This window comes from Helianthus annuus, chromosome 15, assembly GCF_002127325.2.
Source record: "Helianthus annuus cultivar XRQ/B chromosome 15, HanXRQr2.0-SUNRISE, whole genome shotgun sequence".
In the NCBI taxonomy this organism is placed as follows: domain Eukaryota; kingdom Viridiplantae; phylum Streptophyta; class Magnoliopsida; order Asterales; family Asteraceae; genus Helianthus; species Helianthus annuus.
The window spans coordinates 109,446,619-109,518,707 of NC_035447.2; the positions used below are offsets into that span (position 1 = coordinate 109,446,619).

Below are 72,089 nucleotides of genomic sequence, written 5' to 3' on the forward strand. Positions count from 1 at the left end.
GTAGAGGTAAGATTGTCTACATCTTAACTTTGCTTATAGGCAAGGTTGTCTACAACTTACCCATAAAAACGATCATTATGTAAACCCAACTTTAGCATCAATTTTACTTTTCTAAGGGTAAGAGGGGTGGAAGCGGGGTGATGTACGGGGAATGTTTTTGCCGCGAGGGGTTTGTGCCACCAACACCAATTTTCCGCGCGGTGAAGGAGGTGAGTGGTGACTACTCACCGCATGCGGGGAAGAGGATGGAGAGGGGTAATGGTGGACCCCACTCTTTTTCAACCAATCATGCATTTAAAAAAAAATAGTTTGGGTGAAACCACCCCTTATGTTTTTTGGGCAAGAGTGGTGTATAAGAGGGGAATGGACATGACACTTCATGATTGGGTGGGTGAAAATTTTCCCCCCATCTCATGAGGAGTGCACCCCCTTCACCCCACATACAGCAACTCTTCCCCAATTCAAATCCTCCCCGCACGGCAATATTTGATGGCAGCGGTTGCGGCAAAGGGGTTCACCGCTCCCTTTGCCGCTTCCACCCCGTATACGCTAATAGTTAGGTAAAACATTTAACTTTGGGTTCTAACTTTTATGAATCTGGATGGAGTAAATTTGTTAGGTCAACATTTAGCTACTTGACTTAATACAATAGTACACATGTTTTTCAACAAAAAAACGTTCAAAATTTCATCTTTTTAATTATAACTAACGAATTATCAATAAGCTTTCTTAACTATTCCGTATTGATACATGGATTTCAATTTTCAAACAAAATATTTTGAACTTCCAAAACATGGATGCATGTATTTTTTTCCCAACATCCTTTTTTTCTATATTAAGGGGCTGTTTGGTAGCCTCTTAATCCATTCAGAGGCTGTCTCTTAATGAAATCATTTTGTGGCCCTTATGTCTGAATGAATAAGAGGTAACCTTATGTCTGACTGGATAAGAGGTAACATCTGAATGGTAAATCATCACATGTCACATTCTTCTACATTATCTTTGTTAAACTCTTAAATGATTTCATTAAGAGGTAGCCTCTTAATGTCATTCAGATGCTGCCAAACAGCCCCTAAGTGTTAACCTTTTATTTTTAACGGCTTAAATTACACTAAATCCGTCTACAGCGGAGCTCGAACCCTTAACCTCAAGAAGAGGCAGGGGCGGACTTAGAGAGTAATTAGCCGTAGCACGGGCTACGGCTCAACTTTGTACCGGTAGTGTAAAATTTGTATTTTTTTTTTTCGATTTTTATACAAAGGACACCCCTACACAACTACGAGGACACCCCTAAAAAATTGTAAGCCCTTGCAGTTGTAAATAATAAGCCCAAATCAGTTTATTAAAGCCCAGTTATGAAGAGTAAGCATTCAATAATGAAGATTGTATATAATGTATATAATAAGCCCAACCAATTATTATTAAAGCACAGTTATAATGTTATATGTTAGCCCAAACCAGTTATAATGTTATATGTTAGCCTAGTTATAATGTTATATGTCGCAGGGATACCAGACGTCGACTCAGAGGACTGTGATTGTGAAACGGGAACGCATAGGTCTTGTCCTTCAGTTTATCGGGTAGTGAAGCTAGCTTTGCTTTTACCGGTTGCAACCGCAACCGTTGAAAGATATTTTACTTTGTTTATTTATTGTCTAAGTATTTGTTTTATTTTATTTATTTATTGTCGTTTTTTTAGTCATTGTATAATTGCACGGTTAAATTTTTTTTAGGATACCCCTGATTTAATGTTCTAGTTCCGCCACTGAGATGAGGAACACCTTAACTACAATAATTGTACTAACTGGACCCGACCCCCCCCCCCCCATTAGCTATTTTGACTGTTTGAGGTCACAAGTAATATATGCATCACCAAGAATGCTTTTGGTTCGATCACTAACCAAATGTGATCATGCTAGCCAAGTTATGTTGGGGACGTTATTGTAATATTGATCAATCAAAATATACTATTTAGTTCTAATAAATTTTTAATTGCATATTGATCAATCAAAATATACTAATTAGTTTTTTTTTTTTTTTTTTTTTGTAACATATCCCACAAAGCCCCAAAGCCTTATATTTTAAAGGAAAACCACTCAAAGCTCTTTTTGTAACTATCCCACAAAGCCCCAAAACCTTTTATTTTAAAGGAAAATCACTCAAAGTTGTTCTAATCTTTTAACTCAAAGTCTTCTAATACAAATAAAAATTAAGATCTTTTCGAATTATCGAATTAAAAAATGCTGACGTGTTAATTGGTGTTTTAATCTTTTAACTCAAAAGTGTTCTAATACAAAAGAGAAAATGAAGGGTCGCTACTGGGAGGGTGACTTCTGGCAACGTGACTACCGGAGCGAGTGGGGCGGTTGATGCTCTAGAAGGCGTTTCAACCCCATGGATGAGTCACAGATGTCTTCGTCCCTAAGAAGGACATGGAGGGTGACATCTTTGGGTTTGTTAGGTATGAAGATGTAGGGGGTGTGAAAGAAACTCTTTTTTGGATGCACATGGTAAAGATCTGGGAGACTTCTTTGCAGGTGGTGCTAGCAAAATATGACTCATGTCACCGTCGGTTTGATGCGGGAAAATGAAGATTGATGAAGGGGGACCGTCCAAATACCATGTTTTTGATAACCAATATGATATCGCTAACCATCGGGCAGAACTTAAGGCGAATAAGTCCTATAGCGGTTGTTTCGCCAATGAAATTCCTCCAAGACCTTCTATGGATTCTGCTGTGTCGAAGTCGCTCGTTGTCGAAGAGGATGGTGCTTGGTATCCAAACCATTGCATCGATAGGTCGGTTATTACTGTCACTAAAGATATCTAGTCTCTTCATTCGTCTTGGGTGACGGTGGACAAAGCCGGGTTCAAGGAGGTTTTCGTTTCGTATATCGGGGGGCTAGGGGTTCTTATTGCTTTTAAAGATGATGTTGAGGCAACCCGATTATTGCAAGAACACTCAAGGGATTGCGGAGCTGTTTTTTATTCGGTTGATCATTGGTCAGGTCAGTCGCTCCCTAGTGATCGTATTTTTGGCCTGCGCATCGTTGGTGTTCCGTTGAAAATTACGGAGGGTCATCTGTTTGACCAGATAGGTGGCCTTTTTGGAAGGGTTGTCTGGATATCAGAATTTTCTTTTCTTGGGAACACGTGGATAACTCAGATGGAATTACTTATGTTGTCCGACCCTCGAGGAAGAGGGTTGATGAACGGGTTTCTATTTGCTGGAAAGGCTCATCCTATGAAGTTTGGGTCTTTGAAGATACCTCTCCATGGGAACCAGAAGTTGAGACTCCGACGTCGGATGTGGGCCCAGAGATCTGGAGGAGGGTGAATTTCGCCGGGAAGATGTTTCGGATTCCGCCGTAGGGGAGATGAATGCTCAGTGCAAGGGAAGTGAACAGTTACATAGGGAAGGGAATGTTCTTAATCATGCGCCACCATTTTTTCGAATCCAGAGTTTATGTGGCAGGAACTTTTTGGGGATGTGGATTCAGTGGTGGAGTCCGGTAAGATCTTCAAGTCTGTTTCTACAAAACAAGGGAGGGGTTCACCAGGTAGGAGAGGTTCCCATGTTAAGTCTTTGGGCTCCTCTCCTAACCCCCAAGCGTGTGAAAGGCCCTGGTGTGATGTTGTGCCGGAATATTGGTCTAAGCCGATTGGGCTGGTCCTGTCCTTTAACGAGCCCAGCCCCCCGGTTGAACCTAATTCTGCCTGTTCCCCTATACCGTGCCAGCGGACCAACGAGCATTCTAGTGCGTTTTTGGCTACTCATGTGCTCGGACACCGAGACCCACACGCCCATGGATGCAACCCACATGCCCATGTGCTGCCAAAACTCATAATTTTAACCTATTATTCCAACTTTTGGTCCCAAATTTTAACCAACTTGCTCGAGTCAACTCCGAACATATTCATGCCTGATATTTATGATGTGTGACAATAAACCCTAACATATCATCCAAAATGGCACTAATTAACCTTGAATGTCCTTCATTGATCCTAATCGATTATCACTTTAGCAAGACTAGCCCTAATTTGCACTCACTTACACTAATAGACCATGATTGCCCCTAGTTGATCATAATTAACACAGTAACTGATCCTATCTACCCGTAATTGATTAATATTTTTTATTGATTTTTTACCACGATTTATCCTTTATACAATAAATTTTGGCACAAGTTTTTTTTTTGTCTTGTTGCAGTCGATTTTGCAATTTACTTTTCTAAATATATTTATATTTTGGCCGGTTTTGTGACCATACTTATTTATCTTTTTGAGGCTGGTCTTTTGATCATATATAGTTTTATTTAGGCTATTACTATTCTCACATGTCTACATCTTATTTTCATACTCTTTTTCACTCTATCTCTCTCTATATATCTATGTATGTATAAAGATAGAGGAAATGTATGTGTGAATATTAATTCTATTCATTTATTTTATTTTCGAATATTAAAAAGTGGGATCGAATTTGCCACTATTATTTTTGTATTCAATTATAAAAAATGATCACTTTTTTAATCTTTTTTGTTTCTATAATATTATTGGCAACCGGTTTTGCTACCATTTTCTATCAGTAGCTAGGTAAGTGACCATTCATGTTAGCCTCTAGACGGTCTCTATGTATAAAACCTTTTGACGTAATTATTTTTTTTTTGCTTTTTTAAAATTACTGATTGCTTTTGTGACAAATTTGTTTTCGGTCGTTATTTTTGAACAATTTTTTTTTTGTGTTTGTCGCTAATTTGCAAATAATTTTGTTTCTGTCAGATAATTTTTGCGACCATTTGGTTTCAGTCGCTAATGATGCAACCATTTTTGTCGGTTGTAAATTCGGGTCTCTTTTGCTTTTTTATGTAGTAGCATCTACTCATGTATAGTTCTATTTACACATGATTTGCACATATGTAAGTTATATTAATAACCAAACTACATTTATGTGTGTATATATTAATATAAAGAGACAAATATTACATTTCATATGTGTAAATTATATGAATAAACAAACTACATTTATGTGTGTGTATATTTCTATATATCTTAAATTACAATGATGGTGGATTTTCCACTATCACCCTTAATTTTGGGTGATTTTCCAATATTACCCTTTAACTTTGAAAATTTTGTTTTTAACATATACTTTTATAAGTTACATTTTTGACAAATAGAAATTTTCTTCTGACCTTCTACTTTTGTAACTTACATTTTTGGTCTATACTTTGGTAATTAAGTTTTTAGCCCATATGCTTTATACCGACCCTTCAACATTTAAACTTTGCATTTTTATGTTTTATATATCTTAAAGTACAATGACGGTGGATTTTCCACTATCAACTTTGGTTGATTTTCCACTATCACCCTTTAACTTTGAAAATTTTCACTTTTAACATATAATTTACATTTTTGATATATAGAATTTTTCTTTTGACCTTCTACTTTTGTAACTTACATTTTTGGTCCGTACTTTGGTAATTAAGTTTTTAGCTCATATGCTTTATACCGACACTTCAACTTTTAAACTTTGCATTTTTATGTTTTGGCGTAAATTTGATATACACTTTCGTGCTTTATTTTGTATGTTTGCTACATACGAATGGGGTTGCATATAATACGTTTTGACTTGACAAGATAAATTCGAGTTAGTCAGGTTGCATATAATACGTTATGATTGTACGGTATAAACTCGATTTACTTTACGTTTTGATCCAGTCGTAATGCAACTATAGGTTACATTGAGTTCAATCGGATACGCCGGAACGTGTGTTTTCATATGATTAACACTTTGTATAACGCTTGGACTAATCCGTTCGATGTTTGTGATGTACCCACGCCACAACGTGCGCGGTAATTATTACAAGTTATAATATAAAGAGACATATATATTTCAGGGTAGAGGATCCTGTAAAAAGTGCTCAAAGTGTGAGAAGTGTAAGAAGTGTATTATAACACTATATATAATACTATATAACACCATATAAACACCGTATAACAATATATAACACCATATAATACCATATAACACTATATAAAACTATATATCATTATATAACAAATATAACACTATAGGTTGTCTGATAGCATGTCTATTATAGATGTATAGTGTTATATTTGTTATATAATGATATATAGCGTTGCATAGTGTTATATGGTATTATATGGTGTTACATATTGTTATACGATGTTTATATGGTGTTATATAGTATTATATATAATGTTATAATACACTTCTTACACTTCTCACACTTTGAGCACTTTTTACACTATCTTTACCCTATATTTCATTTCAATAGTTTTCTTTTATTCTTGAGTTAATTACATTTTTCGTCCCTATGGTTTGTCAAAAATCACTATTTCAGTCCATTAGTTTAAAAATTGCGAAAACAGTCTCTATGGTTTCACTTTTTTAACTATTACAGTCCACCAACTTAACTCCATCCATTATTACGTTAACTTTGGGTGAAATGACGAAATTACCCATGTGGTTTATTTAAAAAAACGCTGGTGATAGGTTTCGAACTTGTGCCCTGTGCTTTGAAATGTGATTGTGAAACCAATAGGCCATGTATCGAAATTGTGATTGAATTCAAATTGTTTTCCTTATAACATGGCCTATTAATCATCATCTTCCCCTAATCAAAACCTTTCATCTTTATCAATGGCAAAAGCCACCATCAACAACCCAACAAAATTTTACACGTTTCATCTTCAATTAAATCTCTTATTCAACAACAATTACTTAATCAACAGTAATGTTTCGCCTATTAAGCTACAATTAGCAATTATACATCACCAGATTCAAATTCCAAACATCAATGACATCAAAGTTACGTATTCAACAACATTTTCTAAAAAATCTAGCAAACAAATTCGCCAGCTATATAATTAAACCTAAATTTTGAAAAAATTTAAAAAATCCTCAGCAGCAAGGTACAAGAGAACAATAGCGAGGTAAACCAGAGCACCGGTACCGACACGCTTAGCATACTAGCCTACTTTCAGGTACCGGCCGATTCTACCGACGGGGAACTGGAGGCCGGATTTGACGGACTGGGTGACCGGTTTTTTTGGACTGGCTTTCATCAAAATTTTGTTGAAGATGAAAGGTGTAAAATTTTGTTGGGTTGTTGATGGTGGCTTCTGCCATTGATAAAGATGAAAGAAATTGATTAGGAGAAGATGATGATGGATAGGCCATGTTATAAGGAAAACAATTTGAATTTAATAACAATCTGAATACATGGCCTATTGGTTTAACAACCACATTTCAAAGCAAACGTCAAACCTTTCACCATTGTTTTTTTTTAAATTAAACAACAGGGGCAATTTGGTCATTTCACTAAAAGTTAACATAGGAACTGTTTTCGTAATTTTTAAACTAATAGACTGAAATAGTGACTTTTGACAAATCACAAGGACGAAAAATGTAATTAACTCTTTATTCTAAGAACTTTAAGATTGAAAAAACAAATTACTCATTTTGCTTTACATGTTCTCGCAAAATTTGATGTCCACGCCTGTCATTAGTTCTAATAATATATGTAACAAATAATTAATAATACGAAATTCCAATTGCTTAACTCATCTATTTATGACTCGAAACAAATTAATGAAGATAATTCGACTCCTTTACGAAATTAACCAATACAAGTCCCATTATGGGCAAATGGTATAGATTTAAATTACTGTTCTACAAACAATTGCTAACATAGCAGGCTCAAAGCTAATTTTGTACTCTTAAACAATATAGATCTACCTCAACAATTACCTCAGCCGTCAGGAGTAACCTCTATACAAAATTAATATTACTGTTAAAACATCATGAGCTCCAAGCGTCGCGCCCGGGCCCAGACAACTTGTCCAAAGAATTGGTAGGTTTCACTTGAAAAAATCACTAGAAATTGGTTCCACAATGACACATGTAATAAATCTTAGATAATCTATATTAGTTAGGGCTTATTGTAATATTATTACGATAGATAACACAACCATCTTCTGTGTAACATTAATGCATCATCCAATTGGCATAGTTGTCATAACCAACTGGAGTGGTAACTACCATACAAAGGAAACTGGTAAAACTACAGTTATGGTTTTATTACATAAGTACATGTGCACTTCCTTTAATTGCTATTAACTTTTTATTCTTTGTATCCCAAGTTGTTTGCAGGAATTTTGATGAATAGATCAAGTCAGATAACTAATCATTCTTATCAGCAAAACTATAGAACTATTAATCTCGATAATTATGAGAGGGGCGCAGGCCAACAAACAAGTCTGTTTCCACCTCCGAAAACGGGCTACTTTGGCTTCTTGTAATCACATCTTTCTCCTTCACATAATGCTGGGGTGAAATTCTATCACGCTGATATAATTCAAAGATAAATATTATACCATACTCTTTCTTTGTACAGAAAAAAAGGCTAAAGAGAAGGTACCGTTTATGATGGAAAAAATGTACCTTTTGGCATAAAATTGCAGTTTCTTGCACTAATCTTGCATTTTCTTCCATGAGGTATCTTTCCTGAAGATGAAAAGGGTGTAAAAGCAAGATACTATATGATTGCTAGAAGGATAGCACAATGCAAACCTTTGCTTTCAGTTTTTCAGTTTGTTCTTTAAATAAATGAGCCTGAAATCAAGACAAGAAATTAGGTTAACCAATAAAAACTTATACATTATATATAAGACTATCCCAAATGCTCCTATGTGGAGAAAAATTCTTGGGATCAAAGGTGACATGGAGAGGAGGAAAAGGAGACAGATAAGAGAATATATACAAAAGGGGGAGCTATCTTGAGAATTATATATTATTCCGAAAACTTACCATGAAAACTCATGACAAAACCAGTCAAAATAAAAAAAAACACAAAACCATTATTATTATAAACATCATACCAAAAAACAATTTACACATTTAAATTTAGATGTATTTTTAAATAAAAAAAATTACACACATGAGTTTACCATTTATACATATGTAAGTTTTTATCATTTACACATGTAAAAAAACATTTCCAACAGTAATTTAGAGCAGGGCCGGCTCAAAATTTTCTAAATTTTTCTAGGCCCAAAGCGGATAGCAAAATTGGGGCCCTTTTTGTAAACGAAAAAAATTGTTATAAATCCTATTATTCTTATATCATCTTTGTATACGCATAATTATAGATCATAAACCTCAATTTTAACAATCTCAAAGTCAAAATTACCAACATATAATATATTTTCTTAGAATTTGAGGCCCTAAGAAAATTGAGGCCTAAAGCTTTTGCTTTATTTCACTCCCCCTTAAGCCGGCCCTGATTTAGAGAAGAACAAAATGGAGAGTTTATCCATTTTTAAGGTTGTATTTTAATTAATAACAATAATGGTTATGTAAAAGAAAAGGTTTATCTGCGTTTTTCCTATTTCAAGCTAAATCATCCCTATATATAACTAAAAAGTTTACACATAATACAATACATATTATTTAGTTATTTATTATAACTTTTTAGATAACAATAACTATTATACAAATACGTATATTAAATATATATTAAATAAAAATTATCTAAAATAATAGAAGGTTCACAGCCAGCTCGAGCCTAATAAGTGAAGCTCGTGCTCCGACTCGTTTATTAAACAAGCAAATTTTAAGGCTAAAATTGGTTAAAGCTCGGCTCAATTCGAGGTTTTTAGCATGATTATCTCAAGGGATATCAACGCATTCTTCTAACGTACATAACATATGTACCTTTCTTTCCCTGATGGTTCTCAATGCATGTTCCAGCTTACTGTCTAACTCGATTACTTCATCCAGTGAACATGATACTAAGTCTTGTCCCAGATACTTCCTAACCATATCAACCATTTAAATGTGAAAAAAAAGAGCTTATAAAATGGGAAGATGTGCAGAAATGTATAATCTAACACAAACCGTCGTGAAGCTTCGAGTTGCTCTAGCTTTTGTTGAATGATGGCAGATTCTTTCTTCAGTTTCTGCAAAATGATAATCTGTTTATATATGTTAGGGATGGTTATGAGACCAGAATGTTTAGAATCTTGACCTGAGTGTTTACTTCAGTTTCAGGAATGCAGTTTTCATCTTTCTTAACATGTTCACGATACCTCTCTATAGTCTTCCGCATGCTACAACATGGTGATACAAATACGAATCTCAGGGATCCCTCATGCAATGATTTATGTAGTTGGTGTAAAATTATATGATATGTGAACAAGATAAAAGTCGTTATTCATATATTATTTTTCTGGATATACTATAATTTGTGTATTGAGATAAAAAATAATGATAATAACCATCTAAGGGGCAAACCCGGTGCACGAAACTCCTACATGCTCGCGCAAGCCTGGGAGGGGGTCGGTGTAACAGGCTGTTTACACGATTCGAACATCTGACCTCCAGGATAATCTTTTAAATGATTTATTGGGCTCATTGACCACAAGTGATGTCCCGAAGACAGCTTCTAGACATACAACTAAAACAGCTAAAGAAAGCACACATCACATGATCTTAATCAAGGCTACATGAAATAAGCTTTGGCCCAGGAGACTGACCTGACATATCCTAGCCATAAACGATGGATACTAGGCGCTGTGCGTATCGACCTGTGCAGTGTTGTAGCTAACGCATTAAATATCCCGCCTGGGGAGTAGGTTCGCAAGAATGAAACTTAAAGTAATTGATGGGGGCCCGCCAATGGTGAAACATATTGAGATTGACAGATTCCTTCAACACAATGGTGTTGGACTAGATTGAATGCAAAGAATTGATACACATAAATTTAAACAAATACAAGTTATAATATATTAGCCTATTAGGGTTAGGCCCATAAGCAATGAGGTTTTATATCACATAAAGGTAGTGTTTGGTATGCATGAATGAGAGGTGGAATGGAATAAATGATTACGAGAGAATAAAGAAAAGAGTTTTGGTTGGTCAATGGAATGGAATCACCCATTCCAAAAGACATTCTATTCCCTCAAAATCATTCCTTCCACCCCCCATGTTTTTTTTCCATTCCATCCCCTCTTGCACCATTCATCAACAACACCACAACCCACGACCTTCGCCACAACCCACCACCACCCACCACCGACGCCACCCGCCACCGCCACCACCTCACCCCGACAGCCACCGCCGCCGCCGCCACCTTTGCTGCCACCCACCACCAACGGCCACCTTGTCGCCACCACCACTTGTCGTCACCACCGCACCGCCACTCGCCACCGCCACCACCACCCATTGCCGCTGCCGACAACCACCGCCACCACCTATAACCACCCACAATCACTACCACCGACTACTACCACCACTCACCGCTAATTTATTACTATGTTTTTCTTGCCTACCAAACAATACACAATAATAATTCATTCCATTCACATGGTAACCAAACAAGACATGGAATGGTAATGATCCATTGCATTCACTCGTCCATTTTATTCCTTCGTCCATTCCATTACCTCATACCAAACATACCGAAAATGTATATCAGTGTTGGAAAAATCGAGATTAATCGGCAACTAGTCGGTGATTAGTCGCTAGTCGGCCGGTATGTGATTAATTTTTAGGTGATCGGTGAATTAATCGTTGGTCGGCCCTAATCGGGCCCTGGTCGGCCAGAAATAGGTTCTAGTCGGCCAGAGAATAGGCGATTCCGACGGCCAAAATCTGTAAATTTCGGTGTTTTATTTTTTGTACTTAAAAAATGTGCATAGGGGATCACAACCTTTCTACTTGAAAAATTACATACAAAAATCTCAATTCGATTAATCCTGATTAATCACTAGTTGATTCCCCACCAACCGACTAATGGCTAACAATTCTTACGACCATGATATATACATGGGTAATTATATCCTAGAGAACACTAAATTATTACATGAACAAAAGAACATTTCTAAATCATTTTTTTACCAATGATAATTCACATTTTCTTTAATATTAATTTTCTTATATTTACATGCGTACCTTAAAGCTAAAACATTAAACAAATTTATACATGTATCTTTAATTTTATACCGTTTACCTACACTTGTTTCAGTTATTTTGTCTATAAATGTGTAGGTTATACACGTAAATGAACAATCAAACTAACTCATTCAATCATTATATTATTTTAGAATTTCAATAGAAGGGAGTTTGAAACGATAACCATTACATTTATACAATTTTCTATATTTTTTTTACGATTTAGAATTGAAACATAGAATGGTTCATTTTAATTTCTTTTGTTATCACAATAATTTATGTTCTGCTAGATCTCTATAACCCATTTGGTGTACCCCTCTCTTGTAATATTAAAGAAATTAACCCCAAGTTAGTCACCTTTGTATTCATTTGATTAGGGCTGGGAACGAATCGAATGTTCAGCAAATAGTTTATGAACCGTTTGGTGGAAAGTTCGTTTACGTTCGTTTGTTTAATCAATGAACGAACATGAACAAGAAATTTCGTTCGATTAGTTAAATATGAATGAACACGAACATATGTCTCGTTCGTTCAATTGTGGTCGTGAACGTTCGGTAATATGTTCGGGAACATTCTTCCATGGTTGTTTGTTTAGGTTGTTCATTAAAGATTTTTTAGCATTTATTTTTTTTAAACTTTTTTTATTCTTTAATTCTTATTTATCTCATTACCTAAACAAATAAAATAGAAAACATTATCTCCACCCTGTTTATGCACCGTTCCCCTTTCCTTCTCATTATTCGCATCGAAAAATATTGTCGACCTTCGTTTAACGATTAGGGCTTCAAGGCCTAGCACCGCTCCCTCTCACAATCCATCTCTAGCCACCGCTTCTATCCTTAATGAACGGACACGAACATAAAATCTCAGTCGATAAGTGTTCATGAACCGTTCGTAAACACATTATAACCTTAACGAACGAAAATGAACAATTCGTTCGATTCGTTTACAGCCTACAATTGATTGATTAGTGTCAACTAGGAAAAGACACTCGTGGGGTTTTCTCTCCAAGTTTATTGACGGACCGATTCTCCATATACTTTGTTTTACACTAATGAGCGAGTCCTATCCGAGTCAGTTTTTCAAGGTTTCACTATTTTTTTTGAACGACCAACAGAATCAATCCCGAGCACTCTCGAGGCACCCATTGGACAAACGGAGTACTCCGAGAGTAACCCGAGTCCATCACCAATTCCGAGGAAAACCCAGTAACTCATCGGCCCGTAAGCACGACGTTGAAATTACCAGTAAAACCCGTTTGACTCAAGGATCCAACCCAGGTTTCCTTGGGTCTCCTGTCATTGCCCATCAGTGCTTTACTCTGCACCAAGTAGGAGTCGAACCTGCATCTCTCAAGAGAAATGCAAGCCTTCCACCACTTGATCCCTATTACACTTAGGTTTTCTTAACAATAAACGAATGAAGCTATTTGGCATTTTTAAGTTTTATATCTTGAAACAAAAACCCAATATGACTTGCCTGTTCGTACTCTGAGAAGTAATAATTGATTGAGTATTTTTTATACATCATTTGTTGACTACATGTCAACCCAAGGCATATTACACCAATCCTCCTGCCCTAGAACTATATAACAAAAAGCTACTCTTACAAGTTAATCAGTCCTAAAGCCCTCTAATGTGTCTTTCTAAGTTATTCTCATCTTCAAAAAGATTACACATGTTACTCTCCTAGTCTCAACACATATTACATGACAAGTGATGTACCTCTTTTTTTTTTTTTTTTTTTTTTTTTTTTTTTTTTTTTATCATCAAGAGTATTTTTCTGAAAATTCACAAGCTCATCTAAACTAAATCATGATCTTCATCTTCTAGTATTTCTCCCCTACCCACTCACAATGTCGAGACTATGCCTCCATTTCCACCTTGAAAACCTACTGCATACCTCCTTGCCTTACGATTCCAACTACCGATGACCTTTCGGTAATAGATAATTTCATATAATCCACAAGATGATCCACCTATGACAGATCCTTTGGATAGTTCTTTCTCTAGCACAAGTCTTACAAACTTGGGATTTACCTTTTTTCCCAGGAACACAATCTATCACTAACTCTTATCCGATGTATTGATATTTAAGCTACGATCGTTTATAACTTACGTTTGTTGTCAATCTTGGGTATGTTCCTATTCCCATAACTACATGCATTGAGAGGCTTTATCCATCTTTGTGCGTAGAAAATGATTGATGAAGTGATAGCAGTATACTACACCAAGACTTAGGAACAAGTTCCATGACCTTGTTTAGAAACAAAATTTTGATTTCCCTAGATTTTTTTTTCCTTCCAAAAATAGGCCTAGATTGTAAACTTGATCGCTTTAAGGCCCACATGGTTACCAAAGGAAATGCCAAGATTTTCGGCCTTAGTTATAATGATACAGTTTCTCTTATTTCCAAAAATAATTAGCATGAATATTTTATTGTCTATCCTAGATTTTTTTTTCGAACCACCAACTTTTATAAAAACTATATACTAGCAGCCAAAGATCAAAACATACATTTAAAATGAGAAATTACACTACTGACTCCATCTTAAAACTTTAACACAGGACCTATTTTTAGTTCAAAAAAGCTTAGGGACTTCATGACTTCAATCACCTTTGAACCTATGGTCTGTGCTCGAGAAGATCGCCTCGTTTCTCGCATTCCAAAGCAAGCTATATATCATAATAATCCCTTGTAGAAATTTGTGTTTCTTCTTATCAATACAATTGAGCTTATGAAAATTCAAAAGATCCATAATTGAAAAGGCATAAATAGGTCACATTGCACCAAGTTGAGATTGCTTGCCAAACATAAGAGGCCAGAGAACAGGAGATAAGCAAATGTGAGGTTGATTCAGCATCATAATTGCAAATACCACAAAGAACCGAATCCAAATTAATGTTCCTGTGTGCGAGGTTTTCCCTTGTCGGGATGTGATCCAAGCTAGCTTTATTAGCCGACGATGTCCAATCGCCTTGTAAAGAACTTTTTCATTGAGGCAACCCTAAAGATGCCATCCCTTTCCTTGGTCCAAATCCATTGTTCCATATCACTTGTTAACTGAACCGGCTGCACCCAAGCAAATGAAACTTGGTAGAAAAAGAGGGGTCTGGTGCATTTTGGTTTCCATCTCCAAGCCCAGGCTGTAGAGACTGACTCAAAACACTCAGCAACCGATTCATTTTTGGTCCCTCATAAACTAATATTAAAAAAAAGCATTCTACATGGTAATCTACAGTAAGCAACAATTAGATCTGCTAGGAAACATGATTACATGCCATCCAGATAAGACAAACTTAACAACGTTCACATACTTGTATGTTCAATATGGTAAGTTAGAAGAGCATTTGTTAAAAGTTGTGACCTACAAGAACAACTGTTAGCGAACTAAATGTTTATGATCACCATATATAAACATAAGAACTGTAATCAGGATCGAAAATCAAGACTTAAATTTCAGATGCTAGCTAGTGAACACGTATACAACTTGTGATCTAATAGACATTAAAGAAGTACACGAAGGATTTAAACCTCACTATTAGGCTATGTGGGGTAGTCATGACCCGAACGACCATCACCACCCTCCACGTTAGCGTCATGTCACCCCATCCTCATCCACCAACCTAATCTACCACCTTATATGGTGTGGATCATGACCCCCACTATCATCCACTATCCTCTCCCCACCAATCAAAATCTCCTTATTAATTAAAAGAGGGTCATGTTGTCATGGATTAAACCTTGCGAACCACCATGGTTTGGGAAAAGATCAACTGAGTTTTGATCAAACCATGTCCCACGTGGCAATCCATGATCTAATTAGTGCTATGGTCGAAAATCGCAGTGAGAATGATGCCCAATAACAGTCTGCTCCTCTTCACCTAGTTTAGACTATGACCAACATCCTGAAGTTCTAATCCCTCACATACTAAAGTATGAGGGTTGTTTAGTAATTAGTTATTAGATAGTTTATATTAGAATTAGGTTAGTTATGAAGTACAAGGGCCAAAGGTGAAAAGATGGAAGATTGTAACCAACTCAATTAAAGCATATGACTCCTCCTAGAGTCGCACCTGTTGATCGACGATAACAAGGGGAGAAGCAGGAGACACACCTCTTCATCATACAATCTCATCCACAAGTTCAAGAGACATACCTATTCGGAAGAGACACGTCTATTGATTCGCACCTGTTCGGTTAGTATAAATAGGGTTTGTATGTTTCAGTTGTAATCATCAGAATCACTTATACTTTCACATTTAATATAGTTATTCATTCGATTGTTCATAGTTTATCATTATGTTCGTGCTCATAAGGGTTCTGACCAACAGTGGTATCAGAGCACATGTATCAAATCTAGGAAGAAGAAGAATCCCGATTGAAATCATCATAACCAGGTTCTCTCGAATTTATTTTTTTAGGTAAGTACTGGTTTCATAATTGAATTGCAGATTGATTGATTGATTGCAATCAAAGATTTCGTTTGTTTGAATTCTTTTTTTTAAATTCAAATCTCAAATCAAATCAGGGAGAATCGAATTTTTCTATTAAATCAAATCAGTAAGAATCGATTATGCCATTTTTAGGAATTAAAAAAAACAAATTTGTCTTTTTAAAATAACATAAGTATGTTTTAGAAAAGAACGCAGTTCAAAACAAATAGCAAATTAGTCATTCGAGAAAACCTGTGTGGAAAAACCTTCATGGTACAAAAAAATCTTGTGTGGTACAAATCCTCCGTGGTGAAAATTAACCTTTGTGGTGCTAAGACTTGTGTCGCACCTGTGTGGTAAAGAAGACCTGTGTGGCAAGGAAGACCTGTGTGGCAATCAAAAACCTGTGTGGCAAGGAAGACATGTGTGGCAATCAAAAAACCTGTGTGGTACGAGGAAGTTGAAAAACCTGTGTGGTGCAAGCAAGAAGAAAGATTGAGGAATAGCAAGAAAATCTTGAAGTAAAGCAAGAAAGATAGGAAAGAAAAAGACTAAGAACGTAAATTAGAAAGGAAGTATGTCAGGAAAAGACGACAAAGAAAGCACGTCAACGTCAATTCGCAAGCAAGGAAATATATCTCTTCAATGCCCAAAGTTGACTCAATCGAATTACACTTAGTGGGAAATCCTAATGGAAACGATCTTGAAGGCATATAGTCTGTGGGATACGGTTGTTTCAAAAGAAGGGGTAGATGAGAAAAAGGCGCATACGACGAAAGCAATGATTTTCCAAACATTACCGGGAGATATTCTAATGCAAGTTGCGCAATACGAAAGTGCAAAGGAAGTTTGGGATGCAATCAAAGTTCGATATCTTGGAGCCGATATAGTTCAGAAAGCGCGTCTGCAAACTTTGAGAAGCGAATTAGAAGCCTTAAAGACGGGAGAAAACGAAACAGTAATTAGTTTCGCAAGCAAGTTGGGTGGTATACAATCCAAGTTTAAAAGCCTCAGCACCACCATTAAAGATAAGAATATTGTAAAGAAGTTACTTATCTCCATAACAAAGAATTTTCTACCAATTGTGGCATCCATCGAGCAGTATTCAGAAATAGATAAAATGATATTTGAAGAAGCAGTGGGTAGGATTACAACATTTGAAGAATGCCTTAAGAGCCAAAACGAACCGAAGAACAATAATCTCTTAATGGCAAGTTTAGAAAATCATTCCGGAAATTGGCAATCATGGAAACGGACATGGAGATAAAGTCAAGGTAGAGGACGTGGACGAAATATCGATCGAGGAAATAGAGACAAGAGCGAGTTCAAGTGTTACGAATGTGGTGAATTCGGTTATTTTGTATACGAGTGTAGCAAGCGTAAAGACAAAGAAAAAGAGAAGGACAAAGAGGCTCATCTAGCGTTGGAAAAAAAAACCAATGCTATTACAAGTCAAGCAAGTTCAAAACGTACAACAACTCAAGGATGTTCGTGATTAGGGGTGAATGAAGTTCTATTCCCTCACATCCTAAAGTACGAGGGTTGTTTAGTAATTACTTATTAGATAGTTTATATTAGAATTAGGTTAGTTATGAAGTACAAGGGCCAAAGGTGGAAAGATGGAAGATTGTAACCAACTCAATTAAAGGATACGATCCCTCCTGGAGTCACACCTGTTGATCGACGACAACAAGGGGAGAAGCAGCAAACACACCTCTTCATCATACAATATCATCTACAAGTTCAAGATACATACCTATTCGCGAAGAGACACATTTATTGATTCGCACCTGTTCGTTTAGTATAAATAGGGTTTGTATGTTTCAATTGTAATCATCAGAATCACTTATACTTTCACATTCAATATAGTTATTCTTCGATTGTTCGTAGTTTATCATTGTATTCGTGTTCATAAGGGTTCTGACCAACACATCCAACATAAAGTCTGTGTACTCGATGGCACTAATGTCTCATATTTATCTTGGGTTTGTTAATCCAACTTCATGCCCATGGGCATGACGTGCTACGTCACATTGACGGTACCAAGCCCCCACCAAAGGTGATCCACTCTTTGAATCCCATTGGTTCGAGCCCTGAACACCGAGTCCACTTAATACAAAGCATGAACCCTTATTCCAAATATTTTTTTTTGAACAATAAGGATTATTTATGCCAATTCCTTGGAGCTTGACAAGGGTTATTGGGCCGCTTCTTTGGAGGTTGATTACACTGACCTCACACTCCGTTTAATGCCCTCCTTTCACGCCTATTGCCAAAACTTCGGGATATAGCCGACCTATTATCTGATGTTGGCTACCTGGTCACCGAAAAACGCTTGGTCCTTCAATTGGCTTAAGGGTCACCCACTAAGCTTGATGTTACAGCTGCATTCATCAGCTAAAGTGTTCTCTTTTAAGAAATGGCATATTTAATGCTACACCTTGAATAACAAAGGCAATCGACATAGGAAATACGTGAGCCATCCCCTACCGTCGCTGCTACTACTCTGGACGCACCTCCTGATTATCTTCGAGACTCGCCAAATTGGATCCATCTGGGAATAAACGTTAATCCAAGTGTCCAAGATTCTTTTAAAACTTGTGGCCTAATGTTTGGTCGCAGCTCATTTGGTCAGCAGTGTGAATCATGGCCCACTCAACAATAGTAGTGTCTCCCTTAGCAACATTGGCCCACTACACCACAATAGTGGCCTGCATAATAACTAGTTATCCCACCCTACTGTATTGGATTTCCCCTCCACCATGCACGTACCCCCAACTAGCTGGTTTGGGCTACTCCTTGGCCCCCACGGCCCACCACATCTCGACCTACCTCTTCTGGTCAGCACGCCCAAACCCATCTCACCGAAAACAATACTATGCCTTCCAAGCCATGACTTTGGAAACCCACAATAATAGTTATTAACAATGGTGCATGGAGACGAGGGCTTCCAACCATCCTGAATAATAACTTGTGATTACGGTCTCTACCCAAGTTGTATCTATTAATTATAGGGATATTGGATTTAAATAACCCTAACTTTCACCAATTGGCCGATAACACTCCCAACTTTTGATTTGTACACCAGCACTCCCAACTTTCAACTTATTGGCCGATAACACTCCTTAACTAACTGAATCCTAACGCAGTTAGTTTTTGCTGATGTGGCCATTTTTTGCTGACGTGGCAGCTGGCGTGGCAGCTGACGTGACATTTTTGATGACTTGGCAGCTGATGTGGTATTTTTTTATGATGTGTCAGCTGACATCAGCTAACTGTGTTAGAGTTCTATTAGTTAGGGAGTGTTATCGGCCAATAAGTTGAAAGTTGGGAGTGCTGGTGTACAAATCGAAAGTTGGGAGTATTATTGGCCAATTGATGAAAGTTTATGTTATTTAAATCCAATATCCCTTAATTATATATTTGTCACAAATGGTAATGGCATACACTACTAGGTTAGGGCAACACCACTCTTAAAAACTCATCCAAACCCCTTGAACTTTAAAACATGTTTTACATACAAATTTCCCCTAAAGATATCATATAGGTTCGCTGATTCACCACTGAAAATCGGGTCTCTATTGAATTTGACTCTTTCGATTTTTCTATGAAGGGTTTTCAGGCTAGGAAAAACCCAAGCAGTCACAATAGCTCTAGTTACCTCTACCTTTTTACAAGTAATCAAATGTTATCTAATTTTGTGGCATCTTCTTCACCAACACAGCATGATCATCTAGGTCACCTAGGAATTCCCATCATGGAGTTTTTAACTTCTCATAGTTTTATTTCATGTAATAAAGCTAGCATTTTATCTTTTAGTTTGTCTTGCAATATTGCTAAAAATAAATTGTTGTTTTCTCTATCTACTTCTTGTACTTTGCTACCTTTTGACATCATAAATGAAGACTTATAGACTTCTCCACTCTCAAGTAAAAGTGGACACAAATATTAAATTTTAAATCCCATACTTTTGTGAAGTTTAAGCAATTCACACTTCATCAAAACACAATTCAACATGACCATTAAATATTTTCGTCTATCATGTCCACATACGTCCCAATAGAACAGAAAAGGCAAATGCATGATTCACAACTTAATCAAAATCATGTTGTCCCTAGTTACCCATGTCACCCATGTCAAAATCAAAATACAAATCATGATTCGCAACTTAATTAAAATCATGTTAATCCAAAACAAATCGTCACCCACGCCTACAAACAACAGCTCAGTCTACCAAATGTATGTTCCCCGCCTACCCACCTAATTATCGAGGTTATTGATGCCTAGATGTTTCAATGGGAATCCCGTAACTTTTGACAAATTAACATTTCCCTTTGCCTTTCACTCTAAACCAACTCTAATGACTAGCTTTCTTGAAATGGAACCATATCGAATACTTTTCCAATAGCCAATCCACTCAACTTCTGCTACCACACTTGCTTCCACACATGTTCTGGTCACTACAACCACCAAATCCGTTACTGCACCTTATCCACTGAGTTACTTCTCACTGATCCTACCAAACAACCTCCACCTATGACCAACCAACACCTCACCAACCTTAAGTTGCCTCTCCACATCAATTTACTTAACCAGATGATACCGACATCATCTTGTCCCTCTCACAGTCAACTACAATTACCATTATTCCCCCAATTGTAGAACAACCCTTCATAACGATCTAACAACCCCCTCGATCAACACATCCTATGAACACGCATTCTAAGGAAGGAAAACTCAGAACTCTCCCACCCATAAACCTTCCCAAAACCTTCTTACCCACCAACTTACCTCTTCCAAACCACAAACATGAGCTGGCATGCAACTCTGAGTGATGTATATAGGGCTTTCATAGATAACAATAGTTGGGAGCTGATTCTAAGAGCTACTTATGCTCGTGTGATCCTGTATATGTGATTGTTCTGGCATAAATTTAATGTAAATGATACCCTTCAAGGGTATAAAGCACGATTGGTTGTAAATGGGATAAGCCAACACATTGGCACTGACTGTGATGAAACGTCTAGTCTGCTTGTTACACCAACCACAACATGGACAATTCTTACCCTTGAAGTCTCTCGTTCTTGGCCAACCTACCAATTGGATGTCAAGAACGCATATTTACATGGGGATATTCAAGAAACTGTTTACATGTTTCAACCACCTGGATTTCATGAATCCTCCAAACAGACACACTTATACTCTCTTCGTAAGTCTCTTTTTGGCTTGGACAAACCCCAAGGGCATCAGGTTTGCCACATATCTCACAAGGTGCAAGTTCTAAAACACTACTAATGACACTTCAATATATGATTACTAGCAGGGCACTCGTATGGCTTACATCCTTTCATATGTTGATGAAAGGACCTTCACTGTTTCAAATGACCATCGTTTACATCAAATTATGTCTCCACTATCTAGGGAATTCACGATGACTGATATAGGTAAGCTTCACCATTTCCTTGGAGTTAAAGTTTACTAAAAAACAGTGGGCCATTTCTTCCCAAGATTCATATGTTGCAAATATACTTTTTCCTGTGTACATGCCAACTTGCAAACAAGCCTCCACTCTAGATGTTACTAACTCAAAACTGAGTGTTACTCATGGTGACATCTTATCTGATGGAACGTTGTAGCTCATCTTGTTCGGTACGTTACGATATTTGACTTTTACTAAGCCAGACATTCCTTACACCGTCCACCAAGTATGCCTTTATATGCATGCCCCACAAGAACCGCACTTCAATTATGTTAAAAAGCATTCTACGGTATCTAAAAGGCATCCTAAACCATGGTTGGCACATCACCCTTCTAAATCTTTGAATCCACCACTTACATTGATGTACACCTATAAATAGGGGTTGACTTGTAAATGAACACTTTTGTTATAGTTCACCTAGCATTGGATATGAGCATAAATGTATAGATGTGTATTATTTTGGTAAGTAATAAATGATGAGAGATGTTCCGCATTTGGTTTCTTTGTATTTCTTGGTGATTATATTACAACGTGTTAATCCATGTCAATCAGTCACCTATAACTTAAGTTTGAAGTACGATTACCATGGGGTTGCCAATGCGGTTATAGAGCCAAGATGGCTACAAAATATCCTCTTTGAGCTACATCCTCTGATTCGATAGGTTACTATTTTATTATGATAACATTCTGGTCGTCTACTTATCTGAAAACCTGATTTGACATCTACGAACCAAGCATGTGGAGATTAATGTTCATTTAATGTATATATGTGTGGGCGCTAGGGGGCAAAAGTGAAAGTGCACTAATTTTAACGTTATTTTACTAATTTCGTGAAAATAACGTTAAAAGAGGGGGAAGGTTAATCATGCATCACATGGTGGCGTTGATAGCCAAAAGACAAGGGGGTACATGCACTAATCGGCGTTTGTCTCAATTGTTGAGTGTTATGTGCCTTATGTCCAAGGCTTGATGCAAAACTACAATCGAGCCGGGGGTCTCATTAGAAGCAGCCTCTCTATTCCTATGGGGTAGAGGTAAGGTTGTCTACATCTCACCCTCCTCAGACCCTACCTTAGCTTTGCTATTGGTGGGATATACTGAGTATGATGATGATGACGATTGTTAGTGAAAAAGTCTGCATTGGTTAAGTTCACGTCCTTCACACACCGGTCGATTACTAATATGCAAACACCTTCACTAAAGGTCTCCACACACCAACTGCGGGTGCCTATTGTATATCATATATTTGTTATAACTATATTGAATTGTAGATATTCGGTATCCTTATTTATCTCTTGTAAAGATAAGGATAGCTATATATATATAAAGAGAGAGAGGAGGGTTAAATTAAAGATCATAGTGAGAAAACTCGAAAATTCTCATCTATGGGGGAAGAGGTCTTTTAATGAAGGAGAGGCAAATTTGGAAAAAATATATATAATTTTTAAAACATTTCTATCTTCTTCATATGTTATTATTATTATTATTTTTTTTAAATAGCAGCATTAGATCACAATTTTTTTATTTTTCATTCGAGTATATTCGAGCATATTTTTTTGACATAAAAAAAAGATTTAACATGCCTTACGTTTTCCAATACTACTATTATAGTATTTCACATATGCAATAATACTTAGCCTTAGGGTTTAGGTTTTGGGTTTAGTTTAGCTTTTTGGGTTAGGTTTTTGGGTGGTTTAGGTTTCATGATTAATTTGTAGGTTTTTTTGGGGGGTTGGCAGGTTTAGGTTTTTCATAGTGTTGCATATGTGTAATACTATTTTTTTTAAGTATGACTCAAATCTCATTCAAATTTGTCTTCTCCAATAACACTCACATCATGATAAATGATTTAAGTAAGTCTCAAATCTCATTCAAATTTATCATCTCCCGCAAATTCACAGAATAATGTATATCGAAGATAAACTATCAATCGCTAGAAGACAGGGCATGATGTTCTATATAAATTGTTTAGACCTAATTTGTGACTTGTGATTAGCAAATGAAAGTGAGCACATATTTTGAAGCACATACTTTTTAGAAGTGATTGCATATTGTGAAAGGGCCTCTTAGATGAGCATTCATGAGGTGGTGAAGCGTGTACTTAGGTGAAACACATACTTCGCAAAGGGATGCAGAGTATGCGCCTAGGTTTTAAAAACCGCACCTGAGGCGCGCCTAGGCGCATCAAGGCGCAAGCCTTGGCGCCTTAGGTCGCGCATTTTTAAAGGTTTTTCTGGCCTGAGGCGCGTGCCTCATGTACATAGGGTATTTTTATGCTGTTTTTAAGCATCAAACTGTTGTACAATAGGTTTTTAGCTTGTACTTATGGATAAAATCATATATAAACCTTATTTATAGCTATAATTTGTATAAGAGATGCTAAAAACCTATAGGAAATATATAAAATATTATATAATCACTTTGGGCCTCGGGTACGAAAAGCCCACCGCTTTTGCATTTTGCGCTTCGCGCCTTGGTTTTAGACCTCGTCGCTTTTGTGTGCCTCTCGCTTTTTTAAAACCAAGGTATGCGCTTAGGGTAAAGCACATACTTCTTGATTTACACCTATAAATTGGGGCTGACTTGTTATAGCTTAGTATGTCTGAAGGGACACTTTTGTGTTCTTGATCTACACCTATAAATAGGGGCTGACTTGTGAACAAACACTTCTGTTATAGTTCATCTAGTCTTGGATATGAGCTTAAATGTTTAGATATGTACTCTTTCGGTATGTGATCAATGATGATTGACTAATAAACACATCTATGTTCGTCTTCCTGTTCTTGTAGCTTGAATTCACCACACACATTTGTCTATACATTTTCTGTTGATTCAGATTATTTATCTTGATGATCTGTCTATACATTTCTGTGAAGAACGTATAATTTATCACTAAGGTTCTAATGTAAGTTTATTAGGGTGGGTTATTGGTTTATTATTAGGCCAACTAAAGAAGATCAAAATCAAGATTATGGTTTCCAGGTTCAACAATAAAGTTCAATTTCTTATTTGGGATCCAGACGGAATACAAGTAGACCCCATATTAATTTAAAAGGGTTACAATGAATGAAGACTAGGTTGAAGAAATTTGAAATATCTGTTGATCATTTTCAAAGTTTGACCGAGTTGACAGTTTTCACGATCAAGTCGATTGCTTGGGGTTAATTAAATGAAGATTAAACCTTTATCACATGTCAGTTATAGCAGAGGTTATTCGAACATAAACCTTACCAAAGAGTGGAAGTAGCTGATTGAGTTTGAATTGCTAACTATTTGGAGGGTCTTATTTTGAAGGGGAGATTGGATATCGAAGGCTTCTTGATTTGTGAATATACGAAGACATGATACAAAGTTAAACTTACTTGATATCATGAGTCAAGGGTGAGTCTGTTAGGCCCAAGAATGTGACAACATATCATTAGTATCAAAGAGATTTGTAATCACAAGTCAAGGGAGAGACTGTTAGGACCTAATTTGTGACTTGTTATTAGCTTTGAAAGTGGACGCACAAGGCATAAGGCAATGCACATATTTTCAAGAAGTCATTGCTTATGATGAAACGACCACTTAGAAGAGCATCCATGAGGTGATGAAACGTTTACTTAGGTGAAGCGCATATTTCACAAAGAAATGCAGAGTATACGCTTCTCATAGTGAAACATGTACTTAGGTGAAGTGCATACTTCACAAAGGGATGCAGAGTGTGTGCCTAGGGTGAAGCGCATACTTCTTGATCTACACCTATAAATAGGAGCATACTTGTTATAGTTCAGTATATGTGTGTGAACACTTTTGTGTTTTGAAAGGTGTGAGATCACCAACCCTCGGGGAGCTCACTTAGGGTTGGACCTGAGCTTAAATGTATAGATGTGTGTACTCTTTCAATATGTAATCAATGATGATTGATTAATAAACACATCTATATTCATCTTCTTATTCTTATAGCTTGATGTCACTTCACACATCCATCTCTACACTTTGTATTGATTCAAATTATCAAACCTCATGATCCAGGGGACTTACGTAACGCACTGTGTATTGTTCTTGATGAGGAGCGGGCCCAAGAATTAGTTGATTCTTACATGGACCACCTTGATAGGGGATAACAGGGCAGAAAAGGCCCAACATTAAACGGATGTAACTTTGGCTATGGTTGGTGTTACGGGGCCCACGTCCAGCGGATGAAAAGGACTCAAGAGCCGGATCCATGATTTAAGTGGCAAACAACCGTGGTTTGGCCCAGCTGTCAGACCCAAATCCATGATTTAAGGCTCTAATTTCGTCAACAAATATTTTTCCTTAATTTTATCAATTTTATGTACCTTTCTTTTTTTACCCAATAACGCGTAAATCTCTAATTAGCACCATTTAAGCCCATATTTATGGTGTTAATTTCTATATATTTCTATCTGATTGTAATTTCGAAAATTTGACAAACCTGCCAAATTTAGTAAAACCCTATAAAACGGAGCCTCTTGTAAGTACATGTTTCATCACCTCATGGAACATAATATAACGTATTATGTTTGTGACCCTTCATCAAATGTCTCTAATATAACGTATCTTGCTCCATAGCATGTATAAGTTCCATTCCCTTGGTGTTAGTTGAATTTTCCAACCACATATAAGAAATTCTTCAAACATTCTAGTCTCATTGAAATGTAAAAATTAACATGTGAAAATATAAAAAAGAAATCCAAGTTACTTAATTGAATACACTAATAATCTATTAAAAGCTAAAAATTGAAGATAGGAAATCTTATCAGTTTAGAGGCTGAAAATGGGACATGATAGAATATACTAATAATCTATTAAAACCTAAAGTTACTATCTAACTGATTTTGAAACGGTTTTATTTGTAAGTCAAGTTGAGGAAAATCAAAAGGAAGAAGCTCATTCACCATTATGTGTTCTCTGAAATCTAAATTGGTTAAAATCTGAAGTCTGGGTTGATTATGTTGAAAAAATGGACCTGTCCAATTAATTAACGTGGCCGACCGAGTTATGACCCATAAGAGTTATAGCGTGGGCAACGGACTAAAATCCACTTAACTGGTTTAACTTGTAATTACGAACCATATGCGAAATGGATCATAATTATATTTATGATCATGAGCAGTTTATATTATTAATAATATAATTGTTTATCTTAATTAATAAACTTGTTGCGGGTATTAACTGAGAGATAGGTACATGGACCGGGTGAGAAAGGTACACTCTCCTCGCCACATGTCGCGCATTGACGCTCGTTGCACCACTTGTCGCACATGCACCCACGCTACGCCACTTGTCGCAAATGCACCCTTGATGCGCCACTTGTCGCACATGCACCCTTAATGCGCCACTTGTCCAACTTCCATGTGCATGTCCGCCATTTGTCGCACGTGCATGGATCTCCATATTCTATTTAAATGGAAGTGTGGTCTTGCATTTGAGGGTTGAAGAACTTGCACAAGAAAACTCTCATAACACCTACACCGCCGCCGCCGGCCACTTCCGCCACCAGTACCGCTGGCCACCACCACCACCACCCGGCCTATACTCACGTTTTGTTAGCTCGTGTAACTAGCACGTGTTCGTTGAACCTCAGTGTCTCAACCGGTTATTCTTAACCAAGGTATATCTTTCTCATCGGTAGTTAGATATCAGGGAATTGGCCTGTAACAATCCCAACTAGACTTCATTGGCTATTGGCAATCCCACCTTTAAATATTCCCCATGCCAATCTCACCTTTCACCTACTTTTCCTCCACTGGTCCTCAGTTAAAAAACTTAACGGAGTTAAGTTTTTTTCTGAATTACAAGCTGACGTTTTAGGGCTTTTGATCATAACAAGGATATGAGTCGAATGATGTAAAACTTACCTTGAAATTGTGCTCAAAACGACGAAAACAGTGCTTCAATTCGAGTGTTTAAACTTCCAATTAACAAAAATCAAGTCGTTTGGAGCATCGTTTCGAGGTAAGTTTTACATCAATAGACTCGTATCCTCATTCTGATCAAAAGCCCTAATACGTCAGTTTGTATTTCAGAAAAAAAAAACTTAACTCCGTTAAGTTTTTTTTAACTCGGGACAGGTGGAGGAAAAATAGGTAAAAGGTGGGACTAGCATGGGGAATATTCAAAGGTGGGACTGACAGTGGCCAATGACGTCTAGTTAGGATTATTACAGGCCAATTCCCCTTAGATATCCTTATCACTGTGCTCGTATTTGCATGTAACCGGATCCTATCGGGTTTCGTTTATTGTTGATCACTCGTTTATTTTCCACTGCGTTTGATTTATTAACTCGCTTAATTAATTAACTGTTATTTATTGAACCGGGTTTTGATAAATAAAATTTTTAACTGATCACCCTGGAAACTCAACAATGGTATCTGAGCCTTGTTTACAACATACGAGTCGGCACCGGTCTTTTAACTAGAATTAGAACATAAACTTTAATTATTTTAAAGTTTCTGATCTAAATAATTTTAAGGGCAACTTTAGTGTTGGTTAATATTTTATTTGTTTTGCTTGACCAAAAGATTGCCCGGTTTGTTTTGTGGTTGTTGTGGAATATGTAAATCTGGCCCGACCTTGTTTTGTGGTTGTTTACTTTATTCGGTTTTTGATGTTATGGTTTCTGGTCACTGTGATGGTTCAAAGGTATAATAGATAGGGTTCTTTCCTTTATTATATTTTGGAAATTTTGTAATAAACGAAGACCTGAAGATAAAAACCATGGACACTAAACCAAGGAGTCATGAAGTCAGTGGGAGTTACTTGAGACGACTAGATGCACTCAAGTCCATCCTTATGCTTGTTTGTCTATTGTGACCCCGTGACCCGTTTGATCTTGCTATTAGGCTCTATCAAGATCGAACAATTTTCTAGCCATATAAATTTATATATTTATCTTGCTATTTTGGTTGCTTTTTATCTTATAAGTTATTATAACATAACCAACTTAAATACCAACATGATTTTAAAAGGAGTTTTAAAATATTGAAACAATCACATTAAAACATGTTCTAAATTGTTTTTACAACTTGTTAAAATTTTGTTACAAAACAAAGTTTGTTTTTTAAAATAAACAATAACCAATGAAGTTTTGCAAATTAAACTAAATTTAATTTTCCAAAACTATCAACTTAATAGTTTTCTATTAACTTAAAAATTGGTTAAATAAGTCGCGACAAACTTAGTTTTCATAGGTTATTTAAAACTAAGTGTCCTGAGAGATGAAAGGGTTCATCAAGATGTCACGACCAAAATATATAATAAAATTGGCTCTTACAACCCTATTTGGTAAATATTAAAATTAACCCATTATTAAAATCAATAGTCTATGTCATCCTATCACAAGCTACACTGGAACTAATACAAACCATCAGTGTTTGGAGCCACAACACTGCACTTGATGTCTAGCTTATCCTTCCAAGGTGCAAGGGTTTCGTTGACACATCCAGCCCTTTCACAAGTACCTCTTTTAGGAAGACTATTACTTTTTCTTTTCTCATCACATGCTCCAACTGTCTTGAAAGTAAAACTCGGCATAGATGAGGCTAAACATATCAATTCATGCATAGGCAAGAGTTTTCTTAGCGGTCTCATACTCGAGAGTTGTGCAATTCTCACAATTGACACTCGTTGTCAGTCTGCCTAGTCACTTACTAAAGTGCATGCCACAGCTGCCTTTACTACTGATATAGCCAAATTCTCATTCCTTGTTCTAATTATTGTTCATGGGTCATTAATTAAATAAAGAAATATACATCGAAAATACTAATTAAGATAATTTGCTTATATAACAGATGTCTAATGAAAATAACTCCTTCATTCTCAAGTCTATACTTGAAAAGGAAAAACTGAATAACACCAACTTTCTCGAATGGCACCCCAATCTGAGAATAGTTCTCAAGATGGCGAAAAAGCTATATATCTTAGATAGCCCAGTCCTTACCGAGCATGAAAGTAACACTACTGCTGCTCGTACGGCACTAGAAAAGCATAACGAGGATGGCGTTGAGGTAGCCTGCCTTATGCAAGCCCGACAGGAGCGATATGACACCATGAAACAACTCATAAGCTGTAAAATGCTAGAAGAATTATGTGTCAGTAATCATGTGCTTAAAATGAAAGTATACATTCACCAGATGAACAAACTTGGTTATCCCCTGCAAGATGAAATGGCAGCGGACATCATCTTGAACTCTCTCCCTAGCTCATATGACCTGTTCATTATGAACGATAATATGAATGCTTGGGTGAAGACGGTGCCTGAACTACATGGTATGCTTAAAACGGCCAAGAAACATTCCACATAAAAACCAACCAAGTTCTAATGGTCAAGTCTGGTGGTGTTAAGAAGCCCAATAACAAGAAAAGGGATCATAAGAGCAAAGGCAAGAGAAAGGTTGTTGTTGCTGTCAGAAATACCACCAACAACATGGATGTTGCAAAACCATACCCTCCTGAGGAGCATCAGTGCTTTGGATGCAACCAAATGGGGCACTGGAAAAGAAACTGCCCACAATATTTAGCCAAGTTGAAGGCGAACAAGGCCAATAACATTGGCACTTCTTCTAGTATTCTCATTTATGTTATTGAACTTTTCACTGTCTCCAGCAACACATGGGTATTTGATACCGGATGTAGTTACCACATCATTAATGTCTTGTAGGAGCCTGGAAAATGGAAGACACTGAAACAAGGCGACATGGAACTCATAGTAGGTGATGGAAAGAGAGTTCCTGTTCTGGTAACTGGAACATTTTGTTTTTCATGTCCTTCTGGCCTTGTAGTTACTTTGAATAACTGTTTGTTTGCACCTGCTTTAACCAAAAACATTATTTCGGTTTCTTCACTGTTTGAACAAGGATTCAAGTACGTTTTAATGGTATTTCTATTTCTGCCTACTTGAATGATATCTTTTATTTTGAGGCTAAATCTCGAAATGGTATTTATGAGATTGATGTTCAAACAAGTAATAACATATATTGGTGAACGGGCCAATGGTCAGCTAGGACTCATTCACACTGATGTACGTGGCCCTTTCAGAACCATGACTAGAAACCATGAAAGATACTTTTTTACTTTTACCGGCGATTATAGTCGATATGCTTATGTCTATCTTATGAAGCATAAGCACGAGACATTTGAAAAGTTCAAAGAGTTTCAAAACGAAGTAGAAAAACAACATAATAGAAAGATAAAAACACTTTAATCTGATTGAGGTGGCGAATACCTCAACTTTGAGTTTCTCAATCAGCTAAAAAAGTGTAGAACAATTTCAGAACCCACTCCACCTGGCACACCCCAACTTAATGGCGTGAGTGAAAGGAGAAATCAAACCCTACTTAATATGGTTCGATCGATGACGTGTACAACTAACTTGCCTCACTCCTTTTGGGGTCATGCTCTTATGACCGTTGTCCGCACTGTCAATTTGGATCCGACTAAAAAGGTAAACAAAACACCATATGAGATATGGTATGGGCGTAAACCCGATTTGGAATACCTTAGAGTATGGATGTGAAGCATACAACACAAGTGATTCTGATGGTATGCTCGATCCTCGAGGCGAAAAGGTTATTTTCGTCAGATACTATAAAAGAAGCAAATATTATTTCTATCATCCTGATGCAAATGTTATATCCATCAATCTGAAGGGACACTTTCTCGAGGAAGGACTTCTTAATCGAGGAACTGGAAATAATGTGGTTGATCTTGATGAGATTCGAGAACCACAAACAACCGCTAATGAAGTTGGATCATCTAATCAACAAGTAGTTGTTGCCAATGAATCAGACATAAACACAGGCGTGCGCAGAAGTAGTAGACTTCGCAAAGAACCTGATAGATACCTATGGCATCTAAATGGTCCTGAAGTCTTATTAGTAGATGAGTCTAATGACGAACCTGCTAACTACAAATCTGCAAAATCTTAGATCTGGAATCTGAGAAATGGCAAGAAGCCATGAACGCCGAGATGCAATCTATGCGTGACAATCAAGTATGGGACTTGGTTGAGCTATCCCCCGAATCTCGGGTAGTAGGGAGCAAATGGATTTTCAAGAGAAAAACCGATATGCATATAAATGTACACACCTATAAACCACGACTAGTTGCGAAGTGTTTCACTCAAACTCAAGGTATTGACTATGATGAGACCTTCTCGCCTGTTGCTATGATTAAATAAATCAGCATATTGCTTGCCATAGCTGCGTACTATGATTACGAAATATGGCAAATGGATGTCAAAACCGCTTTTCTTAATGGACATCTCTCTGAAGATGTCTATATGGTTCAACCTGAAGGTTTTGTCGATCCTAAATATTCAACAAAGGTGTGCAAACTAAATAAGTCCATTTATGGACTCAAGCAAGCATCTCGTAGCTAGAATCTTCGTTTTTACCAGAAGATCAAAGAGTTTGGTTTTGTCAAGAATGAAGATGAGCCTTGTGTTTACAGAAAGGCTAGTGGGAGCACCATATCATTCCTCATCTTGTATGTGGATGATATATTAATCATTGGAAATAACATCTCTATGCTTAACAAAGTTAAACACTATTTGGGATCTTGCTTCGCAATAAAAGATCTTGGAGAAGCTACATACATTCTGGGAATCAAGATCTATAGGGATAGATCTAAGCGGCTTCTAGGGCTAAGTCAAAGCACGTACATAGACAAAATGAAAACGGGCTTTAAGATGGAAAACTCCAAGAAAAGAGGTGTTCCTATGACTAAAGGAACCGTGTTAAACAAATCGCAATCTCCTTCAACGGACATTGAAATTAAGCAAATGGAAGTAGTTCCCTATGCCTCAGCGATTGGTTCTATCATTTATGCTATGTTATGTACTAGACTTGATGCCTCGTATGCTTTAAGCATGAACAGTCGTTTTCAGCAAAGTCCTGGCATTCCCATTGGACTGTAGTAAAGAACATTCTGAGGTACTTGAGAAGAACTAAAGATATGTTCTTCGTGTTTGGAGGAGTGGAAGAAAAGCTCACTGTAAGGTGTTACACAGATGCTAGCTTCCAAAGTGACCGAGATGATTCTCACTCATAATCATGATTCGTATTCAGTCTCAATGGAGGAGCTGTCTGTTGGAAAAGCTCCAAACAGAGTGTAGTGGCGGAGTTAACCACAGAATTCGAATATATAGCTGCATCAGATGCTGCAAAAGAAGCTGCTTGGATAAAGAAGTTCATCACCGACCTCGATATGGTTCTAAGTATTCAGAAACCAATCGAGGTGTTCTGTGATAACACAGGAGCCATTGCTCAAGCCAAACAGTCCAGATCTCATCACAGGGCCAAGCACATTCTAAGAAAGTTCCACTATATACGGGAAATATTGGAACGAGGAGACATCGTAATAAGCAAAGTGGACACATATCAAAACCTAGCAGACCTGTTAACTAAACCGATGACTCAGGACAAGCATGACCAATACAAGAATGTTATCGGTCTTAGGTTGGTTAGCCATTTGTTTTGATTTAGTATTTGGATGTACGAACATTCAAAGAGTTATACCTTTTGAATTCAATTTTTAATTTACTGGTTAAATGCAAACTCTGAATCTTACAACTACGTTCGATTTAAATACATTTAATCCATGAATCTTGTATCTAAATTATCCGTAGTCGGTCAGATTCGTGGGAACAACTCTGAATTAAGACTATTCTGACTTTGGACTCAAGGAGTTGACTTCCACACTCTTAGACCTTGTTATGAATGACGTTGGATGTAACTCGCATCAAGTCATCTTCATGGATCTTAGTCATAAGATGCTTTGATTTAGGTATACTCACTTAGTATCCTCTGACCAAAGATACGTACTAGAACTTTCGTTTAATAAAGACTACTCTTTGATCAGTGTCAACCACTGTCGCATAACTGCCAGTCATAAAGGCATTGATTGATAGTATTTCTGAAGTGAAGTGGGAGTTGTATATAGTCAAGATGGGATTCTGTACTCTTACATTGTACGTAACAGCTAGACATCGGGGCGCCCTTGTTGATTCAAACTGGTGAAGTGTAAGGCCTTACCCAAACTTACTGCGTGTTTGATTGGACCACTTTGATTCTTGAACGAGAACGATATTGATTGAATGCCATGTGAGATTGAATATGATCCATGTCTCATTTTTCAATTGATGTCTTACACGGAAAGGATAAATGACAACGATTACCATAAGCTCATTGTCTTGCAACAGGATGTTCCAAGATGTTTTGGTTAATGACTTTAAAGTGTTACAACTTGTTGGGGGGCAACCATGTGTAGCTAGAGCACCTCTGGCTGTTAGCGTTAAAGAACTTAATCGAAAACCGTCCAAGTGGGAGACTGTTGGAAAAATGGACCGATCCGATTAATAAACGCAGCCGACCAAGTTATGAACTGTAAGAGTTACACCGTGGGCAATGAACTAAAATCCACTTAACTGCTTTAACTGGTAATTAAGAACTATGCGAAATGGATTATAATTATATTTATGATCATGAGCGGGTTTATATTATTAATACCCGTTATTAATAATATAATTGTTTATCTTAATTAATAAACTTGTTGCAGGTATTAACTGAGAGACGGGTACATGGACCGGGTGAGACAGGTACACTCTCGTTGCCACTTGTCTTGCATGCACCCTCGCTGCGCCACTTGTCGCACATGCACCCACGCTACGCCACTTGTCTCGCATGCACCCTTGATGCGCCACTTGTTGCACATGCACCCTTGATGCGCCACTTGTCCAGCTTCCATGTGCATGTCCGCCATTTGTCGCACATGCATGGATCTTCGTATTCTATTTAAATGGAAGTGTGGTCTTGCATTTGAGGGTTGAAGAACTTGCACTAGAAAACTCTCATAACACCCACACCGCCGCCGGACGCCACCGCTGCTTGCCGCCGCCAGTACCGCCGGCCAGCACTGCCGCTACCCAGCCTATACTGGTGTTTCGTTAGTTCGTGTCACTAGCACGTGTTCATTGAATCTCGGTGTCTCGACCAGTTATTTATTAACCGAGGTATATCTTTCTCATCGGTAGTTAGATATCCTTATCACTGTGCTCGTATTTGCATAGAACCGGATCCTGTCGGGTTTCGTTTATAGTTGATCACTTGTTTATTTTCCGCTACGTTTTATTGATTAACTCGCTTAATTAATTGACTATTATTTATTGATTCGGGTTTTGATAAATAAACGTTTTAACTGATCACCCTGGAAACTCATTAGATTATATTTAAAGAGTATATAGAATATTAGAATATAATAATTTAACTTTTTTGCAGAAGAAGGTACGAAAAGGGTAGGTGGTATGTTTATTAGATCGAGTGAGACTCCACAGTCAAATCACACAATGCAAGTTACCAAGAAGGTACTACAATTGGAGCCTGCAGCCTCACTTAATGGTACTTGATATAGATATACTCGTTATGTGTATATTCACATAGTATTAAGATTATTTTAAATCATTATTAGACTTGTTCCTAATTTATCTTATCTCTTGAGTACTGAAATTCCATGAAGATCGTCATGGATCATAGTCATCAACTCATCATACTACCAAGAATAAGATAAATATAAGCACATATATTCACCTCAACTATTAAACACATGTTTTTATATATGGAGAGAGAGAGACATAGAGATATATATGTAGAGAGAGAAGAGGAACGTACTTTGAACTTGAAAAATCATAAAGTTTTCCCTTTTGAGAGAAGATTATCATGGCAACCTCAGCATCACAAAGAACTGAAAGCTCATAAGCCTTCTTCAAAAGCCCATTTCTTCTCTTAGTGAAGGTCACTTGCCTGCTTGTTGTGTTCTCAATTCTTTTCAGCTCAACTTTTCCTCTCACCATTTCCTGCACAACACACACATATTATATATATAGAGAGAGAGAGAGGGGGGGGGGGGGGAGGGAGAGAGAGAGATGGAAACAACTAAAATAAAATAATCTTGAAACATAAGATCCTCTATATAGACACAAAATAAAACAATTTCCAGCATAAATTGTGGAACTTTACCAAGATTAAACAAGAAGAACACAAAAGGTGAGACTTGCGATCAAGATCTGGGCAAAGAAGTACTAGATGTTCATGTAAATCTAGCGAAGAAAGTCAAAACAAGAAAAAGAGACATGGAGGATTATATTTGGTAGGTGATGCAAAGACCCCTTTACTTTCAGACCACAAATTCAGCTGGGTAGGGTAATTTCCTTATTCATGTATTATCTTGTATTCCCTCTGTCTATACGGCAAACAAAGAAGGAAAGACACATAGGAAGTCATGCCTATGTACTAGGTAATTTATCTACCATATTATTGTTATTGCTATTTTTATTAATTTTACCAAAGTGCTTGTAACCTTACGGCACCAACTTATATGAAAAGGATTAAAGTTTCATAGTGGACAAATGTCTAAATTAATATAATATTTTTAAAATGAAGCCCTAGTTTGATCTACATTTGGTAAACCTATAAAACAAATAACAATAAAAAATGTTATAAAATTATAGGTTTGAAACTTCAAGTATCCATAAGATATATTTATAGCAAAGTACTTTTGTTTGAATATCAGTAAGGTTAACTTTATAAAAGTCTCGTTATTTAATAGAGCAACTAATATATATTATTTAAAAACTCAAGACCTTCACCTCCTAAACCCAAGTTTTTAAAAGTTTTGTCTTTCCCAATAAGCCACCAACCTATTGATATCAATTAAGGAGTTAACTATTTCAAAAATCACAAATAAATGAATAATACCTTCATTTACCTATTGCACAAATAAACACAATGTATAATTTGTCGTACCATAACATATTACAATGTTTATTTTTTAGAAAACAATTCTTAAATTAAGCTGTGATTATAATCAATATTACAAACTATGGTTATTTTTTCCATCATATATTTTTTTTGAAAGATAGGCATGATTCATATATAGCATCAAGTTAGAAAAACGTTGTAATATAAATATTATATTTTCCGTTTTAATCAAATTAAGTTAAATCTTAGCTCATATATGTACACATGTACAGGGTTTGCTTTCTGAACTCCGATGAAGGTAAACCTACACAGTCATATTTTGTAATAGTGTTCGGCAATTCACAGAATGTGATGAACAAATGGTTTTAACCCTTTATAAAATAATGTTTTCATAGGGTCATTATTTATCTAAGGTTTTCAAACATTGAAAATATCAAAACTTCTTTTTTTTTTTGTCTCAAACTTATCCCACTTACTCCTCCCCTCCTTCCACCATTACTGATTTTATGAAAGTAAACTTGATGGAACTAACTTCTTCGCTGGATACTATAACTTGACGAAAGTCCTTAAGGTTAACAAGAAGTTGCATATTCTAAAAAAACTCAATACCTAAGAAATCATCCAAAGTGTGCCAGCAAATGTATCCGGTTGCTTTGACTAAACCCGCGTTGATACGATTTACACAGTAGTCTCATGACATGATCAATAAGTTGATAGAATTGTTCCATCTATAGTACCGAAAGGATTCTTATAAATTCATAGATCAGGGTCACGTTGCGTGCTATGCAAAGGAGAATCCCCGTAGTAAGGATTCTTAAAAATTCCTAGAGGGTCACATTGCATGCTATGAAAAGGAGAATCCCCGTAGTGCTTAAATCATGGGGTCAGGGTAAATGACCTTACGCAGGCAGGCATTCCTTTGGATCCACACTTAGCCATTGGTATGACTATGGACAGGGGCGGATGCATAGTGTTGTTAGGGGTAGCACGGCTACGGCTCAACCCCGTATTCGTAGTGTAATATTTTTATTTATTTTTTTCGGATTATACAAAGAATACCTCTAAACAAATACGAGGATACCACTGGAAAAAAAATAGGATACTTAAAATTCCAAATTTTTATAAGCCCAACCATTTTATAACCCTAACTTGTATAATTAATAAGCCTAAATGATAAAATTAGTCCAAATTAAGCATAGAGTTTTATCGATAGGAGGCCCAACTTAGCTCAAGCCCCAAAGTCCAAAACAATAAAATACCCAAGACTGGTGGAGACGGGTTGCACGTTGTCGATATCGCCCCTGCTGCAAACTGCAAGTCTGATCGCTGTTGGCGACGTTGACTGCCGTTGACCTGCGTTTGACCTTGGTGATTTGTGTGTGTTTTTTGTCCTTTGATTTCTTGTGTTGTTATTTATTATGTAGAATTGTAGTTTGTAGGTTTGTTACGGTTAAGTGTTTAGATAAGTTAAATTGTACATAAACTTATACTTTTCTAGTTTTCTTGTTAACATGAAGATGACAAATCTATTTGGTATTTGTTTTACTTTATTTATTATCGTGTTTTCTATTTATTGTATGATAGCACGTTTTTTTTTTTTTTTTTTGGGATACCCTGAATTAGTGGGCTAGCTCCGCCACTGACTATGGATGTTGTGTTCAAGAATTACCAAAGGGAGCGACCTACGCTAAGAAACGAACAAGACAAGATTGTTAAAGGTGAGGACACGGCAAAACTGCTTCAAGTATTCCCATGAAGATAATTTCCAAGCTGAGATGTCAGACAATTGAAATCCCATTACAACAACTACTGGAGGTAAAGAATGTGTTGAGAGCATTTGCATGAGGTATTCTTGCAACAAAATTTCATAGCCTTTTTTATCCTTTCTAAAGGTACTAACCATTTATGCAAATTGGTTTATGGTGATTAAGGAAAATGGAGATGGAAGTTGGGCAGAAACTTAAAGATCATTTCGTATGAAGACTTCAGAAGAGATTTGAGGTTCTATGTCATAGAGATGATTTCATCAAATTGTTTAGAACAATTTTAGTTTTATATGAAAAAGTATTTATTTGAATAACATTTGGTACTTACGGTTTTGAGTAGTTCATATGAACAATTCTATTGCTTCTATTTAATTATGAATATTATTAATGTTATAGAGAATTATATCTATAGCAAGCATGAAACATATACTTAGTGGATCCAGATATCCATTGTCCCTTCCTCATACTACAACTTGGGCTCGGAGTAATGAGCATCACATAATGAGATCATATGAACATTGTTAAATCTCAATTTCTGACTAATTGATGAAATTAGTGTTCACCATGAATTGTTCATGGATTAACGATCAAGATAACAATTGTTCTTGTGAGATACTATCCAAATTGGTCACCTATAAAGTTGACACCATATATGAATAGCATACAACCACACTATCTGAATATAAGACTCGAACATGAACGGGTTAAAAGGAATAAATAAGTCTTATGAAGACATCTTCTTATGAAAGGAAGTTTTTAAATGTTAAATAAGGAAGATATATTGTATATAATCTAACAATCCTACCTGAGTTCGAACCAATAGCAAGTGTTACAAATCGTGAAAACAAAACACAGTAGCACAAGGGTTCTTCACCAAAGAAGATAGAGATCGAAAAGGTGAACTGTGAGAATGAATCCTCGCGGATCATCTAAGTAACATCGTTGAAGGTTTGTGAATAACAATTCCCATAAGCATCAAGATGCAGATCCAAAATGCTTAAGTGGAGACCTAATAAAACTTAGTTCAATGAGTTACGTAATAAGTACAGGTTGAATTTTCGGTTGGAAAAATGAACATGGATCATAACACTACAAGAAACAACTAGCAATACCGGCGACACCATTAGCGGCGACGCCGGGCAATAGCGGCGACTCAGTTGTCGCCGCTAATGCCCGGCGTCGCCGCTAATGGTGTCGCCGGTAATAGGTCGATCCGTGTGCTTCAATACAGATTCACTATTGGCCCTTGATGAATACATGATCAAGGGGCTGGTGTTCTTCCCAAATAAACACACTTCATATTCAAATTTATTTCATTTTCCTCAAAACAAACACAGAGAACTTCAACAAGCATCACCGGAGAATCACCTGCATCTTCACCGGAGCACCTTCATCTTCACCGGAGTGATACCGGAGCACCTTCTGTTGGAAATTTTGTTAGGAAAATGATTTTTTCCTAATTTTGGACTAAAAATAAATATAATAAAATGAGCGTGTTTTATATATTTATTTGTGGCTTTGTGTTCTACGTTGGAAGGGCTTCGCAACGAACTAAACCACGTCCAAAACAGAGCTAAGATGAATGAGATATCGATGCTCAAAGTTTGGTGTTTAAAACTTGAATGCTGAAATAAGTGGGAAAGTGGCACCTTGTCCCACATAGGATGAGAGATTGAGCTTAAAGGGGTATTTAAGTAGGATCTCACCATCCTTATTGTTTCATGGAAGCACATACTAGTGTCCTCGCGAAGGGTGCGGAGCACCCCAACTCGCACTCGCACACGCTCGCGCGCGAAGTGCAAAGTGCGCCATCAAAGCGCCACATTGCGCCTCATCGCACTCGCACACGCTCGCTCGCTTTGATGGCGCACTTCGCACTGTGTCGTGCGCGGCGCACCAGAGTGAGCCAATAAGGTGCGACTGTGTGGCGCGCTCGTATAGGCTCACAGGTGACGTGGCGCACGCGCGCATGGACTTGAGCCAAGTGGACGCACCGCGCAAGCGGGTGCAAACCTGCGCGCGCACAAGTGTGTCTTGCGCGCATGGACCTGATTGAGTATGGCGCACGCGCGCATGGCAGTGAGCCAAGTGGACGCACCGCGCGTGAGGTTGCAGACCTGCGCGCGCGGCAGTGTGCCTTGCGCGCGCGCGCGGCAGTGTGCCTTGCGCGTGCGGGCGCGGAAGCTTCCTGCTGCAGTTAATGCCAGTGCAGTTACATTCAGCATTTGAAACTGACGAAGTTAATGCGTTTGACTGAGAATTAAGTGACGAATTAAAGTGCATTAAAGACGTTTAATGCAGTTTAATTCACCCATTTAATTCGTTTTTCAGTTTCTTCAAGACCTGCAGTATAAATAGGAGGTTCCTATGGCAGATTTGACACACCGTATTACAAAAGCTTCATACAATCTTCTCTCTATAGAATTCATTATCTTCTCTCAAGGCGCAAGATACTCGTTCGGGTTGGAGTCAAGACCGGCAGTGCATCTGCTTGAGGCTGTTGTATCCTGGAAACAAACGTGTTCTCCTGGGAGACACGGAATTTGTTTTAAGGGACCCGTGTCTAACACGATCCTCAGCCAAGAACAGTTTCGTCTGTTCGAGTTTTCTGTCTTTGGTTTTCCCTTTTTCAGTTGTAATTGTATTTACTTTTCAGTTGTAATTCTGTTATTATTCTAGTATTTCAAGTTAATAAAAGATTTTATTTATTTTACACGAACGGATTCCTACAATCTTAAAACAAATTTTAAAACACCGTTCGTGTAGAATCACAAACTTCTCTGCTGTGAATTCAAATTTTTTTTCTCTCACAGTAGGTTGTGTTTTAAAAGGTTTTTTCTCTGTTTTGATTCAAAGTAGCGACTTTTTCAAAACAGAACTCTGTTCTTCTACTCCTTCTTTGTCTTTGGGTTCTAAGATCTTCTCTTGTAGTCTTCAAAGTTGGACTTAGAAGCTACGAGGCTGATTTTGTTACTCATCGATTTTGTTAGTAAAATAATAAATCAGCACATTTATTATTCTAACAGATTTATTAACTTGGTTTTGTGGAATTTTTCAGAATGTCGACTGAAAATACCAACGTCAACGTCGTTGTCGGTACCCCTGCCAACACTGTGGGAGCGTCCACAGTGGCAAATCATGCTGAATGACCCGAGAAGTTCTCGGGTCTCCACTTCAAGAGGTGGCAACAGAAGATGTTCTTCTACTTGACCACCATGAACCTTGCGAGGTTCTTGACGGAGACCGTTCCCCAACCAGCAGAAGGGGAGACCGATGCTCAGGCTCTGAGCGCGGTAGAGGCGTGAAAGCACTCGGACTTTATATGTCGAGGCTATGTTCTCAACGGTCTCTCGGATGCGCTGTATAATGTGTACTATAATATCAAGACTTCCAAAGAATTATGGGAGTCTTTGGAGAAAAAGTACAAAACGGAGGATGCGGGAACAAAGAAATTTGTTGTCGCCCGTTTCTTTGACTTCAAAATGGTTGATAACAAGAGTGTTATGAACCAAGTCCAAGAGTTGCAAATTATACTAAATGACATCCACGCTGAGGGAATGGAACTTAGCGAAACATTTCAAGTGGCAGCCATGATCGAAAAATTACCTCCTGCTTGGTTGGATTTTAAGAATTATCTTAAACACAAGCGAAAGGAAATGTCGATCGAGGACCTTGTTCTTCGTCTTCGTATAGAAGAAGAAAACAGGGTGGCCCAAAAAGGCACCATTTTGCAAGCTTCGGCTAAGGCAAACATGGTGGAAGTTGGGGAGTCCTCAAAGGGCAAGAAAGGCAAGGGTAAAAAGGAAAACAAAGGGAAAGCAAAGGTTAACAACCTTGGACCGAAAAAGGGGGATGTGAAAAAGAAGCCTGCGCCTTTCCAAGGTACTTGTTACAATTGTAACGAGACGGGGCACCGTGCTAACCAATGCAAGAAACCTAAGCGTGAGCGTGCGCATATGGTTGATGAGGATGGTATGCCTCTAATCGCAATGATAACCGAGGAAGCGGCTATGATTGAAGAAGTCAACGCAATGGGTGAAAACCCAAAAGGATGGTTCGTTGACACGGGTGCAACCCGCCATGTTTGTGGAGACAAGGCTCTTTTCTATACATTCAAGGAAGCTTCAGGTGAAGAAAAGCTTTATATGGGAAATAAAGCTACCGCAAGCATCAAGGGGGAAGGCATGGTCGTCTTGAAGATGACTTCGGGCAAGGAGCTTACCTTGACAAATGTGCTTTATGTCCCAGAGATACGGAAGAATCTCGTGTGGGGATGGATGCTCAACAAGTTTGGATTTCGTCTAGTGTTTGAATCGGACAATTTTGTTCTTTCTGGACATGGAATGTTTGTTGGAAAGGGCTATGCCCTTAATGGTATGTTTAAAATGAATGTAATGGTTGTAAACCAAAACAAAAGTTTGAATGAAACTTCTACTTCTACTTACATGGTTGAGTCTTCTAATGTTTGGCATGGTAGACTAGGACATGTAAATTTTAATTCATTACGACGTTTAATTAAATTAAACTTAATACCAACATTCCATATCGAGTCCAATCACAAATGCGAGACATGTGTTGAATCCAAACTTACGAGATCATCGTTTAAATAGGTTGAACGAATAACTGAACCCCTTGATTTAATTCATACTGATGTGTGTGATTTAAAAGCGGTTCCCACGCGTGGAGGAAATAAGTATTTCATCACGTTTATTGATGATTGTACTAAATATTGCTACGTGTATTTACTTAAGAGTAAAGACGAAGCAATAGAGAAGTTTATCTTGTACAAAAATGAAGTTGAGAATCAACTTAAAAAGAAGATAAAAGCTTTGAGAAGCGATCGAGGAGGTGAATATGTTGCACCTTTTGGCGATTTGTGCACAAAAAGTGGCATTATACATGAGTGTACACCTCCTTATTCTCCACAATCAAATGGCGTGGCAGAACGAAAGAACCGCACATTGAAAGAAATGATGAATGCCATGTTGATAAGTTCGGGAATGAACCGAGAAATGTGGGGGGACGCCATCCTCTCAGCAAACTATCTTTTGAACAAGATACCCTTGAAAAATAGGGACGAAACTCCATATGAGTTATGGAGAAAAAAGAAGCCATCGTACAAATACTTGAAAGTGTGAGGGTGCCTAGCTAAGGTGATTGTACCACCTCCTAAGGCTCTTAGGATAGGACCCAAAACTGTTGATTGCATTTTCATTGGATATGCATATCAAAGTAGTGCACATCGTTTTCTTGTACATGAATCCAAGAATCCCGATGTACACAAACACACTATCATGGAGGCAAATTCTAATATCGTCTCATATTTTGAGAATGTGTTTCCTATGTTAGGACAAACACATGCACCTTCATCAAGAGCGGTTGATGAAGCCGGTCCAAGTTCGTCTACATGGTTAGATGAACCAGGACCAAGTAAACGAACACATGAACGACCTGAGGTCGAGGAGGGTGAGCTTAGACGAAGTAAACGACAAAGGGTTGAAAAATCTTTTGGTCCTGACTTCATGAGCTACATGGTTGAGGGTGAGCCCAATGCCTACCGCGAGGCGGTTACCTCCGCAGAAGGACCTCAATGGCAAGAAGCAATTAAGAATGAAATTGATTCTATATTGCAAAATCATACTTGGGAGTTAGTAGATCTTCCACCTGGTTGTAAACCACTTGGATATCGTTGGATATTCAAAAGGAAGATGAAAGCTGACGGAAGTATTGATAAATACAAGGCAAGGTTAGTAATCAAAGGATTTAGACAAAAGGAGGGTCTAGACTACTTTGATACTTACTCGCCTGTGACGCGAATAACCTCTATACGATTGGTTCTTGCAATTGCGGCTCTAAGAAATTTGGAAGTTCACCAAATGGATGTAAAGACCGCATTTCTAAATGGCGATTTAGAAGAAGAAATTTACATGGAACAACCTGAGGGTTTTTCCGCCCCTGGAAACAAGGGTAAAGTATGTAAATTGGTCAAGTATTTGTATGGCTTGAAGCAAGCTCCAAAACAATGGCACCAAAAGTTTGATCATGTCATGATTGACAATGGTTTCAAAATAAATGAGTGCGACAAGTGTGTTTATTTTAAAGACACACCAAGAGGTTATGTGATTTTATGTCTTTATGTAGATGATATGCTTATCATTGGGAGTGATGATAAGATGATCAACTCAACGAAAGACATGTTGAAAGCGAGGTTTGACATGAAAGACATGGGTCTCGCGGATGTGATTCTTGGAGTTAAAATCACTAGAACCCAAAATGGTCTTGTGTTGAGTTAATCTCACTACGTGGACAAGATCCTTGGGAAATTCAATTCGGATGATACGAGTGTAGCTCGATCTCCAATTGATAATACCCAACGCCTAAGGAAGAATAGAGGCGAGAGTGTTTCTCAGTTAGAGTACTCAAGGATCATTGGTAGTCTAATGTATCTAATGACATGTACTAGACCCGACTTAGCGTATGCTGTGAGCAGGCTAAGTAGATACACCAGTAATCCGAGCGAGGATCATTGGAAAGCTATCACGAGGGTGCTTAGATACATAAGACACACGAGAGACTATGGATTGCATTATACCCGTGATCCAGCAGTGATTGAAGGATACACTGACGCGAACTGGATATCGGATATAAAAGATCATAGATCGACAAGTGGATATGTGTTTACACTTGTTGGCGCAGCTATAGCTTGGAAGTCTTCCAAGCAAACGGTTATAGCTAGATCTACGATGGAATCCGAATTCGTCGCTTTAGATAAAAGCGGGGAAGAGGCGGAGTGGCTACGTCAATTTGTGGAAGATATTCCAAGATGGCCAAAACCGTTGACGGCGATCTGCATACATTGTGACAATCTGTCTGCTCTTGCTAGAGCACAAAGCATGATGTACAATGGCAGATCAAGGCACATTCGACGTAGACACAACACGGTACGACAACTTATCTCAACGGGTGTTATCTCAGTTGACTATGTAAGGTCAAATGAGAACATTGCGGACCCGTTAACAAAAGGCTTAAGCACAGATAAGGTGTATAGGTTGTCAAGAGGAATGGGACTAAAGCCCATAGATGAAGGGAATATGAGGGAAACCTAACCTAGTTGACTGGAAATCCCAAGATCTAGGTTCAATAGGCAAACTTAATCATAAACCCAAAGGGAGTCACTGTGGGGGGTGCCCCAAAAATCAATAAAGGGAGTTTGTATACTTCCTAGTCCATTCCAATCAGTGACATGAAGGAAAGGTTAAGCATGTTGAGGTTAAGGATTTTGAGGAAATCCAAATTAACCATGATGCTTTTGATGATTCAGAGGAATCACCTATGTTAGAGAGAAGTGGGGTCACTTCGAATGGATTTGTGGGGAGGCGCAAATCCTAGAGCTCTCGCAGAACCAGGAACGTGTTCCATGACCATAAACGGACACAACCATGAGGTCTTGACTCGACTAGGGAGAGTATTGTGTGAATGTATATTGTCGCCTACATAAATGGGGGATTGTTCAAGGACACCGCGTCTACAAGACCCTAGGAGGCTAAGTATGCTTCACAAAAGGAGGTTCAAAGGTTACACCTACCTATCTTGCAATGCTCAACTGTTGAACGTGTATCGTTGAAACTTGATAGATCGATTTCTATTCATGTGGGGGATTGTTGGAAATTTTGTTAGGAAAATGATTTTTTCCTAATTTTGGACTAAAAATAAATATAATAAAATGAGCGGGTTTTATATATTTATTTGTGGGTTTGTGTTATACGTTGGAAGGGCTTCGCAACGAACTAAACCACGTCCAAAACGGAGCTAAGATGAATGAGATATCGATGCTCAAAGTTTGGTATTTGAAACTTGAATGCTGAAATAAGTGGGAAAGTGGCACCTTGTCCCACATAGGATGAGAGATGGAACTTAAAGGGGTATTTAAGTAGGATCTCTCCATCCTTATTGTTTCATGGAAGCACACACTAGTGTCCTCGTGAAGGGTGCGGAGCACCCTAACTCGCACTCGCACGCGCGCACGCGCGCACGCGCGCACGCGCGCACGCGCGCACGCGTGGCGTGGGCGATGAGGCGCAATGCGGCGCTTTGATGGCGCACTTTGCACTTCGCATCGTCGCTTGAGAGCCGCCTTTATATTTTTGACCGCGCGCACGTGATGGAGCACAAGGGTTGCAAGGACCAAGTGGTAGGTGATGCTGCGCATGACGTGGCAGTCATGCGCATGCGCGTGCGAGTACACATGGCACGGAGGCGCGCGGTTGCGCGCATGGTGCATGGATCCTGCTGTGTCGTGCGCGGCGCACCAGAGTGAGCCAATACGGCGCGACTGTGTGGCGCGCTCGTATAGGCTCACAGGTGACGTGGCGCACGCGCGCATGGACTTGAGCCAAGTGGACGCACCGCGCATGCGGGTGCAAACCTGCGCGTGCACCAGTGTGTCTTGCGCGCATGGACCTAATTGAGTATGGCGCACACGCGCATGGCAGTGAGCCAAGTGGACGCACTGCGCGTGAGGTTGCAGACCTGCGCGCGCGGCAGTGTGTCTTGCGCGCGCGCGGAAGCTTTCTGCTGCAGTTAATGCCAGTGCAGTTACATTCAGCATTTGAAACTGACGAAGTTAATGCGTTTGACTGAGAATTAAGTGACGAATTAAAGTGCATTAACGATGTTTAATGCAGTTTAATTCACCCATTTAATTCGTTTTTCAGTTTCTTCAAGACCTGCAGTATAAATAGGAGGTTCCTATGGCAGATTTGACACACCGTATTACACAAGCTTCATACAATCTTCTCTCTACAGAATTCATTATCTTCTCTCAAGGCGCAAGATACTCGTTCGGGTTGGAGTCAAGACCGACAGTGCAACTGCTTGAGGCTGTTGTATCCTGGAAACAAACGTGTTCTCCTGGGAGACACGCAATTTGTTTTAAGGGACCCGTGTCTAACACGATCCTCAGCCAAGAACAGTTTCGTCTGTTCGAGTTTTCTGTCTTTGGTTTTCCCTTTTTCAGTTGTAATTGTATTTACTTTTCAGTTGTAATTCTGTTATTATTCTAGTATTTCAAGTTAATAAAAGATTTTATTTATTTTACACGAACGGATTCCTACACCTTCATCTTCACCGAAACACATTCGTCTTCACCGGAGCATCACCGAAACACCTGCTTCTTCACCAGAGCACCTTCATCTTCACCGGAGCACCTTCATCTTCACCGGAACATCACCTACAGCATCACCGTTTCTTGTAGTGTAAGTACATATTACATGTAAGACCCTTTTCTTTTAAAACATATTTAAAAGAATATCATACGAAAATACATCTAAATTAAAAAAGAACCTTTCATAAACACCTGGTTGAACACTTCCCAAAACGACTTCATAAGATCCAAACATAAGAAGGTTTACTACTTACATGTTTATCCATCTTCAAACAACCCAAAAGTTAACAAAGTTAAATAACATTATACCAACAAAAGTTTTAAAACTATTTACATTTGGAATATGTACATGACCTAACTGGATAAACCAAAAGAGCACGTGTGTATTCGTCCATCGCCTTGACCTCATATTTAGGATGATGATTTAACTAAATGAAACCACAACAAGTTAGAAATAAACAACTTATTAATCAAGGTTCATAACTATTTTCATTTTAGTATAAAATTGGAAATTTTTCCACATCTATATGACATCCTTGCATACGAGTTTTTTTATGCCATAATCATTCTAAATTCATTCAGTTCATAAAAAAAAACATGATATATCTTTATTCTAAGATGATATGGAGATCACCCCCTGGATCCACCATGGTTTCCATCCATTTTCATACATTATCGAGTTCTTACCTAAATTGACCCGTTCTATTGGGTAATCCCGCATTCCTTTCAAACAAGAACTTTGACACTTTCTTTACGAGTAAAATCACTATACAGTAACTTGCAATTAATCTACATATAGAAGTGTAAGCTAAGAGGATTTACCTCGGTCTTGTATTCTTGTTTCCCTTGGGTGCTTGATCCTTCCACTTTTACACCTACACTAGATGAATTCACACTTAATACCAATGAACTCATCAGTTGTCATGCTATACATTCCAAAAACATTCTAACCATCAAATACATTCATATGTGCTTTCTAATCATGTAAATCAAGTGTTTGCACAAAAAGATATTTGCTAATGTGATCAAGGCATTTCATCAAACATTTGGTGGGCATCACTTAACAACTGATTAGAATGTTCTAGTTTATAGCATCTGACGTGTGTAGGAGTGCGTATGATTTTTAATATATTTTTAAGTACTTTTCACTCTTTTATCAAGTTTTAAATTTATAAAACACGATATAACACTATCACTCTCTACAGCACGCTAGGGCAAGTGCACCTATCGTTGGCGTTGTATAGTGATGGTAAGATACCGTGGTCGCCAAACGACACAAGAACTTTTAATACCGGAATATAGTTGACGTCTAATCTAATCAAATTTTGATGGAAGATATTTTTTTATAAGTAAAATAAAGAAACTAAATAAATAAAGAAACAAATAGACAAGATAGCATCACTTGGTTCCGACTCATGTTTTATGTATCCTTTGATGATTTCCTCACTTTGGGTTTTTTAAGAGATTACCTTAGTTATAGTGCCATGTCCCTCTTTCGGAGGCAACACTACCCTCAGCCATATTGGTCTGAGTCAGCAGGGATACAGTCCCGCAAAGCCGTATTATTGAAGATAATTAAGTAAGTTATTAATGCAAAATGTGGCATATCCCTCTTTTGGAAGCAATGCTACCCTAGGCCATATTGTATAGAGTCAGTAGAGATACAGTCCCGCAAGGCCGGTTTAAAGTAAATAGTAGTTTATTTATAAGGGATTCAAGCCGTTCTTACATGCCCCGATTTTGATGCTATCTGCCTCAAAGAAAGTCCTAATTAGTTTGAATCAAGTCCTCGCAGGATCTATACACTGAACGAGGCAAGAACTTTACCCATACCACCCTTCTAACCCCCTTCACGCAGTTAACGCGCTTTATATAGACCGTAAAGACACGAATGAGTGAATCAACGAAACATGAAGAGATGATAGAATAAAGTTCACTTTCAATATCAAAAACTAGTTATTAAAGTCATTAATACATGCTCAGTTAAAAAGTTAGCCAAGATTGGAAATCAAAAGTAATACATAAATGACTTATCTTCACCAAGTGATGTAACAGATTAGCCAAGCATGGCCTTTGTTTGACAAAAACTCTTACGATCAATCTTGGATCCCGAGTCTACTACACATACTCTAAAGATTGATGATGGATAAATGTGATGGATGATGGTGATATTGTGGTGGTGGAGTGGTGGCAGGTGTGAGAGAAGTGGTTTGCCAAGGAATGAGTTGCATTTGAACCAAGCAACCCCTATTTATAGCTGAAAACAGACTGTTTACATGGCTCCATGCCTGGAGGGCACGACCCCATGCTCTTCTTCGTCTCTGTCTTCATTTAATGAGCTTGTCAGTATAGATGCTCACACGGCCCCGTGTGTCAATGGCTCGGCCCCATGGCCATTGTACTTGTTGTACGATCCAAGATTTGCATATCTGGGAGTTGACCACGGCCCGTATTCAGGGGACATGGTCCCGTGTCCCTTGTCTACTTCTGTTTGTCTTCTTCTTCCTGGAATCTTGGGTGGGGCACCGGCCCATGCCCGGCAGGCACGACCCGTGCTTGTGTTCTGACTTGTTGTTTTTAGTCTTGGGATGTAGCTTGGAGGGTTAGTATATTGTATCAACTTCCGTTCTTTTGTATTCATGCTGGTTTTTGTCGTTAATTTGTTCCTTTTGTACATTTAAGCTCCTTTAATCCTGAAAATCAAAAGTATACAAAGAAACACACTTTTTCCAACATTAGTACTAAAAAGGGTTGTTTTTATACCTTATTTGCTATAATTTATATGTTGCATTTGGCGCATATCAAATACCCCCACACTTGAATCTTTGTTAGTCCTCGAGCAAAACTTTTTAATATTGGTTACACACAAATGGAATAGGTATAAGAGAAGTTTTTGGGTCTTGTTTGTAGAGTGTCGGGAATCCAAGTTCTTTTTATTCTTGTTTTTATTTTATTTACAATCCTATTCGACATGATTTATTTAGAACCTTTGATGACATGCCTTTTAAAATTTCATTTAGCTATATACAAATTCACACATCTCACAAGTGATCACTCAACACTCAGCCGAAGATGTATAAGTGAAACGTTCGATCTCGATATGGAACTTACTCCTACCATATGCTTGACAAGTAATCAAATCTCCTCCTTTTTAACATAATCTTTGTAAATATCAAGAGGACTTTAAAAAGAGTATGTTTTTTGTTACATGTAGGTTAGTTTTATTTGAAAAGTGACTAAAGGCGTAAAATGTCGGTTTTCTTTCGAAAAAATTTATTTGTGACTTAGGTTACAACTAAATGCTTATAAGCAATGAGTTTGCTTATTTTATTTCAAGAGAGTAGAGATTTTTATTTGATAGAGTATTCACAAGAAAATTAATTCACGTATTTTTGCATATTTCAAAAAAACCGATTTTTACTAAAATAAAGGAGTGTGAAAGTAAAGAATGCTTTTGGGTGATGGGTGATTTATGCAAAACGGTCTTTTGCAGGTTTTGAAATGAAGGGTTTAGGCTCAAAGGGGTTGACGAAGGGGAAATTTTTTTTTGTGGGGAGATAAAATAGAAAATAAGGTTGAAAAAGAAAAAGGGTTTATAGTCCTAATGCCGCAATCATGTAATTACTTGGATTTGTAAGAAGCGTACGGGCTATTCACACAAGAAATGAAAAGTGAGCATTTAGTAAAGATATGTTATTGAATGCTCGGTAAAGGACCAAAACTTACAATTTGTGGGAAAAGGGGAAAATGTGAAAATATATACAATCAAATTTTAAAAAGATTGTCATGCCTTTGTATGAATTTTTCTTATATGGTTCTTTTATCACGGCGCTATCGATTGTCAATTTGTAAAAATTTGAACTTTTTAGAACTTGGTTTTCTAACTTAAACCATAAACAAGACAAGACAAATTAAAAAATATTTTTGAAAAAGATTTGGGGTGTTTTAGCGATTCCAAGTAGAGTTTTGTGTAACGCTTGTTTTTGGACAAACAAATTCAAGTCCCCCCCCCACACACACACACTTAAATTACGCATTGTACTCAATGTGTCCAAAATTGGTTAGATTTGATTAAATGTGTAAATGTGGGTTAAAAACAACAATTTTTTTCAAAAATCAGACACTGGACATGGGGGCGTGTTTGGGGGACACGGCCCCGTGTCAAAAGTGCCAGTAACGAAATTTTCCAAAAGACAAACACGGAGGTGTACCTATGGGGCACGGCCCCGTGTTAAAGTTCCAGAATTAAAATTATTTTCTGCAGACTTGAGGCACGAGGGCATCCTTACCTTACATAGCCCCGTACGGCTCTTACTGTTCTGAAGATTTTGCATCAGGGGACATTTACTTACGTGCATGGGGGGCTATTTCAACGTACTTTGGCCATTTTCCACATTTTTACACACTTTGTTTTCAACACACCAAATTTCATTCCATTCATCCATCATTACAACTAAAAAGAAAGATAAAAATACAAGAGAAATTTAAATCCTAAGACAGATAATTGGTGGATACCCTACGAGAATTTTTTTACCCAAATAGCTTTCCCCTAGATAAATTGATGAAAGATTAGCAAAAACCGAAACTAGTTTTTGGAAAATGAGGGCTTGAGCTATTTTTCGGGAATGCTCTTTCAAAGGTCGTTGAGTATCTTCTCAATCTCCCTTAGTTGGAAGACAAAGAGTTAATCATCGACCTCCTCTTGTGGGAGAGGAGCGGGGTTTATCAGAACCTCAAAGTGGGTGTTGATTGGAGGTTCCAGAGTTATTTCGTCCCACCGAGTAGGATTAATCACCTCATGAGCGACGTTCCAATCGTCTTGGGTAAGATTGGTTCCATCGGGGGAATCACCATGATGTTCAACCTTTGATGAAGAAGGTTGATTTCCCTAAAGCTATCCTCCAGGGCTAGAGTAAGGTAGTTCACCCAGTCTATTAGGACCTCCTCCACCGTTGTCATTTCTTCAATGGACTCTCTCAATGCGTAAACATAGCATACTAGAGTGGCTTCAAGTGAGAGGCTTCTCCCTCTTCAGTTGTTTCATGAGCTTGTTGAAGACGTACCGCTCTGTTGGCTTGACATGCTAGTTAAACATGACAAACCATTAGAGTTTGGAGTAACAGACAAGTCACATGGCCTCGTGCTTGAGAGGCATGACCCGTGTTGTTTCAACTGCTCTAATATTTTAGCCAAGAACCTTTATTTTAAGTTAAAACTGTTTGGTTTCTTGCATTTTTGAACGTAAATAACTTAAAATAGTGTTATAAAATTGTAGCTTTGCAAAAATTTGGGCTAAAAATCATACTTTTAACCTAACAATTGAAGCTTTGAAGCTTGAAGCTTCAAGCTTCAATGGAGGTTGTTGAAGGTTGAAGAAGGAAAAATGACTAAAAGTGGTAAAGACAAGAAGCTTTAAGGAAACCTTTTTAAGAACCTACCTTTTCAGGTATGTGTGTGAGATCAGGAAGGACTTGGTCTTTTAGGAATGGGTCCAAATATTCTTCTCATGGCTGACTTTATAGAAAGTAACAACACGTTGACACGACCCTGTGTCCAGGAAGCACGGTCCTGTGTCGTCTGCATAAGTCAGAGAATGTTGTCCGTTAGTGACACACGGGCCATGTCAAGGTAGACACGGCCCCGTGTTTTAAAAATACGGGAGGCATGGCCACGTGTTCTTCTAACACGCCCTCATGTCTGGAAGTAGATGGGACACGACCCCGTGTTTTAGGGTTTTTATGAAGTTTTGTCAGAATTTTTAAGGAACTGTGTTTTATCGGGGGTTCCTTACTGGTTCGAACAACACCGAAATTTCTGATGTACCTTAGGTTCCGGCGAGATGTACGAAAATGCAAGAGGTTGTCAGAAAGGTAGAAACCTAAGCTAAAAGTAGGAGGGCGAAACCTTACTTTATTTACCTTTTCCGGGCTCTTGTTAAAGAAGGTGTTAGTCGACTCACTCTAAACCGTTGGTGTGAAATTTACACGCTTTTAAGGAGTCCTTCATTGCAAGGCCAATACAGGGAAGACTATCGCCTTCGTTTTCGCACGAGGCTAGGGTAGATTTGTTGGCCTCGGCATTGTTTATTCCTGAATGTGGCTCCACTGAATCTCCTTCGTTTTTGCTCCTCGATAAATATCGCGCCTTCATCATGGATTCTATTTCTTTGAGTTTTTGGAGAATCCTTTTTTTCTATTTGACATAATTCTTCTGAGCTTATGTCTCACATGAAAGAGGTTTGATGGAATTCAGGTGGATGGTAGTTATTGTTTTTACTCCCGCCCATCTTAAGGTAATCGTCACAGGAAAATGATGGGTCTCAGTAGTGGGGATTAAATTTTAGAATGGGACATTCTAAATCTTTATGAATTCCTCCACATAATTGACACCATTCACCGTAAGAGTGGCGGGGGTAAAAATAATCATTGACATCCATAGTTGCCAGATAAGTTTTAACCGTCGGGAACAAACGTTACTGTTTTCTTAGAAACTGTTGTTGAGGCATGGTCCCGTGGGACTGTCACACGGCCCCGTGCTGTAGCTCTTATCTGGCATAAATTAGTTTTGTGTCACTAGGGAGTTGGCACGGCCCCGTATTATTCTTGCTGAAAGTAGAAAAATTGGAGAAAAAGAAAGAAAACCTAAAAAGAAAAATTAGGAAAGCATAAAAATGATTATGCTGGCCATTTTAAACTTTCTTAAAATCCTTGTGTCCCCGGCAACGGCGCCAAAAACTTCACGCATGTCGGAGTGCGTATGATTATTAATATATTTTTAAGTACTTTTCACTCTTTTATCAAGTTTTAAATTTATAAAACACGATATAACACTATCACTCTCTACAACATGCTAGGGCAAGTGCACCTATCGTTGGCGTAGTATAGTGATGGTAAGATACCGTGGTCATCCAAGGACACATGAGCTTTTAATACCGGAATATCGTCGACGTCTAATCCAATCAAATTTTGAGGGAAGATATTTATTTATCAGTAAAGTAAAGAAACAAAATAAATAAAGAAATAAATAGACAATGCAGAGTCACTTGGTTCTGACTCATCTTTTATGTATCCTTCGATGATTTCCTCACTTTGGGTTTTTTAAAACATTATCTTAGTTATAGTGCCATGTCCCTCTTTTGGAGGCAATGCTACCCTCAACAATATTGGTCTGAGTCAGCAGGGATACAGTCCCGCATGGCCGGATTATTGAAGATAATTAAGTAAGTTATTAAGGCAAAATGTGGCATGTCCCTCTTTTAGAAGCAACGCTACCCTCGGCCATATTGGTCTGAGTCAGCAGAGATACAGTCCCGCAAGGCCGGTTTAAAGTTTAAATAGTAGTTTATTTAGATGGGATTCAAGCCGTTCTTACATCCCCCAGTTTTGATGCCATCTGCCTCAAAGAAAGTCCCAATAAGCTTGAATCAAGTCCTCGCAGGATCTATACACTGAACGAGGCAAGAACTTTACCCATACCACCCTTCTAACCCCCTTCCAGGCAGTTAACGTGCTTTTATATAGACCGTAAAGACACTAATGAGTGAATCAACAAAACATGAAGAGATGATAAAAAAAGTTCACTTTCAATATAAAAAAATAGGTATTAAAGTTATTAATACATACCCAATTAAAAAGTTAACCAAAGATTGAAAATCAAAAGTAACACATAAATGACTTATCTTCACCAAGTGATGTAAAAGATTAGCCAAGCATGGCTTTTGTTTGACAAAAACTCTTACGATCAATCTTGGAATCCCAAGACTACTACACACACTCTAAAGATGGATGATGGATAAATGTGGTTGATGATGATGGTATTGTGGTGGTGGAGTGGTGGCAGGTGTAAGAGATGTGGTTTGCCAAGGGATGAGATGCATTTGAACCAAGTACTCCTATTTATAGGTTAAAACAGACTTTTTACATGGCCCCATGCCTAGAGGGAACGATCCCATGCTCTCCTTCTTCTCTATTTTCATCTAATTAGCTTGTCCGTCCAGATGCTCACACGGCCCCGTGTGTCAACTGCATGGCCCCGTGGCCATTATACTTGTTGTACGATCAAAGATTTGCATATCTAGCACTTGACCACCGCCCGTGTCCATGGGACACGGCTCCGTGTCCCTTGTTTACTTCTGTTTGTCTTCTTCTTCCTGGAATCTTGGGTGGGGCACGGCCCCATGCCAGGCAGGCACAACCTATGCTTGTCTTCTAACTTGTTTTTTTGGTCTTGGGATGAAGCTTGGAGGTTTGGTCGCGGGCCGCGAGAGATGGAGCTAGGCAGATTCCAGATTTCATCAAAACAGCCTGTTGTCCTTGGTTTTAATCCTAGTCTTTGGTTATTGTGGGCTGGTTTATGTGATCAACAAGGTTTAAATTCCTGGCCTAACAAGTGTATGGTGTAGATCATTCCTTGATCAACACACAAAACACTTGGCAAGATCATATTCATCCTTGATTCCTATAAATAGCAAGCATTAACTTCATTCCAATTTGCTCATTTCCCTTCTCCTTCACTCTAGCTCTGAATTGAGGCTACAACACTTGTTGGAGGCCTCATACCGAGCATTCTTAGTCTTATTTTTCAGCCTAGAGCACTTGTACATGTTCTTTCATGTCTTGTTTATTTATTTCAAGCTAAAAAGTCAAACAGTGTTTGACTTTCAGCTTTGACCATGAATTAGTCAAGTCAAAGTTCGTTTCAACTTTGCAACATGAGCGTAATCACGATAGTTATAGTCCCTTATGACTATACCTACTGATTACCATGTTGATTAGTCGAAGTGACGAGTTAAAGTTTCGGTGAAAATGCGTGATTATGTGCATTTTGCGACGAAACTATTTTCGGGCATCAAAACACTTTGTTTTGATATCAAATCAGTTTTCTAACTTTAAACAGGTTTAACATGTTAACCATGTTTTAACATGTTAAACATGTTTTATCATGTTTAACTCGTCACTTTTAGTTTAGTGCTTATTTAGGGTCGTAAGTCAAGCGGTCTCGACAACCGCTTAGACTTTCGAACCCGACCCGATTGGTCGATCATTAGCATCCGACCAAACATATTTTGTGACCATAGTTGTATAGGGAATAACCTTCCGAGGTTATACCTCATGGTCACATTCGTTTAATTAGTTGTATGATAGGTAGTTTATATGCTTTAGGAAGATGACCACAATGCCCTTTTTGTGCATAATTTCAATTTAAGTTTATATGTAACCCAAATTTTGACACTAAAACTGATTTTGCAACATTATTAAACATGTTTAGGCATATAAGACTTATCATAGGACAAGTTAGACCCTTCGAACGCGCTTTTGAGCAAATGACGCGTTAAAGTAGTGTAAACTACCTTAACGGGTCATAACGGGTCAAAAGCACTTAGGATTGATTTAAAATCAGAATGTAGGCTTTGTTAAACCATATTATATGAGCTCCAACACTCATTTGGTTTACAAGACCTCATTCTACCCGATCTCCCGATTTAGGTCCCGATTATTAACATAGTTATCCGATACTTGGTGCCACTTGATTCCTTGATTGCCCGAGCTTTGTTAGTTCACTTAATCGAGGATACCTTGCAATCTCAAGTGAGTACATAGTTCCCTTATTTTGTGCTTTCAATTGTTTTGGGGTGATTCATATGTTCTAAAACGATTTCGAGTTTTCAAAAAATAATTACTATGGTTTATATTAAACATAACGATTTCAATAATGTGGACGAACTTGTTGGTGCGTTAATACATAACACGAATGACATTCATTAGCTTTGGTCGAGCCGACCAGTAGTATGTTATGGTACCATAGGATCTGACAAATCCCGTTATCGGACTATCACCATGGTTATGGGGGTAATGTGGGTAACAACAGAACGTGTTATTTTAACAAACCCTATGGTGGTTTGTTAGTCGATTAAAGATACCCTTTGGTGGTATAGATGAGTCACACAGGTTTAAATTTGTTCAACGAGAACGACCAAAAGTTACTTTTCACAACTTTGACACGGACGATTGAACGAATGGTTTTATGACACGAACGATTGATCGATGGTTTATAACACGGACGATTGAATGATGATTTATAGCACGAACGATTGAACGATGATTTATAACACGAACGATTGATAACACGGGCGTATTGAACGATTTTGAATGATTGAAAACACGGACGAATGGTTTCAAATGATGTCACGCAACGATGTTTATTAAATGATATAAACCATACAAGTTTTCTCACGAGACGATTTACAAATTGATTTACTAAAGCAATGTTTTTAGTCAAGATTCATGGCAAGGAGGTTTTCTTAAACATATAACCAACTTGTTTTGGTTGGTTAATCATATTGCAATACCAAACACTTTTCAATACAAGGTTTTCAATTATCGACTCTAATAGTCGTACGAGGTATTGCAATACGTACACAAGCCATGAATTTGACACACTCACAAAACCTATGTACTCGCCGGCATTTTTATGCTGACTTTATTTTCACATATATTTCAGGTGTTGTTGTTTGATGATGATTATGCATGCTCACGTAGGAACGGACGAGGCCTTAGCGACAAAAAAAAATGAAAGACAGTTTGCTTGTGTTTTGCTTTTAATTTCAAGACAATGTAATAAACTATAATTCAATAAAACATAACTTCAATATCCATGTGTTGTGAAACAATGATTCTGTTACTTCACTCCCCGACGTTTCCGCCACGGTTTTGTTGTTTTAACGCGGTCAGGGTGTGACATTATATGCTAAAAGTTAATTAACTTTTACAAATTCCATCCCCTCATGTTCGGTATTTAGATATAATCTTCATTCTTTAATATTAATAATGTGTTTTATCTAATCAAACAAACCTCGTTATTTTATTTCATGCAATGAGAATACAAAACACAAATATAAACAAAATTTTAGGTTTTGGGGTGTTTCAAGTCTACCCCCTTAAAGAGGGTTTCATCCCCGAAACCTAGACACATAGTGAATAAAGACGGGTAGTACTCCCCCATCCCTTCCTCTGATTTCCACACAATATCTGACCCCTTTCGATGTTGCCATTGGACTAAGACTTGTCCAACGGCCTTGTTGCAAAATTCTTTACTTTGAAAATTTATATGGCTACCAGTTTCTCTACGTAGTTCATATTATCATCGATCTCAATATCAACAAGAGGTGCATAGGTCGTTTCATTCGCAAGACACTTTCAAAGTTGTGATACATGGTGTCACACCTCAACCGATGGCGGAAACATCGGAGTGAGATGAACGAGATTGCTAGAGACTTCATAACACTAAATGTGACAAGTATTTAATATATAATTTCATTTCATTGCTAATATCAAGTACATTGTTTAAAATAGAAATACAACAAGTATGAAACGAACTAATTACAACAATTATCGAATCACTAATCTAATAAACATTAATTAAAGTTTGGTGGGTTTCTAGACATCCTACTAGATTCCGTGCATCATCCTCATCATCAAAAATCCTGCAATACGTTTTAAAGTATAGTTCAATACAAAAGTATTGGCGAGTATACAAGTTTTGAGTACTAGCATATAAGTATAAGAGCTTGAACAATCCACATGACAAAAATAGTTAGCGAGATTAATGTAAACATGGCATGCAACTTAACAAGTCAACCCTCTAATTACCGCAAGAATAAAAGACTTAATATGACCTCAAGAATATGGTCGGTGCGTTACTGATGTGTGCAAAATTTAACATATAAATTTCATCAAATGAGGCATAAAACTAACCCTTTGTTAGTACTAATGTTGGAAAAAGTGTGTTTTTGTCTTCCTTTAGAATTTACATGATCAAATGAGCTTAGACGAACAAAAGGAACAAATATACAGCCAAAACCAACATAAATACAAAGAAAAGGAATAAACATGACATGCCCGACCCCTCGGCAGCATCTCCAAAGGCAAAAACAAGAAACAAAAGACTGACCTGGGGCCGTGCCCACTGGACACGGGGGCGTGGTCAGCTACCTGCAGAAAAGACAAAGCTGTGAAAGCTTCTACGCCCACCACGGGGGCGTGCCCAGCTTAGCACGGGGCGTGGTCAACGCTAAGATACGCAGAATCTTGCAAAATCTTGGTAATACACATACGCTTCTGGACATGGGACGTGTTGAGCCCTATGCTGACAAATACAATTAATGAAGGAAGAGAAAAGGATGGCCACAGGGGCGTGTCCACGAGACACGGGGCCGTGGCCGGGCTTCTGTTCAGGCTATAAATAGAGGTGCTTGGCTCACTTCAAAGGCATCCATTGGCAAAGCATCACTCTCTCACTTTGCCACCACTCCACCACTACTACAACACCCACATCCACCACCATCATCCATCATCCACCTTAGAGTGTTTGTAGTAGTCTCGGGATCCAAGATTGATAGTAAGAGTTCTTGTCAATCAAAGGCCATGTTTGACTAAGTCTCTTACACCACTGGGTTGAGGGTAACATCACCTTCAAAAGAGGGGCCTACCACTATAACTAAGATAATCTCTTAAAAAGTGCAAAAGTGCAAAAATCATCAAAGGATACATTAAAGGCAAGTCGGATCCAAGTGGTTCATCTTGTCTATCTTTTTTTTTATTTTATTTTTATTTCTGCATTTTTAGTTTTTATTTTCATGTTTTAAAATCTTTTCTCAAAAATTTTAAATTGATTAGATGTTGAGGATAAATCGGTACTAAATGCTATTGTGTCCTTGGACGACCTCGGTATCTTACCAACGCTATACTACGCTCACGATGGGTGCACTTGCCCATGTGTGTGTTTAGTGTTAGTAGAATATCGTGTTTTATAAATTTAAAACTTGACTAATGCGTAAAATGGGCTAAAAATATCAATAAAAATATATCGCACTCAACACGCACCAATTACTCCTATAGCGCTATACATGTTAAGGGGAGGCTCGTACGAAGTTAATGACAAGTAAACCGCACAAAATAATCATCCAAGTATACAAATCAAGTATCATGTATTTAAGCATGTATGAATGGATTGTTTGTGTTCGTGATTTAAGCATAAAGTATGATTTCGTGTGTTTAAATAGTATAACGTATTGCACCCAAAAGTGTAAAAGGAAAAAGGGGTCATGTATACCCATAAGTTTGCAAAGCCTTCCGATTATCCATGAGTGACGAGTTGTTTGGGAATGGGGAATCGAAGCTAAGGTCATACAACGTTTATGGAGTGGTTAGATTCAGGATTTAAAATTCAAGTACAAAAGTATGTTATGCATAAAAGTATATCTAGTCAAAGTACTCATTTTGACACTAAGTTGTATGTGATTTCATGGGTCCTAATTTGCCCATTAGAATCAACAACGAGAGACTTAGAATCATAGATATGTTAGCCAAAGTTCATGACGAATAATCATAAACCGATTATCATCATAAGTTTGGCTATGTTCATATATATATGTAGGGTCAAGATTTAGAGAAAACGGTGAAATGTGTGAGAACAGTGAGAACGGTTATGGATCGTCCGATCAAAACAATCTATGGACAAGATTGGCGTGGTGGCGTTTTCGTAAATAACACCAATTCAATTAAGTGGACGTGCTTCATTAAGGGTAAAGGGGTCTTTAGACTTCTCTACCCAAAGCGCCAAACTCATAAATAAAACGCCATTACGCGCCAAAAACATCCTATATAAACAACATCTCGAACCTTCATTAAACACACCGAACCCCAAACCCATATTTACTACTATATACCGCTCATCTTAGAAACGCCAAAAAACCCAAACATCAAACACACCAAACTCAAAAACGCCATATTTTACTATATACCAATCATATTAGAAAACGCCAAAAACCCCAAACATCAAAGATTCCAATCGACGTTTCTTTTAGATACACTATTTTCTCAGTAAACGCCAAAAATGGCAAACATCGTTTCTTTTATATTCAATATTGTTCTACGCGAAGTTTCGCAGAATGCATTCTTAGCTGAGGGGCGTAACTCAATAACATTTTGTTGCATGAGATGGACAAATCTTCAAAAAAAAAAAAAGATGCTGATGTCAGACTTATGTCATTTTTTGTGCTTTGTTCTTGATCAATATTTGAATAGCATGAAGAGACCGATGACACTTATGAGTGGGTTGAAAAAAAACAAAAAAAGCTACTTCAACAACAAAAAAACAAAATGAAGCATACCAAAGTCAAACCGCCAGTGAAAATGTTTCAAAGAAGAAAGAGACCGGTGACAGTGAAGATTTGAAAGATGAATTGTTTCTATTTTTTTAATTTTCATTTTCAGTTGTTTATTATGTATTTTTCAGCTAAGAACAAATACATTATTTCTCAAAATAATAATAATAATAATAATAATAATAATAATAATAATAATAATAATAATAATAACAATAAGAATAATAACAATAAGAATAATAATAATAATAACAATAACAATAATAATAATAATAATAATAACAATAATAATAATACTAATAACAATAATAATAATAATAATAATAATAATAATAATAATAATAATAATAATAATAAAACGCCACACAGACAAAATGCTTGTGAAACGCCATTATGCCATAAAACGCCCAAAACTCCCAAACTATAATAAAATTACTTTGGACAAGTATTATTAAAAACTCAAAAAAAAAGTATAAAACAAGGTACAACAGAATCGAACAAAGTGCAATCTTTATCTAAACCACATTAAAAATACAAAACGCCAAAAACTACGTAACGCTATTAAAAAAACACTAAACTTGGAAGATAAGACGTCTATCACCCTAAACTCATAAAAGCTGAACAAAACAGTACAATGCACACAGTAACTAAAAAGACGGTTACCTTATTAATTTCATTTATTATAATAAAATCCCGCCTAAACTACGCGCCAAAAACATCCTATAAAAGAGACGTCTCTGCACAATAAATTGATCACACCCAAAAAAACAAACGTCGTATTTCCTAGAAACCACTCACTTTAAAACGCTAAAAAAATAGATAAGTAAACCACAGATGGCAAATCTCGTTTCTTCTATATCCAGATTTGTTCTGCATGAAGTTTTACTAAATGGATTCTTCTCTGAGGTGGGTATCTCTATAAGCTTTTGCTAAATGATATGGACAAATATTTAAGAAAAAGAAATTGATAACACTGATATGTCATCATGTAAGCTTTGTTCTTGATGTATATATTGATGGCATGAAGGGATCAATACCAATGTAAAAATGTTATTTTGGACTCCATTATTATAATAGCATTCGAGCAGGCGTTGATCTTCAACATGCCACCAAACAAGAATATATCACATCAAAATACAGGATGCCACTAAATAAGCTTCTTCTAAAGACGGGCGTTATGTAGGAAAATTGGCATCTAGCTAAGGTATTCAAAACGGTTCAAAACGCCAAAAGAAATTCAAGAAGAAGAGGCTGATGACAGTGAAGATTTGGATGAGAAATTAGATTAGCATTTTTATTTTATTTTCTCATTTTCTATTATTTGTTATCTAATTCTCTGTTGTTTATTATCTAATTCTCTACTAATAAAAAGTTGATTATAAAACGCAAAAACTACAAACACAAAAACGCCTAATACTTTAAAAATTGTGAGAACGTATGCTAGCAAAGCACGTTGTTGCTATATAAAACGCCAAAAAATGCCAAACAATATGTTATTAAAAACAACACTACTTGACTAAACGCCACTAAAACAATGTATAAAACAACGTGCCATCTTTATCTAAACGCGATAAAAAACAAAACGCCAAACCATAAAAAAGTTGGGAAGTGTTACAGCCTTAATAGATGAAACTGAACAAAACAGTAACTGTAAACAGCAAAATGAATAGACGGAAACATTATTGCTAAACATTTATTATATTAAAAACCACTACATGGGAAACTGAACTTATTTATCTTTTCAAAACGCCATAATTGCCTGTCACATTATAGGCTTGCATCCTACATGGCACAATAATTGATACAAAAAAATACACATCAAAAAAATTATTGATGTTTTTTACCGCCAAAACAAATATCTACCTGGCGCCAAAAAAACTCATTATATAAGTACAACAGCAAAACAAAAAAGTTTCACACTCCACACATTCACTAAAAATGCCACACCTTGTCTAAAACGCCATACAATTAAAAAAAATGGCGCAGGTTGTTGCATGGAGGTTTGAGAGCTCAGAGGGATGTTTCGTCATAAAGTTCTCTGACAGGAGAAGGGTGAAAGTAAAAAAAATCAAGGCTATACTTAGTATGGATGAATCCTTTCAGAGGGATATTCTAGCCCTTGGGGTCCCAATGGCCTACGATTGTGAGAGGAATCGAACGGTAATAAGAAGATTAAAAAGAAAATTTCCGGAAAATGATGATGATGATGATGATGTTGAAGATACTGATCTACCAAAAGTTACCTGTTGGATTCTGGATGAACAAGCAAGAACGGTGAGGGTGAGCTTTCAACACGGGATGGATTATTCATTGACAATGGACGAAGAGACGAGATTATGGCGTTATACGCCAATGAACAAGATGATGATGATGATGATGAGTCTAAGGAGAGTGATGAACAAAGCGATGGTTACATCTCAGATGTAATACCATCCACAGAAGACTATTAGTTTTTGTTAGATTTCGTCTTAGCTGTACTCTTTTAAATTTCTAATGAATTTAAAAACACCAAGAAATTTACCTTGATAACCTATATAAACTGTTGAAATCTACAAAAACGCCTAATGAATTTGGGAAACGCCATGGTGGAAAATAACTTATAATTACTAAATGATTTTACTCATTTCGGGGATGCCATAAACACCAAAATATTTACAATGCTTCTGATCTAAAAAACAATAAAAACGCCATGTATTTATCAAACGCCAAAAAATGGAGAGGTGTTGTGAGACGCGTTTAAAAAAAATATAAAAGGACAAAAAAGCCCTTCCGACCTTCACTATGTCGTGTGCCACGTGTTAGGCCAGGATCCATTCTCACCGTTCTCACATATGGTGTTTTCTCTTGATCCCGTACCTATATATATATATATATATATAGTTATGTAGTTATAATAATAATCCTAAGTTAAGTCCATCATGAGTTTCATAGATTGTCATGTAAGTCAAGCATGGAGGATTTACCTTGTTGTATGATTCACCACTACACAAATCATCACAAGGATGATTCGGAGGGTCATGAATGAAAAGAAATAACAACTAACTAATACGTCATCAAGTAGCCAAGTAAGACCTAACCCGGGTGAACCACCACAACATGGAAAGAGTTAACTAAGTGTTGGAGGCTAGACGGGGTTATGTTACTTTGAGACTAGAAAGCTAATTGGAATAGCAAAGTAAAACATCAAGTGAGGTGTGGAACAAGTTAGGATATCCCAAGCTTCAAAGGTTCACACTTTCACCAAAGCACAAGTCTTGCCATATGAACTATGGTAGACTTGGATGGTTTCCATCACTTGTAGGCTATCTTAAACCTTAATAAACAGAAAGTTTAGAGGTTGTTTGTACCTCTAAACTTGTAAGAATCAAACTCTAACAAGTTCCACAACTATAGATGGATATACGAAGTAGCTAGGTATGAGATTCAAGTGGAAAAGTTAAGTTTTATAAAAGTTAACCAATGATTCTTCCAAAACAGAAAGTTTGGACCTCAAAATGGTGTTGTTCCACCTTGGTTTACCATGGTAAACCTGTGGAAACATTCCTAGAGGTGTTCTAAGCTTTGTAGAAGAAGAATTGGTAAAGAAAAGTTGAAGAAAAGTGAGTTTGACTCACTTTTGTACTAGAAATAATTCTGCCTAGTTCTTCAATTTCCAGAAGTTTTGAGAGTGTTTTGATGATTTAGAAGTGTTTTGAAAGTGAAAATGAGGGTTAGGGAGCTTGTATTTATAGTGGATGAGTAGGTTTGGGTCTTAATGGTGTTTTAAAGGTAATTAGGTGGAAGTTGGGTGAGAAAAGTGGCCAATCCTGTAACCATACTAACCTGAGTGCGGATTGATACCCTTCGCGGGTCGCGACAGCAAGGGGGTGTCGCCGCGTGCCGTGGCTCCCCTTGCCCGGACAATTCTTTGTTTTTACACTTTCAGCCCTCAAGGTTTGTTATGTTTGATGTTTTAAGGTATAACTTGTATTATTTACATAAAACTAAGTATAAATTATGTATCGAAGCATAGATTAAGTATCGTGCTTGTACGATTATGTATATTGTACGTATAAAGAGTATTAAACACATATTTACGACCGATTGTTAGTAAAACAAGTATGTGTTTGTGCGTGAGATAAATGTATATCAAACATGTATGTAAGTTGAATATAAAACGAGTATGTATAATCGAAGTATAATTCACATAAAATGATCAAGTTTTATTACTATTAAAGCCTCGGATTACAATGATTGGAAGTGAAATACGATTACAAGAGAATACGAGTTTTCGGAAATAGAATACAAGACAAACTTTCTAAATAAGGAAAGTTCTAAAAAGCGAGGCGTTACACGTGGAATGTATCATGGATTCCATTAAATGCCGATTATAACTCTAATCGGTAAGCAAGTTACCTGACCCGAGCAAGGATTTTAAAAGGTCCAATATATATATTGAGGACTTAACTTTCATGGCTTTAGGACCTAATGATGTCGTTCCAAAGGAAAACTTTTAATAACACAAAGTCTCCAACTTGGAACTCAATGGAGCGACTTCTTCGATCTGCATATGCCTTTTGCCGATCTTGTGCCGCTTTTAAACGGGCTCGAACAAGATCAATATTTTCGTTAGTCTTAGCTACCACATCTTTATGCGCAAGCTCCCATTGTTGACATCTCCACATCATACGGGAGTCCTACAATGTCTCCTGTATAGCATTTCAAATTGGGCCATTTTAATATTATCACTAGGAACTTTTCCCGCGAGCGATGCGGCGGGAAAATTGTACATGTACCAAAATATAAAGACGTAAGATGACCCAAAATCATCAGCTTGTGTTTATATTAACAGTACTATGTGCATTATAATGGAGATCAGTGTTGAAGTTGCCATTTTGTTGACCCTTTGGTAGAACAAAATCCAGGATTCATTAGTTTGCGAAATGAAATGATCCATCCTATCTTTCTCAAAAGTTCAAAACCATGAAAATGCATAGATACTCTTCTTACTAAATAGCCATCATGGTAATTTCGTGTCGATGCAGCTATGAAACTACATGTGGTAGTTTGATTAGATGCACAATAATATTTGTATTAATGTGAAGGATGTAAATGAGAACAACGAAATTATAAATAAATCCATCTGATGGAATGAATGCTCCATTTTCTAGATGTTAGCATGTCCACAATACAAACAAATGTACAAAATTTTCTAATCAGAAGAGGAACGGATAACTATAGTTAAAATCGTGGGCAATGTCAAAACGGGTAAGGTTTAAGATGTCTGACGTCCTTCACCGGTAATTTAGGCATGGTTTCCATGTCTGTTCACCGGGCATCGGCTGTGAAGGTAAGTTTGAGAAAGTTTAAGGGGTGTATAGAGGAAAGAGAGAAAAGTTGACACGTGTTAGGCAAATCATTTTGAAACATTCACTACATAGTTGGCCTTGAAAGGAGTCGAACTTGTGCCCACCAGTTTGCATACAAACAACCCCTCCACCACAACACCAACACAATTTGTGCTTTTAATTAATGGTTTTCGAGTTTATATGCAGTAATCTGACGATTAGGAAAAAAAACAGCCTGGTAGAGATTGAGCCACCTACAAACTTCATCAATCACAGAAAACAACCGCTACCTAGTCCAATTGCATGCAAAAACTATTTATGATCCATCATCACTAATATACACTAGTTTTTTTCAACGTTACGCGTTGCGGCGAAACTGTAATAACACCCAAAAGAACACCCCACAAAGAACCATAACCAAAGCTCTAAAAATGTTCAACAAGAACTAGCACGAGAAACGAGGAAAATCCAGATTTTTACCTAGTCGCGCTACGCGGCGATGTCAGCATATGCTGGTCGCGTAATGCGACCCCCTGAGATTCGATAGGGACACTTGGCAGACACGTGGCAGGTCTATGGTGGTGACTAAGGCCACCTAAGCCCTAGCTAGGGCCTTCACGCTATACGAAGGTTATAGGGCATTCTGGTCGCACAACGTGACGAGCTTAAATTTCAGCTATAAGTTGAGCGTTCACGAGACATTTCAATACGCTTAATTATTTTCTTTGTCTCAAACTTTCTGCACAAGTATTATACCCAATACCCCTAACTCTACGAAGCTTTGTCCCATTGTAAGTGTTTGAGCTCCTGATCACTAATTCGGTACCCTATCCAATCGATCCTAAACCCAACAATGGATGTCAAGGTGCTGCCTGAATAAGGCTACACTTTGTTAACTATGTTAGGGTTTTGATCTCGTGATGTATTGATAAAGTTTGTGTAAGTCCCGTAGGGATCTTTCAATGATATCATACTTGATCTTGTGTGAGTGCGGAAAACAAACACAAGATGATTCAAGACATATAATAAAACCAAAACAATATATAATCAAAACAAACCATAATAGCTTGCATTCAACGGTAAACGGTGACTGATACAAGACTTCTTCTAGGTTTTGGCTGGCTCTAAGCATTCACAAACTGATCAACCTCATTATGGAGAATGAGGTGAACTTATATACTAAACATAAGTGGGTCGAAACCCCTAAGGCCCACTCGAAACCTTCTAGACCCAACATACAAGTTTTCGACCCACGCCATAAACAAAACAAAATATTACATAATCAACCCTTGAACTATTATAACCTCTGTGCATAAACCTTCAGGTTCCAACAATCACCCCCTTGGTTTATAGCATAAAGGTTCTTCGGTCTTTAACTGCCTTCACTGCCTCCACTTCTTTCCAACTTATCCTTGTAGCCATGAAACCCTTTCTTACTGATTTGTAGAACTCCAGCAACAGCTGTAGTCCAATCCTTAACAACGGCTTCATACTTCTCGGTAGCTCTAATTTGAGTTTGAGCGAGCACTTCCAGATTCTCTCGATCCAAATTCAGTAAATCTATCGAATCAGTTAAATGGTATGTCGCATCACCATCACATACGATTACAGCTTGACCCAACGTTTCATCGTACGCCCAGAAATGCATGGTCTTCAGTGCACCGTTGGGAATCTTCTTGACCAAAGGAATTGTCTTCTCTTTGTCAGTCGGTGGCCACGAGGCAATCTTCATCCTCATGTTAGTACGCGGATCTCTAGTACCTGGAGCAGGTGTCACAATGGATTCAGTTGTATGCATTGAAGGAAATCCACGGGCAACCTCTCTCTGCAATCTCTCGAAAAACAAATATCCACGTCCGCCAGGCTTATCATCCACATAAGGAGAATTCGCAAGTATGGTCAAATCCATTTTAGTGAATGTCTGAAATTGAGCTGGTTCTTGTACCATTCAACGGGTCCAACTTTCCTCTTGATCCACCACCTATGACGATCGTGATCAAAACCCCAGCTTATGATGCCTAAGCGGTTCCCAACCTTATCATAGTAATTTTCACCGACATCCATCCAATGGTGAGTGACTTGAACATCTAGACCAGCAGGATTGAGATTTTTGTTCTTCAGAATCACATATTCTCTTTTCTGCTTCAACCTTGCAGCCTTTGCTTTGTCAGCTTCTTTATCAGTAACTCTATTAAAGTAATGATCCATAGCAGCAGCTCTGTCAGCGTCATCCTTTGCAAAAGCCCTTGCTCGATCCTCTTCAGCTTTTCTTCTTCTCTCCGTGTCAATTGGATCAACAAACTTATCACCAAACTTCTTTTCAAGTTTTCCACAAAGATCATACACCATGTTGAACAACAAACCAACATCCCCTTGCAGCTGATCAATTCGTTGATTCTTTTGTATGATTGTGTCTTCAAGCTGAATAATCTTTGCATCTTTGTGGATCGAGTCTTGTTCAAGTACCACGATTCTCTTCTTCAGTTCTCTTACATAGATAAACTCATCATCATCACTTGAATTATCAACAAACGGCATCCTCAAAGGTTCTTCAGGCCGTTTCCCACTTGAACTACATGGTTCATCATGAACTGTACCAGATGAACTTGCAATTGCAGCAGTAATAAGTGGTGTTAACTTGGTGACTGGTGTTACAGATGGAGCAGAAACAGCAGTAGTAACATGAATCTCTGTAGGATTTGCATCCACATCCATTCTTGTTATCTCAGCTTCAAAATCAAATCCTGTTTATATAGCAGTGGTAGCAGTCATCTCAAAATCAAACGGAGTTTCAGTCGACACCGTAGCATTCTCAAAATCAAATTTATATAAACCATCTTCATCTTCATCAGCAGTTATAGGTTAATCTTTGCTTTGTTCAATAAACACTCCAGGTCACGGATCCCTTCTCCTTCACTTAACTTGTTGTGAATCAGGATCCTTTGGGTCTTCAATAATTTGCTCTTCATTTTGTACTGAAGGATCGGAAGGAGGATTTCCCATCTTTTCAGTCACTAACTTTATCAGTTGAGCCAAACTCTCAGCAGAAATCACAGGTTGAACAGTAGAAACAGCAGAACTAACTTCAGCTTCAGGAGGAAGCTCAACTTCATCATCTTCATCACAACTTATTTCTATGCCTTCATCGTCAGAGTTTATAGTTAGAATCTCTGTCTCAGGCTCTTCGTCAACAGCAACTTGAGCAACGTGTTCTTCAGCAATCACTGCATTAACTGGAACATTTACTAGTGCAGGTTCAGGTTGTACGACCACTGGTTCAACCACCACATCCTGTGTTTCAGCAAACTGACCAAACTTCTCCAGTGCAATCCTTCCTTCAAACTTTTTCTCAATGCCCTTCTTAGGAGTTAGAGCACCAAAACACGAAGGACCCATTGGTTTTAGATCCAAAGTGTTGCCAGTTCTCTCCAAATCCGAATAACGAGCGTTGAAGATCATCTGCAAGAACCTGGGATACATAACAAACTTGTCCTTTCGCACACCAATGACATTCCTCTTCATTCCTTCGAACACGTACTTTGAGTAGTTGTACGGTTGATTCATTATTAGACAAATGAATGCAGCAGACAGTGTGATGCTTAGCTGATCCGTTCCCCCTCTGTTTTCAGTCATACACATCATAAACATGTGCATCAACAGACGCCAGTATGGATGCACAAACTTCTTCATGAGAGAGGGATCCGTCCCTTCATAACACAATCAAGGTAAAATAGCTTCAACAGCTCAAGCCGGAAGATCATTGTGATCTGTCTCTTGATCGTTAAACTGTAAAACCTCCATTATAATCCTCCTAAAGCGTCGAATCTTGCCGTCTTCCAAAACTCTTGAACAAGACTTTCATATACAATAGGATTTTCTTGTACGGCATGAACGATACGATAACTATTTAGTCCTTTGATCAACGAAGTATACATCTTCTTATGTTTCTCCAGAGGTGGTGCTAGATACCCCGCTTGATTGTGTCCCATGATGACTTTCAAATCCATGACTTACACAAAATACACAAGTTAAGTATAGGATTTTATTACAAAGTATTACCTGTTAACTTGGTCAATTTACACATCAATTGTATAAATTGATACTGGTCAACAAGGTCAAACATAGACTGTCAGTCGAGACAAAAGATCAACTCAGGTTTCGAGTCAAAATAAATAAAAACAAATTTTTAATTATTCAGACACAAGGTTTCGAGTCGAAACCACAAGGCTTCGAGTCATGACCAGAAGATTGTGAGTCGAAACTAGAAGATTTCGAGTCGCAATCCCAGTCGAGACCTCAAGATCCTAAGTGATGTATTGCAGTGAGGTTGCGACTCGCAACGGGAGATCTCAAGTCCTTATGTCTTCACTCGCAACCTGAGTCGAAACCATTCAAACATGTTTGGATCAGCTTAATTTTGGATCAAAATCCAAAATCATCCATTGATTTTGTTGAAGATTGGATTATATTCATAATTAGGGTTCTTGAATATCTTCAAATCTTCATCAGATCTTCAAATATTCCTGCAAATCTTCAACTAAAAACCATTATTTGATCCATAATACCTTTCAACAGTGGTTGATTATGAGTCGAGACCGGAGTAACTCGCTGGAATCAGAGATAATCGCCGGAGATTATAAGAGAGAATAAAGAACAACAGTGTAGAGGTTTCGAGTGCAAATGAGGTCTCGACTCGAAACCAGCCTTTATACCTTAACACACATGGGTCGGGCCTTGTGAATTGGGCCGAGACCATATTGTTGAGTCGAGACCACCTCAGCATTTGACTTCATGATTTTTCAAATTTCTTTTTAAGTTAATTTTCAAAAATCATGTTTAACATTAATTTATTTCTTTCATGACCCTTAACCAACCAAGCACGTTTTACGAGATCAAAACCTATAAACATAAAAAATAAATAATATCACATAATTATTTACAAAATAAAATTAGGAAATATCGTAATTGCTCAGGAATCAAATCACGAGGTTTTGGGCTTGACTTCACTTATCAACACT

The 72,089-nt window shown here is 37.7% G+C and overlaps 1 protein-coding gene and 1 long non-coding RNA gene across 3 annotated transcripts; both read right to left on the minus strand.

Annotated features, from left to right (window-relative positions):
* Positions 1-7,986: 7,986 nt before the first annotated feature.
* On the minus strand, positions 7,987-36,143 carry LOC110912095 (MADS-box protein AGL42). 2 transcript variants are annotated; one of them, XM_022156766.2, is made up of 9 exons: positions 35,911-36,143; positions 35,563-35,747; positions 10,561-10,611; positions 10,053-10,134; positions 9,923-9,984; positions 9,740-9,839; positions 8,597-8,638; positions 8,468-8,530; positions 7,987-8,371 (listed from the first exon to the last, which is right to left on the minus strand). In XM_022156766.2, the coding sequence occupies exons 2-9, from the start codon at positions 35,742-35,744 to the stop codon at positions 8,240-8,242; spliced, it is 714 nt and encodes a 237-aa protein (XP_022012458.1). In that variant the 5' UTR covers positions 35,745-35,747; positions 35,911-36,143; the 3' UTR covers positions 7,987-8,239. The 2 variants fall into 2 exon arrangements, with proteins under 2 accessions (XP_022012458.1, XP_022012459.1); XM_022156767.2 differs by lacking the exon at positions 10,561-10,611 and having other exon boundaries at positions 35,911-36,138.
* An 11,306-nt stretch (positions 36,144-47,449) lies between these two features.
* On the minus strand, positions 47,450-48,471 carry LOC110909946. The gene is made up of 3 exons (XR_002575732.2): positions 48,403-48,471; positions 47,760-48,008; positions 47,450-47,646 (listed from the first exon to the last, which is right to left on the minus strand). It is a non-coding gene; the product is annotated as an uncharacterized LOC110909946 (long non-coding RNA).
* Positions 48,472-72,089: the final 23,618 nt, after the last annotated feature.

What these genes read in the sequence shown, in the direction of transcription:
- LOC110912095 (XM_022156766.2), bottom strand. Translation starts at nt 35,744, where the DNA reads ATGGTGAGAGGAAAAGTTGAGCTGAAAAGAATTGAGAACACAACAAGC. An exon ending in TATGATTTTTCAAGTTCAAA is followed by an intron (nt 10,612 to 35,562) that starts GTACGTTCCTCT and finishes AACACTGCACAG; the next exon opens with GTCGATACGCACAGCGCCTA. An exon ending in CAACTCGAAGCTTCACGACG is followed by an intron (nt 9,840 to 9,922) that starts GTTTGTGTTAGA and finishes TGATATGGTTAG; the next exon opens with GAAGTATCTGGGACAAGACT.